This window comes from Fringilla coelebs, assembly GCF_963513975.1.
Source record: "Fringilla coelebs genome assembly, chromosome: 18".
In the NCBI taxonomy this organism is placed as follows: Eukaryota; Metazoa; Chordata; class Aves; order Passeriformes; family Fringillidae; genus Fringilla; species Fringilla coelebs.
The window spans coordinates 7,640,534-7,696,074 of NC_140044.1; the positions used below are offsets into that span (position 1 = coordinate 7,640,534).

Consider the following 55,541-nt stretch of genomic DNA (forward strand, 5'->3'; position numbering starts at 1 on the left):
CTTTGCACAAAGGCAATCAGTGTCGTGCTCAGTAATGGGGCCACAACATCTGTAGGGATGGTTCCTACTGGTCTGAAAAGATGCTGGAGACTGTTACTTAAAAAAAAAAATAAATTAAGTTCAAGATGTCATATCTACTTGCATTAGGGCTTGGCAAAAACAGGTGAGAATCTTGTGGCTCTGAAATTGCCACTGTATGGCAGCGGGACAAATGGCCACTGCCATGGTGTTTGCTGTGTTTTGTCCCTAATGCTCACTCACCTGGGTGAGGCAGCAGGTGCTTCACCTTTGCTTGGTGTGGAATGCTGCAGAGGGGGGCCTCGGATCCTGCTCTGCCACAGGGTGTTGCTTTGCCCTTGCTTGTCTTACCTATTCTCTGAAAAATAGAGGAAATTGATGGAAAATGTGTATTTGCTCCAGCTCCCAGAAAAACAGTTTGTGTTTCTGAGAGTGTTCCAGCTCACAGTGCAGGAACAGGGCTGGATTCCTGTGTGTCAGCTGTGTTTGGCAGCCAAACCTGTGCCCTCCACAGGGATGGAGGTGCAGTGCAGCCCTCGCTGTGGCTGACACTCGGTCAAGGCAGCACCATCACCCCTCAGTCCTGGGCTTTCCTCACCAGGGGCTTCCAGGGGTTTCTCTTCCCAGTGTCAGAGGCACGTGGGGAATTCTGTTTGAGTGACAGGATGCTCGTGGACAACAGGAGGGAAGGATTTGCAGGGTGCTGGTGTTACCAGAGTTCACACACAGCGTATTTCACGTGCAGCAGCGCTCCTGCTGCCCATGGCTGTGTGGGATCCAGCCCTCCTCTGATAGCCCAGCCTGCCCCTGCTTACAACAACTTCTGCTGGAAGAGAAAAACCAATTGCATCCTGAAATAGCAAAGCTGAAGGAGCAGAGCTCTCCTGCTGACTGCTGCCAATGACCTTGATTCTGTGTGTGAGGCCTGCAAAGTGTCATAATTCAATGAGAATATTTATACTGAGCTGCGCGGCACAAGCTCAAAGATTCCCAGCTCCTCATTTCCATCTGACTAATTTCACATGGCCAATAGGGGAGTCAGGTTTTTTTATTCAGACTCTGCTTCGAGTAAACCTCCAGAGTGCTCATCTCCTCTACATAAAAGTTGCTCAAAATAGTGGTGATGGAGCTGTTTAGTTCAGCTGTATTTCCATGCTATCGGTGACTTTGTTAGCAGCAGGCCCCTGCAGACGCTGTCCCTTTGATGCTGGGTGCTGGATGGCACATTAAAAATCCTTAACTCGGTTCTAAAGCCTCACTAAAAACCCTACTGGGACTTTGATGTTGAGAAGATTCCACTCAAAGCACCCAAACCCTGTGAAGCTCCCCAGCCTTATCTCGGAGGCAGGACAGCGAGCGGCTGCCTCGGGCGAGAAAATATCAGTGGCAGCAAAAACGTGTAGTGGTTATTTACAGTCTGAGCATCTGCAGGCAGGAGAGGCTGTTGGAAATTACCAGATCCTGGTGATGCTGTGAAAAATCCTCTTCTTCATTTTGAAGACAGTTTGGAGGGCTGCACGCTGTGGTTCAGTGTTTGGGTATCAGGGTGATCCAGCTGGAACGCCTCGGTGGAGCACGTGGTGATTTCACACACAAATTCCAGTTGTAAGCACCTCTGCCCCCAAATGTTTACAAAAGGGGTTTCTTGCTCAGTGATGGGACGCTAAAAGCAATTGTGGAAGCTTATTTAGGTTTTAATTAGTATTGCAGTGGGTTTTGCACCACGCTGCCTCCCTTGCTGCTGTGCAGGTGAGGGACACGTGGTTCTTTTGCACGGAATGTGGGGTGGCTGGGGCCTTTGGCATGGCTGTGCCAGCGAGCGTGTCCCTCTGTGCATGGGAGGAGCTCTGCTGTAGAGCTTCTCAGTGGATATTGTTAACAGATCACTCTGTGCTATCAAAGTATTGCTTTCACTGTGTGAGTGAAATCATCCTCGAGCCACATTGTTTTTGTAACTTAGAATCATAGAACGGCTTGGGTTGAAAGGGACCTTCCAAAATTATCTAGTCCAGACCGTCTGCCATGAGTAGGGACATCTTCCACTACACCAGGTTGCTCCAACCTGACCTTGAGCACCTCCAGGGATGGGGCAGCCACGGCTTCTCTGGCCAAGCTGCGCCAGTGTCTTACCAACCTCATTGTAAAAAATCTTCCTCCTTATCTCTAGTCTAAATGTTCCCTCTTTTAGGGACTCAGCCCTGCTAAAATGTCTGTTTCCATCACTCTGTCTGTGATACTGTAGTGTGAGTTACCTGGCCCTGGCATGTGCCCCAAGCCCCTGGGTTCTGTCCATGCTCAGGACTGGCATTGCACTCCTTGCCATGTGTCAGGTCGATATCAAATAGCTCTCCTTAGTGAAAGGGGAATTAAATGGTCTCTGTCTATTTTGTCTTTATTGCATTTGGTGCACAGGAATCAATCTGCCCGCACCGGGAGTAGCTTTAAACAGCTTTATCCCCGTCATGAACCTTTTCCTGTGGAACCTTCCCAACCTGGGCATTTTCCATTCCAGCTCCAAACCCCCAGCGTTCCATCAACGCCCTCCTGCCGCCCTGCGCTGCCCGTGCCCCCTTCCGTCCCTGGTCACCGGGGGCAGCCGGGGCTCTCCGCCCGTCCCGGGGGTCCTTGTCCGTCCCGGGGCTCTCCGCCCGTCCCGGGGCTCCCTGCCCGTCCCGGGTGTCCCTGCCCGTCCCGGGCTCCCTGCCCGGACCTCGCCGCTCCCGGGGCCGCCCGCCGCCAGCAGGGGGCGGCACAGCCCAAGGGAGCCGCCCTGAGCTCCGGGAGCCGCGGGTTCGAGTCCCGCGCTGGCTGCCCGAGCTGCTCTCCCGGCTCCGGAGCGTGCTCCGCAGCCTGTCCCTAGCGCTCCTCTGCGCTACGCGGGTGTATTTCACCAGAAACCCTCCAGGCTTGTTCCCAGATTAGCTCTGGGCCCGTGCACCCCCTGCACCACACGGCTGCAGCTCACTCCCGTCTCTGCTTCTTTCCCCCTGAGAGACCCGAGCTCCTCCCCATCCCTTGCATTGGAATGGCTCTTCTGTGTGGAAACGGGGAGGATGTGTGAGAAATGTGGCATCTCCTCGGTGCATAGGACACGGATGGGTGCTCACAAATACCACACCACTGTAGGTGTGGACTGGGACGCCGAGCCCCGCGGCGTCGGAGGCAGGACAGCCACCTACCTATGTGGTGTGACCCTGTTCTTTGCCTTCCAGCCTGCTCAGGATTTTTATGCCTCTTTGTCCTTTAAATGCCTTTTTGTCTCCGTCTTTCAGAATCACGTTGGTTGTTTTGATGTTTCTGCCCCAAGACAGAATCGACACACCATCACCAAACTGATGGAAGGGAAATGGCACCTGAGTGAGTTAGACCTCATCCGTGCTCGTCAGGCTAATTAACTCATCAGCAAGGTTTGTTTAACATGAACTCACTCTCTGGTTTCAGCTGCAATATCTTTAGAACAGTCGGTGTCTTCCTGGATATAAGCATTTATTTCCATAACGCTGACTCCAAACCCTGCCTGCCTGCAGGGCTGTAATTTATCCCCCGAGGAGCATCTGGACAAAGCAGGGTACTAATTCTGCCACCTGTGCTGATGATGTGTCCGAAGAGACCGTGTCAAGTCTCTATTAAAAGCTGTGAATAAGACAGAAAGCCTGAAATCTTTGCTTCCAGAAGATGTATGAATGTAATATAAAGCTGCTGCTAATTCTTCCCAGGGATTAATGGAGACTATCAAGGACAATTTCACTCAATACTGCTTTTCTTTTTGTAAAGTAAAGCTTCCCCAAACCTCAGGCAAGGCAGAAACATGACTTTGAGTCTGTGTCACTATCCTTCAGTCAGATAGAATTAGCTGTCTTTATTTAAAAAGCCTTCTCTGGCACCACAGTGCCAACACTTTCTGAGACAACAAAATGGACAGAAATCCATTTTCCAGCCTGAGAGGAAGGCAAAAAATAAATTGGAAGAATGAAGAGTGAGGAGGAATTGAGGCGTTCACAGCACTCGCAGTGCGAGTGATTGGAAGTGATGGGAAGAAAGCAGGAGAGGGATTCATTTGCTTAAAACAGAACTGGAATTGACTCTGAGGTGCACGTTGCATCACTGAGGAACCCAGGCTACCGTGGCTCTGCTGGGGGAGTGCTGGGCAGCAGCAGGAAGGGAGGGAGGGATAGAGAGATGGAGAGATGCTGGTGTAGGTCAGCTGCTGCAGAAGCCAGGGATGGCTCTGGCCATGCACCCCAAACACAGGGCAGACAGTGGTGTGTGCCCTGTGCTCCGTCACTGGAGGCTCCTGGCAGTCCTTCAGGAAAGTCACAACCTCTTCTGCTCACCAAGCGTGCCTTGTGCAGGGCCAGCTGAAAAAGGATGCCCCAGGGAAACCCGGAATGGGCCAAACCTGAAAGTCCAGATGCAAAACACCCACCCAGAAAGGTGCTCAGGGCAGCACTTTGGCTGCACTTGGGTCTTTGCACTGACAGATACTGATAAAATACTGCAAAACTTGGTGGAGCCAGTACCTGCCCAAAGCAGCTGGGAAGGGATTTGCAAGGCTGCCCGGGCTTCCCTGGGTGTCCCTGGGAGCCCTGCAGCCTGGGCTGCTGTCAGTGTTGTGTTGGGGAGCTCTGGGCAAGGTCTGAACACCCGTCTGCAGAAGTTCCCGTATTTTTGCTCTTAGAGGGCCCAGCGAGTGACGCTTTTCTGTGTGTTTATTTTCCGTCTCACTGCAGCTGCCTGATGAAGTTTGTCCCTTTTTGCAGGCTGATAACATTTGGCTCCTTCTGCTTCCCTTGGCGTCTCAGAAGAAGAAAATTTCCTGTCTATAAAATTCCTGGAGACATCGATTTGTGCTTATCTCATGGCAGTGATTTTACTCGGCTTTGCTGTTTATGCTCACCATTGCAGATGCTTCCAGAAATCAATGCTGCTGCTCTGCCTCCTCCTCACAGGGAGTTCCTGGCAGCCACTGCCCGTGCCTGTGTCCTTCTCCCTGGTTTCCTTGCCTACACCCTCTGAGATTCTGTTCCTGCTTCTCAAGTTGCTCGTGTAGGAAACTGCAGGACTGAGTGATCAGACAGGGGTACAGCTGCAAAGGAGGCTCTGACGTCTGCCCACGCACGCCCTGCCACGGGTCTGGGCTTTGTGTGCCCAGCAGCAGCCCCAGGTCAGCCTGAGCTTAGCAAGGCTGGCTGTGCTGCAGGAATGATGGTTATTAATTACTCTGTTCTGCCCTCCTGCTGACAATAGGAGCTGCTAAACCAGCAAATGTAAATCTGGCCCTGGGGATTGGGGGTTTCTGTCAATCCTGGGCTCAAGTCAAGTCCCAAGCCCCAAAACTTGAGGAGGGTTTGAGTCCTTCAGTTCTTACTAAAACCTTCCAGGTCCTTTCTAAACTCTGGTTTAAGTTTTGGCGAATCCTATTGCTCAAAATTAGTTTTGGAGCCTGGCTCTGGGAAGATTAATCCATCCCAAACCAACCAGAACACAGGTGACTCCACAGAGACAGTGCTGCACTAATGACATGTTTCTGGTGCTGAATTCAGTGTTTTACACTGCATTGGGGAGCTCAGAGACAGCTCCTTCCTTCCACTTCCCGAAGCAATTTCATTAACAAAAGTGGGAAAAAAATCTCTCTTGAACACGCCAGCTCGGCTCATAGCCAGGCAGAAGAACAGTGAGTCAGCTTTTACAATGTGCCTGTTTTCCAGGCTTAGGGCTGAGCTGCCCCTGACCAAGGTGCCTAACTGCCTCCCAGGGCTTGCATGCTGCCAGATTCCCCAGTAAATCCTGGATGGGAAAAACAATTCATCACCTGAACTTCAGCATTCCAGAGACCAGGCTGTGACTTCACAGCCCAGCTGCAGTCAGCACTTAAAAATTACTTTGTTCCCCCTGCCCTTTCCCAGTTTTCCCATTTCTGCCAAAGTTTGTTCCATTGAGCAGAGGGCAGCACATGCTGAAGAACCCAGTGCAAGCACTTTGCTGCTGCTGCAAAAACACACCTCGTGTAGTATTTGAAGTATTATATTTTTCTGCCTTCTGTATTCCCAGGGCAAAACTATCCTTAAACTCACTGTGATGGTAGCAGCTTTCTCCTAACTTCAACTTGAAGCTTTGTTTATTTCTCTGCCAGCCTTTCTATGAGCCCAGGCAGTTCTCCTCCCTCTCTCTCCTTCTCCTCTCCCATGTTTGTGGAGAATGATTGTATCTCTACTGCTCCCTGTTCCATGAGGCTGAGCATCCCAGCCCCTCGCCAGCTTCCCAGCTCTCAGCAGCCCTTTGCTGCTCCCCACATCCATCCCAGCTGAGCACGGGTGACCAGACCCAAACAAAGTGCCCAGATAAAATCTTCCTGGGGCCCTGCACAATGGAAACTTCTGCTAAGCCAAGCCAAGGCATCTGCTGTGGGGTGAGAGCCTTATTCCTGCAGGATGAGACTTTCCTTCGAAATCCGTGTTGCTGCTACCAGTGTTGCTGCTACCATAAGTGTTGCTTATTCAAAACTATGTAAATCGTTGGCTTTGTGCATTTCACTACAACTTCATTTTTTACATGGCACTTTACAGACCCATCTGAAATCAATCTAAATGTCAACCTTTATCAGATCTGTCCAACTCTCAGCATTGCTGTTTGTCAAGAAAATCTTCTCTCAGTACTGCACTTGGATCAGGAAAAATTCTTTTATATTTGACACCTTGCCAGCTTGCCAAAAAGAGATATTCTACGTCTAAATCTGCATACTTATGCTGTGTGTGCTGCCTTCCAGCATGGCAAGTTACATCAGCCTTCAGGAGTCTTCAAAAATTCTTACTATTTCCTACCAAGTTTGTTCCATAGGCATCCTCACTGGATGCACGTGTGCAGGGCAGCCTTTTTAGAACAGACCGGAGGGGGCAAGGTCAGAAAGCAGCTTCCGGACACCAAGCGAGCAGTGACTCATGAGCGGACCCAGCGGCTTCCCTTGGGCAGCTTGCAAGGACCAGGGGAAAAGGGACGGCTGATCGTGGGCAGGGATGGCTGATCGTAGCCAGGGATGGCTGGCAGATCATTGCCATGGATGACTAATCATGGCCCAAGGGCGTGTCCACTGGCTGCAGGTTCTATATAGGGGCTTTCATCTCAGCTGTGGGGAGCAGAGGGAGATCGCAGAGTCTCGGAGGAGTCCAGAGGAGCCTGAGTGGAGCCAGGAGCCCATCCCAGCTGGCTGCAGCTGAGTCAGGTAACATCTTCTGGGTGCTGCTTGTGTGGTGGCCGGGTGGCAGCTGCAGTGGCAGGGTCCTCACGCTGGAAGTGCTTGACTGCTTTGGTTGGAGATTGTGCTGGGCACCAAGCTCCTGATCACCTCCCCACGTCTGCTATGTCATAATTAAATTGATGTTAGTAGTTAGTAAGTTATAACGTCTAGCTGGCTTATTTTTATCACTTGTGCTTTAGTTTATTGCTTTTGAAAGGTAGAAGGAGCACAGATAATCTTCAGATGCTTCCCTTGGCAAAGCTCCTCACCAAAACCCTGTAACTGTGTATTGCAGGGATACAGAAATAGCTTAAACATCAAGTTTGGCTTCTTTTGTGTGAACATTTTGGGCCAGACACAAGGGATGAGGAAAGGGCTTTTATTGACCCACATGTGGAGCCTGTCCATGTGTGTGAATGTGAAGAAGGTTCTGTTGCTCTGGGCTTGAACAGTCTCCTTTGATCCAGATAAAGAGTAAAGGAGGGATTCCTTTCTTGACTTCTTTCCTCTTAAAGACACTGGGGTTGTTTCTGAGTGTTTTTCTCCTCACTGTCCCCTCTGATGTCTCCCTTGCCAGCAGGGGAATCTTCTGGAGATGATGGTTTTGAAGCTTTTTGGGATCATTTTTTTCTGTGGCCTCCTCTCACCCTCGCAGGGAGTCTTGTCTGGGCTGTCCTGTGCTGTCAGCCCTCGGGCCATGCAGAATGGTAACTACAACAAACACCTCAAAGTTGTGTTTGCTTTGAAAGCTCCGTGGGACTCTGACGGGGAAGGGGGTGGGGTGCGGGGTGGGGGGTTGGGAGAGGGTGGTAAAACTTCCTGAGTTTTATTCCCCATCGTCTTTATTTCATAATTCCTCAGGGCTGCAGACTTTGCTCAGAGCCCCTGAGAGCCATCACAGATTCATGGGTCAGGGAAATCTCTGCTCCAGAACTGGGGCACGTTTCAGCTCCAAGCAGCCACACAGAATTTCAGGGCTAGATCTGGGTTATTTCCCCTTTTTTTATCAGTTTCTCATTTCCATATTGGAGCAGCTGATATTTGACAAACAGCTGGTGTGAAGTAGCAGAGCTGATAATATTTGCAATGTTCAGGTTTGTTTCAAGTTGTTTCTACTAAAAAACTCCAAAAGCCGAAAGCAAAAATAAACAGGCGAAAAATCAACAAGTAAAAATCTCTTTGACTAAGGGGAGAGGAGTTGTGAGCAGAACACAGCCTCTGAGATTTTTGCTTCACCACGGGCAACTTTGGTTTATTGCACCCCCTCAAAGTTGTAAAATACCATCCCTGTGTTATTTTACTGTATGGAGACAGCTGATGTCTCTCCATGAGGAGTTCTGGGGAGTGGAGGGGCTTTGCTGTGCCAGGATGGATCTGCCTGAGGGGGGAGAGGTCACTGCTGTCCGTGCTGGTCCTCACACAGAGATGTTTTCCAGTTCTCTTAGATGCCATAATTCATAGTGGGCTCATCCACCAGCACCTGCAGGGTCTCGTGGTTCCCAACATCATGGGTGAAGGGAGTCAGCTGAACTCTCCCACCAGCATCACAGAGTAAGTGCTTCACTGTGAGTGCACCTTCAGCAACAGTTCTGAACAAGACAAGCTGAGCTGTCCCTGGTTGGCCTGGGCTGTTATCCTTGTTTTATTGTGGAACTGAAATTCTGACCCAATAATGTTGGCAGTGTGGTCCCAGCATGGGTGGCAAGGGACACTGCAGGTTATGGCTGCAGGATGACAGCTCTGCTGGTGCTGTTAATGCCTGGCAGCACAGCGAGAGGGAAAAGGCACCACAGAGGGAAAAAGCAGACAGCTCTCCAAAGTCAGCTTCCACCCCAGTCTGGTTCTAGGCTTCCTGTAGTCAGCTGTCTCTTATCCTTGTACCTCCTGCTGGAGGTGGCTGGGGGGCTGTGGGTGCTGTAGGTCCTCCCTGGGTGCAGCTGCTCAGCTGCTGGAAGGTGTTTTTAATCTGATCCAGCCTTTGCTGTTGTTCACAGCCTGCACCTCATCAAGGTCCGGGTGCCCAGGCTGTCGGTGGTGCTGCTGCCAGGGATTGGGGTCCAGCTGACCATCGGGGCAAAGCTGCAGCTCAGAGGCAACTGGTGAGTGGGGATTCAGTGAGGGACATATTCTGCATCTCTTAAGGATTTTGAAGTGTTTGTTACCTATGATAAAGTCACAGAGCAAAACAGACACCAAAAGATGGCCTGTGGCATTGGTAATAGCCTGCAGGAAATGGAGAAGGCTGTTTCTCCTGGCTTGGGTGAGTTTCTGTGTGTAGAGGCTGAGAGATGCAATAATCCCGTTTGCTGTTTTTGCAGCTTGGTTGGCCTGCTCTCAGAACTCATTGATATCTTAGTGGAGGTGAACATTACTGCCAACATTAAATGCACGAATTTTGAATCTGGCACGTTCCAGGTTGTCACTGAAGACTGCCTCTGCATTCTTGGGGCCGTAAAGATCAAGGTCCTTTCTGGGTAAGGGCCTCTGGATTTATCTTTTCTTTATGTGCAATCCTCTCCTCTTTATTAATATGGACAGTCTGCCAGGACACAGACGGCGCTCACTGATACAGAGCCAGGCCTCAGGGATGGAATTTCTTCCCTATTGCCAATGCCAGTTGCATCAGTGGAATGAGGGTTAATTTGCCCTGCTTACCTGTGGAAATTTTAAGATCTGAAGCATGAGGTTTGGTACCTTTCCCAACACACTTTCTCTAGACTTAGCTAGAGAATTGATATCCAAAGGGTAGGAGTGATAAGGCTGGGAGAATTCCAGGAAAGCAGGACCATTACATTCCCTGGTTCCTGGTTTTGTACTCTGACTGCTGTCCCATGCCTGACATGTGGATTTTCCCTCTGACTGCTGTGGTGGTGTGTAATTCCATGCAAATGTCCCATCTCTTACTCAGTCTTATCAAATTCTTGACAGTGAGGATTTGCTGACTTCATGTGTTGATGAACTCAGCAGTAAATTGATAATGGGAAATATTTTCTTCTATTGCTTTTGAATTACTCACTTTTCAGGTTCATTGAAATTCTCCTAATTAATTTTTGCATTATGCATTATATTTCAATCAGTGCAGCAGCTGCTTTGAAAAATGCTGTGTGAGTGAACAGAGGAACACGACTCACCTGCTCTGGGGTCATGGTTTAATTTTTAGCAGGATTAAAGTGATGGTTTGCAGAAAGTGAACTCCTAGGGGGACGAGGGAAGAGTAAATATACACAAATGACTTCACAGCAGCTCCTCAGGTCCATTTGTAGACAGAATTTGGGCATAAATAACAGGTGCTCTATGAATTCCTGCTGTCTGCGTCTTGCCAACTCGACAGTCCAGAAATATATTGATTATCAGACAAAACTGCCTCTGTGCTGCTGCAGGCATCACAGCTCCTGAGTGAGCTGTTCAGCAGCAGCGTGGAAATGTCACACAGCAGATTTCTCCTCTTGTTATTCCAGATGTAAATTGTTTGTTCCCAGTAACTAACATGAAGATATTTCCTAACAGCTCCCTCTTCCCTTAACTACAGCACTGATTTAAATACCTGAGGGAGATACCAAGCACAAAGTTAGACTGTGAGAGGCTCACTCTTTTCCTGCAGTGAAAGCTTCCTGAGAGCTGAAGGAAAAGTTTTCCTCACGGAAAGGGTTGTCACGCGCTGGAACAGGCTGCCCAGGGAATAGGCAGGGACACACCCTGGAAGCGCTAAAAATATGTGGCTGTGGCACTTGAGAGGACATGGTTTAGTAGGGAACATGGTAGTGGTGCAGAGCTGCTGGTTGGACTTGATAATTTTGGTTGTCTTTTCCAGCCTTAATGATTCTGTGATTCTCAGCAATGAGTGAAATTCTCTCCTCAGTGGGGTAAGGGGCTCTTTTATCTCCAACCCCTGCTCTAGTGAGCATCAGCCACAGCACTGGCCCTGAAGGGATGACTGAGGGTACAGGAGAATGTAAAATGAAGGCTGGAGATATTTTTGTCTCCTGTCCTGGAGCTTTGTTTGTGCTGATTTGGAGGTTTTTTCCCTTTCTTTTCCAGCTTGCTCACCCTGTCAGTGAATGAGCTGGTGCTTCGCCAGCTGACAGCGACTCTGCCCGCTTTGGTATGGCTGAGGATTGTCCTCCTTTCACAGCTGAAGCCCAGAAATACCGGGAAACACTGGTTATGAGGCCACAGCAAGATCCACTGTGTCTCTGTGCTGCTCTCCCATATCCCTGCCATGGGCTGTGGGGCTGGGGTGTCCCCAGGGCTGCTGCCTCTAGGGCGATGTCTCAGATTAAAGCATTTCAGTGTGGTCCCACAGCTCCAGGGATGCTCCACTGCCCCAAGTCTTTCACAGCACGCCAGCTGTGTCTATTGCCATGCAGCTTTTTCCCTGGTGGGGGAAGGAGGGCCTCTGGGCAGGCTGTGGGTGATGGTGGTGAGGGGGGCTGAGCAGTGCCATGTGTGCTTTGTGTTGCAGCTCTGCCCCGTGGTGGATATCGTGATGAACCTTGTGAACATCCATCTCCTGAGCACTCTCAATGGTGCGTTGCTTGTGGAGGGTGAGGCACTGCTGCCCTGTGTTTCACACAGTGGGAACAGGACCCATTTCCCACATCAAGTCCCTCAGTGCATCAGCAGAAGTCCAGCACTTCTGCAGGGCTGTGGCTGAGCCTGGAACTGACAGCCCAGTATTCCAGTGAACTGCTCCCACCTAAGCCCTCCTTATTCCATTTTTATGTATCACCTTTGGATTTTTCTTATATTCTTTGATGTTCTTTTTGTGCTATATCCTAAATGCAGATCCCACCAAGCTGAAATTGGGGATGTTCTGGCTTTTTGGAGTATCAGCAAGCGCCCCTCAGCCCTGAATGCTTGGGCCTGTTTGTGGGTGTGGGGGCTGGTGGCCCTTGGGCTCAGGGGAGGCTGTGTCGCTGATTTCACGGTGCTGTAACGATCCTTTTCCTGTGTGTAGCAGTGATCCCGGTCGGCACAGCAGGAACCATCCACTACCAGCTGGCCAGCATCCCCTACACCTCTGGCAAGTTCCTTGGGCTGGATTTAGATGTAAGTTAATGCTGGGGAGCAGGACCCTGGGATCCTACCTGTGCATTCCTCATCCCATGGGAGCTGTAGAATCCCACGAGGAGCTGGGCTAATGATTTGTCCTGGAAATGCAGCTCCTAAGTGCTTAGATCCTTACCCAAATCACCACTAAGTGATTGTGTGGGCTTTTCTTCTTGTGCTCTGGATGCCAACCTACCCTGAGTCTGCCCGAGGCTGTGTCTGTTGGATGTAGCTGCTGGGATGAGCAGTTCTTCTCCTGGCTGCTCGCCTGGTCTCCCTTGCCCCGCCCGCCCGATGGATGAATAGACTCAAAGGCTAAAGAATGCAGCTCCTTTTGCCCCACTGTGGATGAAAAAAAACAAACAGCAGAAAGCGAGCTGCTGGCAGAGAGCTTAAAAAACCTAGAAAAAAGCCAGTGTGACGTGCTGTAAGAGGAGCAAGGGTTCATAGCAAACACTGCAGCCTGTGAAACCCATGTGCTGACCTAACTTTGGTGAAATGAGTTCACTGGAGAAGCCTTTGTCCCAGCCCCCCCCGGATGGTCAGAATCAGTCTCCTTAGCAATAAGTGTGTGTCTGTGTGGGTGTCTGTGCAGCTGGAGGGTGGCTGGGGGAGGTCTGAGATCACCGTGTGCAGCCCCATCACCCCTCGGTGCTTGGAGTGTGACACCTCAGGGATGAAGTGAAGCAGTGATTTGTGATTTGGACAGTGTGTTATTAGCTAATGGCACCTCAGTAACGCAGGCTCATCTTTGTCAGATCCTGCCATCGATGAAACAGAGTGACCTGCTCGAGTCCGGGGCTTTCCCGAGGGATGTTCAGCTGGCTCTGCTGCACTCCTGTGAGACTTGACCACGCCTGAGGCTCCGAGGGCTGATGTCTGTGTCACCTCTCTTTGCAGGGCGTGGTGAAGCAGGTGGGGGGCAGCACCATCCCCCACGACTCGTCCCCCTCTGCTTTGCCTCCTCTGATGGACCGGCTCCTGCTCTTGGTGATGCGCCAGAGCTTCCTCAATGCAGTCCTGTCCCTCCTGCTCCAGTTGCCACCACAGACCTTCCCCTGCTCGCCAGACGTTGTGAGTACAGCAGGGCTGTGTTTCATGCTGGAGCAAGTGACAAGGGACAGGTGACAGCATCAGGGAGGGCTGTTTGTGCCCGTCCCTGGCTGTGTGCGTTGTGTGTGTGCTGACCCCAGCACTGCCTCCCTCCTGCCCTTCTCAGAGAGCTGCAAGAGCACCTGCACTGCCCAGCCGTGCTCTTGTCTGCAGGGACAGCCCTGGGGACACTGGGTGAGAGCACTTGTGTACTGCTTGTGCCATGGACTCCTGCAGGCTGGGAGCCTTTCAAGGAGTCTGCAAAGCGCCACAGAGAGAAGACATTGCATGTCTGCAGAGCCATTCCCTGGGTGTTTGCATTTCCCATGCCTCTGATCTCTATTTCCAATGGGGAACGATAGGGATCCACACAGGGCAGGTGTTGAAAGCCTCGGGGGACATCACCTTCCACAGCCGGGTGCCATCACCGTAACAACCACCAGGAGTGACCCAGACAGCTGGGGAGCAGTGGAGGGAGTGGGGGGCTCGTGGTGCTGTGTGATGGGGTGGGTGTTGGAATCAGCGGGAGGGCTCATCAAGGCTCCTGGTGCCTCTGTCCCCTCAGTTCTCCGGTGCCAGCCGCCTGCGCGAGGCCGTGCGGACCATCGCTCCTGCTGGGGTAAGCGACTTGTTCTGGCTCAAGGGCTTGTGCAAAGCTCTCCAGGATACACCTGGATGGGCCATCATGCCCCTGCCAGAGGTCCCCTGTCTTCTGCTGCCCTCCTCTTGCACATGAGCCTGTCCTGCTGCCTGACCAGCTGATGGGGTGGGAGAAGGGACTGGGGCTTTGCACAGCCCTGCCCTGCTCTCCTGTGTGCCACTGTCTGCTCCAGCCTTCTCCTGCTCCCTGAACAGGGAAAGCCTTCTCTCAGCCTGTGGCCATTGACATAGAAAGCTGATAAATATCTCCTGTTTCCTTGTCTGGTGTATCCCGTTTCTTGGGCACCCTCTGACACCTACAGCCCCCTCTGTGTCCACCTTGCCTTCCTCGTCCCTTCTGCCCTCAGCATGGAGAGCTGATCCACGCTGCTGGACCTGTAATTCGGCTTGTCCGGGGTGTGTGTGACCTTGGGGAGGCCCTGTGGAGCTATGGGGCTGGGAGAGTCTGCCTGAAGACTGCCAGCCCCTTGCCTGGCTGGTGTGTGAGGTCCATGCGTCCCCAATTCCCACAGTGCTCTGCCTGCAGCGGGACCAGTCCTCTGAGCATCAAACTGGTGTTGAGAGGAAACCCACTCATCCTCTTGGAAGAAAACAAAGCCAGTGTCAAGCTTTCGGTCATGATTCAGCTGTTCAGTGACCACTTAGATGGATCCATCCTCAACTTCCTGCTGCTGAAGGCTGTAAGTGTGGATGGAGCTGCCTCGGAGGGGTGCAGCGTGCAGCCAGCTGGGGGAGAGGGGGTTGGGATGGGGATGTTTCCATCTGCTGATCCTCTCCCTCTCTGCCCGCAGGACCTTGCTCTAAACGTCCGTGTGTCGATTGTTGGGGGCAGGCTGGTGCTGCAGCTGGCCTTGGGCAGGTGAGCTGTCCCCTCACGCAGGTGGGGACATTCTCTGTGCTGCAATGTTAGCTCTGGGGCTCCTGCCTTGAAATGTTTTCCATGTCTGTAAACCAGACATTTCATCTGAATGTGAGAATTTCATACCTGACTGATGGCATAAGGTGAATGAATGGGTAGTTCAGGAAGGATTGCAGCAGTTGGAAAGTTTTAAGAGGCTGGAGGGAAAGTGTGTCAGTTTTATAACAAGGAGGAATGAGGTAACCTGAATAATTGTAAGACTGTCAGCTTGACTTTGATCCTGGGCAGTGGTTCGAAATGCCTGATATTGGACATGAATGATAAAGCAGTAAAGGAAAGTGCTGTCATTAATGCCAGTCAAGGCATGATTAAAGATTGGAGAGCATTCCTTATAGCGGGAGGTTTGAGGATTTGGGGCCATTTAGCTTGTCAAAGAGCTGGATTTAGAAGCAAAATTGGCATAGCTTGTATGCAGCGATATAGGGAATAGAAATGCGTCAAAAGGCTTTTAATTCAATAGACAAGGGTATAACAAGATTCAATAGAAGTAGAAAAGAGAAATTGTGTGCTTTTACATAGAATCACAGAATGGTTTGGGTTGGAAGGGATCTTAAAGATAATCCAGTTCCAGCCCCCCTGCCACGGGGTTCCAGAAGCTCTGCTCTCACCTGGCCAGGAGCTGCCTCCTTCCTGAAAGTGAAGAGAGGGAGAGGGAAGGCGCAGCCAGGAGCTGTGTGTGCCCTGCTGCAGTGCTGCATCATTGACAAGCAAATTAAAATTAGGTTAAGCTTTTATTTTCCTGTTTTCCTTTCTCTCTTGCAAGTGTGTCAGCCCCTGTTTTTCATGTCACAATGCAGGTGTCCCTTTGTGGGTCTCTGCCCAGGGGCTGAGCGTGTTTGGAGCTGGCTGGGTTTAGCTGTAAGCTCTGGCTGGTGCCTTGTGTCTGACCTGCTGTTTGCTCTCCTTTCCCTGCAGCACTTCCCTCTCCTTGGAGTCTTCTGATGTTGGCATCAGTAATGTGAGTCTCTAACACCAGTTTGGGCTTTACTGGGCAGGGAGAGCAGCCAAGCATGATGCCCTGTGGCTCTTGGGCAGGGAGGGAGCCGGGCAGTGGCTGTGGGATGCTGTGATGGATTACCCCTGCTGATGGTCAGAGTTGTTAGCTGCTCTGTGGTGTAGGTTGTAACAATTCCTCTGTTGCTGGGGTTTCTTTTTCCCTTCTGCCTTTTCTAATAAAGAAAATGTAAAGCTGAAATCTGTTTATTCACCTCTGCTTGGGCAAAGCTCACACTGAGCTGCAGCAGAAGTGTCACGAGGCAGAAGTTTTTCTAAAGGAAGGACTGAATACAAATTGAAGAAGAAAAGTAGATTCGCTTCAAAGAGAAGAGGGACTGTTCTTTTGCTGCATCAGTGGGCAGTGGTTTGCAGTCCCAAGGGTCCTGCTTGCTGCTGGCATGGGCCAGGCACTGCTGCTCACATGGCTGTTCCTTCTCTGATTCAGATCTCCACCCTGAAGCCCCACTGCAGCAGTTTGCTTGTGGAAACATTCATGCCTGCCATCAATGGTAAGGTGACCGGGACGGCTGTAATGCTGGGAACACTTGGAGTGCTGGCCAAGGAGGGAAGAGGGAGCTCTGAGTGTGTGTGTGGGTGGTGTGTGGGTTTGGAAATGTACAAGAAGTGCTGGAGCCATTAAAACCCTGAAATCCCAGTTTTGAGGATGGAGTTAAAAGTCCAACCTTATATTTGCACCATCCCACCCCAGCCGCAGTTCTGGCAGCAGTCGGTGGTGGAGAGCTGAGGAAAGCCAAGCACACAGCGATGGCCCTGAGAAGCTCTGCTCCCTGTGCCCTCCCTGGAGCAGCTCTGTGGTGGGCTGAGCTCATGTGAGGACCTGTCTGTCCCCTGCAGGTGCCCTGAGCATGGGGATCCCACTGCCCAAGGTGCTGCGCATTCCCTTGGTGAATGTGGATGTTCAGATAAAAGCGGTGAGTGCTCGGATGGCTGTTCCCTCCTGTAAGGCTCCAGGGCTGTTCCCAGGACCCTGCCAGTGCTGCCTGTGTGTGCAGGGGCTGTAGAATTCAATCCCTGAAAGACTGAAAGGGCAGCTCTGTCTGACCTCCCTGGTCAGGGAACGCTGCCTGAGGATGTGATGCCCACACAAGGTGTGGACCCAGCTGCATCATGAGCAGTGCTCAGGTGCTGGGGCAGGTCCCAGTTCCCTGCCCAGGCCCTCTTTTCTTTCTGAAGAACTCAGTGGGAGCAGCTGTGATGTGGATCCAGCCATTCAGGCAAGCCCTCTCCAGTGCCACCATTCAAAGAATCTTGGATTGCCCCAAGTTCCAGCCCTGTTCACCCTGGAGGTGTCCTGGAGTAGGCAGGATATCCCCCAACACCTCCCAAAGAGTTCTGTGCCCTCCTTATTACAAACTGGACTTCTCCAGGAGGGTTCTGTCTTTGCTGTGTGTTGTGAGGCAACGTCCCCTGACGGGAGATAATGTGTTTGTGTTTCTCCCTGCTCTCCTCCAGGGCCTGATCGTGTTTCTGGTGTGAGCCCTGCAGCCTGAGGCATGGAGAAGACTGTGGGGGCAGAGAGAGGAAGGGAGCAGTGAGAATGGAATGCCAGGATCAGCATTATCTGCCTTTTCTTTTACTAAACTTGATTCAATATACTTGATAATATTTAAGATACTTTAAAATGAATTGGCTTGTGTGAGTACAGTTTGACACTTGCAAACCTGACTGGCAGCTCTGTGTACAAACATTTCTTTAGAGAAGCTGCTGTGATTTTGGGGTCACAGTCACAGCAGTTGAATGTGGTGCTGCAGTGGAATTGGGAAATTTGTTCTGAGGTAAAATTTTTCCTGATAGAATGAAAAAGTGAATTAGTTGCATGTGGCTTCTGAAGTGAATCTCCCCATCCTTGTCCAGGTGGATGTGAGGTGCTGAGTTACATTTGTCATGTAACTCTTTTAATAAATGTTCCTACTTTTTTAGTGCTTGGAATGAGGTTCTGGTTTCTGATGTTTCTCAGGGTGAGCTTCTGTCCTGCCTCTATTCTGGGGTCTTGTTCCTTTGTGACAATTAATATTTTGAGTTTGGGTTTGAAAAGTCTTCCCACTTTAACTTCCTGAGAAAAAAATTTGAACTTTCAGTGGCTCCTCCTGGCCTGATAACCTGCTGACCAAATGCTAATCCACAAGCAGAAATCAAAATTAAATCGAATTTCCAAAGGTCATGAAGCATTTCCTAATAGAATCTGGAGGGAAAACTTCCTTACAAGAGGACTGAGAGGTCTGATAGCCCTGAAGAACACTCATCTGCCTGCCAGAGCCTATCTGCTTAGGCTGCTGTCACAGCCTGCTGTCTCTGCATGTCACAGTGACAAGAATCCCAGCATTTTGGATTTTGAAAAGCCCAAATTATTCTGTGTTAAAAAAATTACAAATCTCAGGTTTTAAGTGGCCTCTCCAACAGCAGTTTTTCCCGACACTGGATGCTATTACAAGGGTGTTACTTACCCCTTGTGTCCCCAGAGGCTGTGGCAGTCTGGCACTCAGCAGGGGAGGGATGGGGCAATATTCCACCCTGCCTTTCTGCCTGAAGGTAGGAACAGCTCAGCGCCTGTGGGGCCCAACCTGTCCTGCTGCAGGAGCTGCCAGCATCGCTGTGAGATGCTGCAGAGCAATCACTGAGCATGGCAGAGGAGGTGCTGGGCCCTTTGGGGGTCTCTCTGTGTGTGAACTGGCCAGCCCTCCTGAGCAGTGCCAGACACAAACCTGGTGTCACACACTGTCACCACGTGGGCTGGCCTGCCTTGTGTCCAGCAGAAAGGCTTTGGGTGGGTTGCAGACCATGCTGACACTGAAGGTGGGTGTCCTGGGGAGTATAAACAGCTCTTTTGGTTCCCAGCATGGTGCAGGCTGATGCTGCCTGTGGGACTGTGCTCCCCAGAGGCTGTTCAGCTGCTGGTGACACAAGCCTTGTCCTGCCCCTGGGCAGAAATGCTGCTCCTGTGTGGTGACACTGAAGCACTGGGCTGGTACAGCCCCAGCACCAGCTGAACCCCTGTGGAGTGAGGTGCCAACAAGAGTGAAGGCTGTGGAGCTTTGGAACCTGCTCAGGAGCCAGGAGCAGGGAGCTCAGATCCTGTTGCTCATGTTCCTTGACACCAGCATGGCCTTGGGGCTGGCAGAGCAGGGTCTGTGGGACCTGGAGGATGGGATGAGTGACAACTCCCCAGCAACCTGTGCCGGCATCTGCTTTGTGCCACTTCGGGGCTCCTGCACTGCTGGGACTCGGTGTCTCCATCCATCCTTTTTGCCCACAGGTGGCAGAACACTCTGTGTTGATACAAGGTTTTGTTCTGGCTCCTGAGCAAACACCTTCTGGACAGTGAGTGAAGTTTAGGGCCTCTTTTCATTCCCATTTGGCCATCACTTCTGTGTGTGCTCTGCTCTACTGGGAGGCATTCATTTCTCTGGCACATTACAGAGGGCTCTGTGATTTGGCATTGCCCCAGGCCTCTGCTTGCCTTGAGAAAGAAAACAGTGTGGCAAGAAAGTGTGATGAGAGTTTGCTGCTGTATGGAGAGCGGGCACAGCAAGCCCAGGGTCACAGAGGAGAGGAAACGTCATCTTGTGACCCTGGAAAAGGCTTTTCCTCTTGGGGTCTGGCCTCCATCGTGCTGCTCATCACATGGAATTGAGGGGGAAACAGCAGAGGAGCCTTTTCCAAAGGGAAAGGCAGCATCTTCTCAATGGTACTTGTCACTTCTGCAACCTGTGCATCTCATGCTCTGAATTTCTAGTGGCTGCAGGAGTATATCCAGAGCAGGAAACTGCAATCCAGAACCCTTAAGAGCTGGGATAATCCTGTTCAGGAAAGTTTCTTTAACACTGGAACCTATACAGGCTGGGAAATCTTTTGCTGGGTGAGCAGCAGGAGGGCTGACAAGGACTGGCTGTGCTGCTGGTGGCTTGAGGGTTTGCTGGAGCTCTCTGGCTCTTGTTCCAGCAATGCCCCTGGTAAAAGCTTCATCTCTCGGCTGTTTTGTGGGGGCTGGAGAAGGGGCTTGTTTCCCCTGCTCTGGGGTTTGAACCATCTGTGCTTCTCCATGTGCCAGTAGTGAGGGAAGGCAGCTCCTCCTGCAGGACAGCCCAGGAAAGTGATGGATTTTGTGTTTGCCAAGGAGGTTAATGCAAACAATTCTTTCAGCATTCCTTTTCCCTGACTGTCCTGGCAGTCTCAGTAAATGGGTGTCTGGAGGGAGAAGCAGAAGGCCCTCATTCTCCAGCATGAGGCAGCTCTAAGCTGTGGCTATTCCCAGGTGGGGCTGAGAATTGTGGGTGCAGCTCCTGAGAGTCCAGCCCCGTGCTGGAGAGGCAGAGTCATGCAGTGAAGCTTGGAGCCAGAATATTCCCTGGCAAAGAAATGCATCTTTTCACTACTGTAGCTTATTCCTTTTGGGAAACTGGTTTAACATATATTAATCAAAGAATAATGGTTGCAGCTCTACCAGGAAGCTTTTATTAGGAGCTGTTTCTGCTATGGCCAACCTCAGGCATTAACATCATTAGTCAGGTCCCCACTCCAGGCATATAAACCTTCAGGGTTCTTTACTCCTTGCAGTAAATCAACCTAGCTTGTTTTGTTTGCTTTTCCTATTTCTGAGCCTTTGAAATAGAAGGTTTTGAAGTGTTTTTCAGCAGCTTCAGAGTCTAGAAATGATGGGTATAGTTGTAGCAAGGGAAAGCAGATGTAGGTACAATTAATAAGGTTTTGTGGTTACGTGAAGCATCACCATGGGAGAGCTGAGGTGGGAGCTGCATGATCAGGGATAAGGATTCTCCTCCTGGGCTGCACAGTCAGGGATGAGGATGCTCCCCCTGGGCTGCATGGTCAGGGACAAGGATTCTCCTCCTGGGCATCAGCACAGCCTCATGTTCTCCCTGCCTGGGGTAGATGCCAACAGCACCCAGTGACTGAGTGACTGGGGCAGCTTTTGAAGCTCTGTTACCACTCCCCTTTTGGATGCCTGTGTCTGCTGTGGGTGTTTTTTTGTCCCTTTATGTTCCTGAACAACTGGGACATGAATTTGGTCAGTAGGAAAGAGCATCCCAATGCCAGCAAGCACGGCGCCGCCGCAGCCCAACGCCTGCAGTCACCTCTCATTCAGCATCTTCTCTGTGATGAGCTTTCTCAGAAGCAAAGTGTTGAAAATATAACTGCCTTCAGGTCTAAAATTAGAAACCATTCTGCAGACTGATTTCCTCCCCCTCCTCTTCTTTCTGACCCAGGAAACTCACCAGCTGTAATGTTCCCATAGTAACACGAGACATGGAGGAAAAGCAGATGAAAGATCTCTCCTTGTAGGGACTGTGTTGTTCTGCAGCTGAGAGGCACAAGTCTATTTTGCATCCTTGTAAATGAGGGGGATTAATTAAATGTAGGGTCTGGACATGATGGGCAAAATTTATCTGTTTATAGGTACAAATTGTTGAGAGGGGAAAAATGTCAATAGTCAGACCAACAAATGCAGAATTAAAGAGAAATGTTTAATTAAAGCACAGAGTGTTGTTACAATCCATTCTCTGTGCAACAAAACTACCAGGAACAGGGCTGAAAGAGAGAGGTGCTAGTGCAGCACCATTATTATCCAGAATATAAACCCATGATGTTTCAGTAAGTCAAGAAAGAAGATTTTCAACATTTCAAGCAGTGGCAAACCACGGAGCATGATGTGAGAGTCAACTGAATGATTCTGCCACTGTTCTACTCCAGACACCAGACTTCACTCCCAGGTTCTTGCCTCTCCAGTCCTTGCCTCCAGCTGGAGGTTGCAGGGGATCAAGACATAATCCTGAGCAAGGAAGGAAGGAGGAGTGAGCATGGTGCCTGTGTGGCTCCATCAGCCCACACAGGGCTTCCCCATCACCCCCACGGCCCCAGCCACCGCTAAAGAGGGGCTGGGCCAATTTAAGGCAGTGGAACTTGGTCCTGCACGTTACCAGGGCTGGACAATCAGGCTCTGATTTATTCTGGAGCTGGGAGGTTAGCATTGCTCCCAGGCTTCCTTTAAATCAAGCACAGCAGGGAGCAGTTTAAATGTCTTATTTCTTACCTTGTGAATGGTGATGTTGACATTGGTGTAAGTGAAACTGGCGATGTGGGGCAGGAAAACCCCTTGTCTCAGGATCTCTGAGAGAAAGAAAGAGGGAAAGTTTCCAGCTGGGTGCTGCCTGGGTCCATGCTGAACTTCCCACATGTCAGCACCCACAGAGCTCCCATCTCCTCACTGTTTATCTGGGCTGGCACCTCCTCACGGATTGTGGGCAGGAACAGCTCCTCCAGCAAGGCAGCCTGTGGGGGAAGGTCAGGGTCAGCTCATGGTGTGGGGCTAAAGCAGGAGAGGGGCAGAGACCAGTGAGAGGGTCCTGATGCTCACTGCACCTCTTCCTCTCCCACAAGCACTCAACTGTCCCTCCCTCCAGGTGCAGCAAGCACCCAAAGTCAGTATTTCCATATATCCCTGCTGGCACCCACTGCCCAGGGTGGCTGGGGCAGCTGAGGGGGACCAGGCTCTTAGAGGATGGTGCCAGGAGTGGCCACAGCTGGAGGTACCCACCAGTATAGGACCCACGTCAGAGGTGGCCAGGCTGAGCTCGATATCTCTGGAAAACAAAGAGCAGCAGAGGAGCTGCTGGTGCTGAGCTGTACTAAGCAGTTTCTCCTCTTTCCCCAAACTCCCCATCTGGGCCATCGTGGGAGTGTGGAAGCTGCAGTTCCCACTTTTCTCCCTAGCCATGTTTCTGGAATTTCACTGTCTCGCTGGGGAAGAAGCTACATCTGCAACGCTCAAACTCTAAACTCTAAAACCCTCCCCAGCCCAGTTTGCCTCTCCTTTCCCTGCTGGGAGTGGGACGTGTCCCCCTGGGGCTCCTGCAGGGCAGAGGGGTCATTACTCTACGGCTGCCACAGCGATGATCATCCTGGTGTCGGCGACGCTGAGGTGGAGCCGGGCAGTCACGTCCTGTGAGGGGAACAGAGGGCAGGATCAGAGAGGGAACAGAGTGAGGAAACAGCCCCACTTTGCCTTTGTGGGGTGTGAGGAACCCATCCACGAGCTGCCTCCTGCCCTGTGCTCCCTGCATCCCGTGTGATGCCGCATGGGCAAACACTGCAGGACGCCAGGAGCACCGTGATGGAGGAGGCTGAGTCAGACCCTGTGTGGCTGCACTGGGCTCAGGGGAAGGGGCAGTGCCCTGGGCAGCAGGGACACACTCCCAGCACATGCTCCCCAAGCTTCCACACCCACCACGTTGACGCTCAGGAAGCTCTGGAAGAGGGAGGGTCCCGCTCCGATCTGGGCAGTGAGGAAGAGCTGCACGATTGCTCTGTCCTCCTCCAGCACCACGTGGGGAGAGCTCCGGGTCACAGCCTGGAGCACCACTGGTAGGTCCTCTTGGAAGAGGGAGCCCATCTGCCGAGGGAGGGGGGTTGTTTCTGGGCACGGCAGCCACTCCTGCACGCCCAGGGTGGGCAGCTGGGGGACACTGCCAGAGTTGGGCTGGTGCCTCTTGGGGTTACAGGGACAGCACACACCTGAGTGATCCTCTCAGCCAAGGTGGCCGTGGTCAGCGAGCTCTGGAACACAGAGCACAGCTCGTGATCAGACCCATGGGGCTGCTCCAGGGCTATCCCACCCCTGGAGCCCTCCTCACACCAGCCCATGCCAGGAACAGTGTGCAGGTTATCCTCATGGCAAACTCTCCATGCTCCATTAGACCAGGAATATTTTTAGGAGTTTTAGGGTGAAGGGCTGGGACTCCTGCAGGTGCTTGGACACACTCTCATTTCTATGTGGGGCTTGTGGTTCCTTCAAGACATTCCCAGGGCAGGGCTGTCCCTCCAAGTGTGTATCTCCCACTCCTTCCTTCCTCCCTTGTTCCACTCACCAGGAGACTCACGTTGAGGGCTCCAGACTCTTCCAAGGCAGAGAATAAGCTGGTGTAGAAGTGCTCAGAGAAGGCCAGGATGAGGTGGGAAGGGCTGGAGCGCGCTGGCTCGGGCATGCTGAAAGGCACAGGGCTGACTGGCAGGGGGATCACTGCCCCTGCCACTTGGAAAGTTGTCTGCAGGGACACAGGCAAAGAGAAAATGAATTTCAAGTGTCTCAGGGCTGTAGGACTTGGTGGAAGCAGCTCTTCCAAGAACTGGAGCTGGGCTGTAAGAGGGAGGACTTACTTGCAAAGAGATGATAATTCCCTGCTCGGAGTACATGGGGGCAGCCAGGGGCAAGTACTGGACTTGGCAGTTTGGTGTGATGGGGAATGGAGCTGCAAATGGAGCAGAGGGATGCTCAGGATGAGGAGGGAAGGAGTGACAGGCTCTGGGAAGTGTCTGGGTTTCCAGAATAAAAAAGACAGGGAAAGAGCCAGGCGGAGGGAGCAGGTCCCAGGGAGATGATGGCAGCAGAGCCTCTGCTACTGCAGGGTAGGAATTTGTCCCACCTCATAATCTGCTCCAAAATGCTCCTTGAAACCCTCAGTCCATAATGGGACTGAAAGCCAACTGCCCACCTGCCAGAGACATCAGCCGTTCATTTGGAAAAAGCAGCAATTTGGAGACTTCCAGGCAAATCTACGGAATAAAGAACAAAAAGAAAAGAGAGGTGATAGATGAACATGGGGGTCTCTGGCACTGGGTGTCCCCAGAAAGCCTCTGAGGTGGATGTTGCCATTGGCTGGTAGCAGGAGCCAGGGGACAATGGCAGTATCCAGTGAGCACGGAGCTGTGGGGAAAACCTGGAAAAGCACCAGGTAGACATGAAGTGTTCTAATTCTTACAGACCTGTACAATCCTGGCTTATGCCTTTACAAACTTTATCTTACTTTTTCAACATTGATCTGCTTGTCCACATCCGAGCCCGAGGACTTGCTGGGTAAAAACAACAGAACAGAAGTTAGGAGAAAACCAGATCAGCCAAAGGTGGGTGAGTGTCTTTTATGTGACCCAAAGGGCACCCAGAGACAGAATTACCACTGTTTCCTATTAAGCTATGATTAAAATTCAGAATCACAAACTCCTGGAGAATTTCCAGTGGACCTACGTTAAAAGCTGCACTGCTCTAAAAGTACCACTGCCTTGTGACAGACTGAAACTCTCTTAAAATGGGGAAACCACCCCAAAAGTAGACCAAACCTCCTCCCATGAAGATAAAGTTTTAGTGTTGGCTTTTGTTAGCTTTGAGGGCAGTGAGCAAGTCTCAACCCAATGCCTAGAAACATTTGTGCCTCAGTTTCTTCTTTCACCCATTACCCAAATCCCACAAGGAGGAAAGCTGTGGGGCTGACCTGTCGGACTCCTCGGTGCTCTGCACCTCCTCCAGGGTGGGTTTGCAGTCAGAGGTCACCAGCTCCAGGTTCCCTTCGGGGTTCATGTCCACATGGAGGTCTGCCAGGATGGACAGCCTCATCTCCTTGCTGGTTGAGCTGTGGAGGAGAGGAGAAGGCTGGAGCTGGGGGGTGCTGCTGGCCACACTCCCCCCAGGCCACCCTTGCTCTTGCAGGTGACTTCAGCCAGGAGCTTGGGCTGGCTCCAGCCCGGCAGCCCCAGCACTCACGGGGCAGACGCGATGCCCAGGTCCACCTCGATGCTCAGCCGCATCCCCGTGTCGGGGATCAGGGTCAGGGAAAACTTGTCAACTTTGACTGAGATAATTCGGTTCCTGCTGCAGCAGAAAGGAAGGTGTTGGGGGACCAGCACAGACCCTGAGAAACCCCAGATGTTCATGAGATCTGCCAGATAAATCCATGCCCTGAGAGCAGCATGGGTTCTGCTGCTGCTGGACACCAAGAAAGGAGCCAGGACCTCATTTCTAAACCTCCTGGTCTGCAGGAGGATTTCTGTTCTCGCTGGCAAAGTGCCTTTTGTCGCAGTATTCAAACACCAGTGAGAGCCAGGGGTATGGCAGGGGCAAGAGAGGGCAACTCACCTGCTTGGAGAGGTGGGAGATGGGTCTGGGGCTGGCGAGTCCATGAGGTCCCTCCTGAGGACTGACTCTGCATGTGGCTTGGAAACTTCAGCAACTGTGAAACAGGGCAGATGCTTTATGAGAGCCTCTGGAGCTTGTGACCTGATGGACAGACTGAAACCCATTTCCATCCCTTCCTGACCCCCTGCTGCTAGCAATGGGCAGGGGGTGAGGCAGGTGAGCTGAGCAGTGGCAAGAGATTCTGTGCCAGCGTTTGGCGTTTCAGCAGCAGAGTGGAAGGTGCCGCTGGCTGCTGCTGGCATGGCAGGTGTGGGTCTGCACTTACGGTATCTCAGTCCAGAGGGGGTGAGGATGCCCCCACAGTCGGGTGACCTGGTGGTGTGAGCTGGCACCAGGAGGCTCAGGAGGATGCTCAGGGTGCAGAGCATTGCCGTGCAGGCACCTGGAGGACGAGGAGAGAAAGAAGAGGAAGAGGAGGAGGGGGAGGAAGGGGGCACCCACAGAAGCCTAGTCAGAGCCACAGGTCCTTGCCTGGCCACTGAGGCACAGAGCCACAGGTCTGCTCTTTGACTGGGGTTGTGGTGTGGAGCTTGTCAGCTTTGGTGCAATAACAGCCCACAGCTCTGGTGTGGTGTCTCAAAAGCACTGACAGAAGGTTCAGCCTTGAAGAGCCTCTGCAATCTTGTGAGCTAACACAGTGCCTGCAGCAATATCTCACTTACTGAGGAGCACAGAATGGCCACAACTGGTATAAAAATAGCAAATAAACAGAAGCTAAAATTAATAGAGGAAGAAATGGAAGTTATGGAGGAGTTATAGAGTCAAATGAAAAGGTGAAAGTGTTATCTGTCTCTGAAAAAACATTTGGGAATCATTTATAATGTCTGTAATGCTCTTACAGTGTTATGAAACCAAGTAATTCAGAAAGTTTAACCTGCAGAAAACGTACATATTTATCTCAGTCTTTGCAGAAAGCGTCACTTCTGGTGAATGCTGGCCCTTATGGAGACACACAGAAGTAGGAGCAATGCCTGTATCAAGTTATTCAGTTTGCAAAAGCATCTTTACCTCTCCTGTCTGGTCTTCCCATTCTTCTCACTCAGTCTGTGTCTTGCTGTGGCCACACTGAGAAATCCTGCTGGTTTTATATATCCTCCTACCCAAAGGTGATGGAGCAGGAACTGGCACAGAGGGCTGGGAACCAGGACACCGGGGGGACTCTGTTTTTTTGTACCATTTTTATTGTTTCCCCATAGAATTGATTACTTTGGCCGTTGACCTGGCGAGGTGAAGGATTGAACAGCAGGTGCTGGGGCAGCTTGTCTTCACTGTGGTGTTCCTGAGGAGCACAAAGAAAGGCCTCTGGGTGGAAGGTGCCAAGAAATCAAACATTGTTAGAAAGCAAACGTGGATTTCTTTGCTCTGCAGCCACCCTTTCTTCTGAACACCACAGGGACAGCAGCTCCGTGTCCCCCTCTGCTATGGACACACTGAGAGAGCTTGGGTTGTTCAGCTGGAGAAGAAGAGGCTCCAGGGAGACCTCTGAGCCCCTTCCAGCGCCTAAAGGGGCTCCAAGTGAGCTGCAGAGGGAGTTGTGACTAGCCATGGAATGACAAGACAAGTGGCAATGGCTTTAAACTGACAGAGGGCAGGGTTTTGTTAGAGATAAGGAAGAAATTCTTCCCTGTGAGGGTGGTGAGGCTCTGGCACAGACTGCCCAGAGAAGCTGTGGCTGCCCCATCCCTGGAAGTGTTCAAGGCCAGGCTGGATGGGACTTGGAAAAGTCTAGAGGAAGGTGACAGGGGTTTGGAACTGGATGAGCTTTAAGGTCCCTCCCAACCCAGACTGTTCCAGGATTCTATGAGAGGCTGCTGTGGTTGTGTCACTCTCCTGGCTCAGGAGCTCAGACCAGAAGAGATGAGACTTGAACATGACCTGAGGGAGATCCTGGCAATTTATTAAGGACATTCTCTGGTTTCATCAGGGCTGGGTAAGTCTTTTGAAGGTAACAGAAGTGCTTCTATTGGGTTTAGCGAGTTTTAGACCAGACAGAAGATCTGAAATGTCCCATGTGAGCTTTCTCTCTTAAACCCATTCCCTATCAAAAGCCATTGGCAATATTTATTACAATTGGCTGAGAATATAGTCAGTGGAATCCACTCTCTTTGATACTATCTCCACAAACAGTGAAACCCTTCATGGCAGGGAATAAAACCCTCTCCTTCCTGTGCTTGAAATCCATAATTTTCTTCTGGCTTCCTTTTGGCCTGGAGGACAGAGCATGGTCCACCTGCAAACACCACACACACACACACCCTGCATGGCCTTACCAGTTCCCCTTTGTGTCCTGACTTCCCCCCATCCCTCCCCATGAGCTCAGCATGACCAGTCTCCAGAGAGGGTTGAGCTGCCCATTTTGGTCTGACTGCCTTGGCAGTGGGGTGAGGTGTTCAGGGCTTGTTGAAACACCTGCAGCCTGGGCAGCAGCCATTGTCCTTTGTGCCTCAGTGATCTGAGGTGCCAGGCTCTGGCTCCAGGTGCATCTTGACACGTTCAAAGCCCTTGGCTCTCCCCAGCACGGTGTTTCTTTCCTGCTCAGCATGGCAGGGAAATGCCAGGAAAAGCAGCATTCCAGCCATGCTGTGCATTTCCATCGAAGGCATCCTGGAGCAGTGTCAGGAGAAAATATGAAGATGGAGCAGCCTGCCAAGGGAGAGCAGGATTTACACTTCCACGCTGGTGTAGGCAGCCCATTGAGAGGCAAGAGATGTGCTCAGAAAAGTAAATCCATCGAGAAGGTTGCAACCCTCAGACGAGTCCCCTGCGGCCACGGGAGCTGTTTTGTGGGATCTGACTTTGGCAGGGACATGGACACAGCCTGGGAAAGGCTCTGAGAAATGAGTGTTTGCTGTGTTTTAGGGCTGCAGCCGGGAATTTGCCCCTGTGGTTCCTTTTTCCAGTGCAGGTGATATCACCGGCTCTCCCTGAGATTGGGGATTTTCTGGGGAGCATTATTATCTGTTCCAGCAGTGCAAGGGTTGGGGATAAGCTGCCACCACGGTGCTTAGAGGTGGATTTTCTCCTCCTGAAGAGCTGTTCTGGACCTGATGATGCCTGTGGAGGCTTAATTAGATGTCAACTCACAGCATAATGACTGATCAAGTTACTAGCACAAAAGTGTCTTTCTGGCATGATGTGCTCCTTGTCGGGAGTTATCCATAAATCTTACACTCCTGTTAGATAAGATGTAAATCTCCTTGTCTGGGCTTAGCAGCAGGCCACTGAGCACAGCTCTGGGAGGGAGGTAATGACGGATTAAACCTCATGACAAGTTTTATACAGAAATGAAGAGAGGAAATAAATTACTTTGTGCTGCATTACCTCACCAGGCTGAGCTCCCAGAGCTGGGTCCTGCTGGGTGGAGTACCCAGGAAGGGATGGGGAAGGACACAGTGGTGGCCAAAGGGACGGCAGCAGGCTGGAGGAGGGTTCTGTGCAGCCTGTTTGCAGCCTGGTGGGATGTGTGGGTGTCCCGTGGTGCAATTAGGACAGGGTTGGGGCTGAGGAGCCCGTTCTGTGGGCGGGTGCAGGTTCCCATCCTCACTCCAACCCTGCCTGATATCAGTAAGAATATTATTGAGGTTACCCCAATTTTCACTGGGCTATCCCCCAGCTGAGCCCACGTCCTCCCCCAGTGTTTGTACAACCCCAGGAACCTTTGGGGAGCCGCTCCTCCAAGAGTCACGATTCCATGTGTGTCTCCAGGAGCAGAGTCTGCCACTGCCCATCTTAGGTTTCTTCTTGCTCCCATTTCTGTCTGTACCACGTAATTAAGCAGGTGAGGTTTTTCCTTCAGACTTGGTGCACAAGTCTCTGTTGGCTGGGAGCTTTCATTTGGGATCCAAGAGTGAGAGTTTACCCAGACTTTCAGATTTATCAGTGAAATTATTTATACTGGCAGATGTGGGAAACCCTCAGGGACCAGCTCACACAACAGCATCCCCTTTAATTCTTTTGGTTCTCCTCTTTCTCAGTCAGGTTTTATTCACTGACTGTTCCTTACCTCTCTGCAGAAGATCAGCAGGGGTCCTGGGATGGGATATGTTAATGGAGATGATTTTTATGATACACTGCAACCCCTCGCCCTCCAGCACAGGCTCTCCCCTGGGGGGTTTGTGCTGAACTCCTCGTATTCTGCAAATCCTCCAGCAGTCTCAGCTGCTCTAAATGGGAGTGATGCTCTGCAGAAAATGGCAGAGGAAGCTGTGAAATAAAGCCCAAGACCAAGGCCAGGAAAGGCAGCTGGGGGTGAGTGATGAGCCGCAGCCTCCAGCCCGGAACCAGGACAGGCAAAGAAAAGTGGGAGGCTGGGAAGTGTCAGCCCGGAGGCAGCCACGAATCACTCCCTGCTAACAAGTGGGATATTAAAGCTGGTGATTTTCTGCATGGCTGTGTCTACAAACACACAAAGAAACTGTAACTTAAAGGCAACAAAGCACCTCAGCTCCTGCCTTAGCACCGTCTGGGCAGGGTAGCTCTGCAGTGCCCCAGCTTTTGTCCCTGATGTCCCAACACAACCCCCAAATTTCTGGGGGATCAGAGATCAGAGGCAGTCCTCCATCCCCCAGATCCATGCTGGATGGGGGCATGGAGATGTTTTGAATGCCAAAACAAATGTTTCCTGATTTTTTTCAAAATTAGACCATGTGATTTTTTCATCGGGAAGAAACATGTTTCTAAATTTAAAAGTAGATTTAAATGGTAAGTTTGAACAAGAAGGGGAAGAAAAAGTTAATGAGAATATCAGCAAGAGGTGACTTTGCTGTAAGCAAAATTCCTGGGCATCAGGCTCTGACTGTTCCCCCTTACCCAGCTCTTTTCCTCTGTCTTTCCTTCAGGCTGAAGGTGAAAAGTTTCTGTGTCCTGGTGGTCTTCCTGGTGTTCTCCCCTGGCTCAGGGCTCTTCATGGCTTAGTCCAAATGAGAATCACTGGGAAAAGGTTAATGGGAGCCAGTGCCCATGGGGAGCATGGCTGGGGGGTCTGGGGGCTCCCTCCTCCCTGGGGTTTACCCAGTGCTGACCAAACTTTGCTCTGAGCAGCTTTACAGAAGGATCATGGAAATCACTCTGGTTGCAAACCTGATGGTTGGGGGGTGGCTGGGGCAGGACACCAGGGACACCCCGAGGTTCAGCCCCAGGAGCTCCCACATGCCCAGAACAAACCCCCCAGAGGTAAGTCCCAAAGGACACATGGCTGGTTTGCCGGGATTGGCAATTCCTCAGGGGCAGGTCACAGCACTGTTAGAGGTTTCAGTCTTCAGGTTTGGACTTCTACAGCACACAAATACTTTTTGCAGTTCTTTTTTTCTCACTAAACACAGATTTTATGGACAAATTCAGTCCAGCTCTAGTTGTGCTATTCCATGCCATGTATATTTGTCTGCTTTGTACTCCCAGACTGTCAGAGCTTCTTTTAGGGATGTAAGCCTTCAGCTTCCTTTAAAACCAGAAGATGGCATTCTTGAGAAAAGGTTTGCAAAGAGAGAGAAAACACATCTTATTAGACACGAGGCAAATTTTTCCCTAATCCCTACCAGATCAATTTCTTTAGCGAGTGACTTTCCCACCTTTTGATCTTCCATAAATAATTATTGCTGGGTACATGAGGGCTCTGAGGGTGAAGAGTTCTCCCTGCCCAGTGTGCAGCCCAAGTCGTGAGCAAGGTCCTTCACAGCACCCTTCAGAAAGTGCTGCCAGCTCTGCTAAGTCCCATCCTCCTCCCATCCCTGTTTCCCAGAGATCATCTCCTCCTCCCTCTCCTCCTTCTCCTCCTCCGCCTCCGCCTCCTCCTTCTTCTCCGTGCACTGTAACAGATCTCACAGTTTTGCCACACAAAGGAGCTTTCAGACTGGTGAAAAGCAGCATTTCCAGCCATCCCTGGGTTTATGCAGCAATTGCTCTGGTGCTGCTGGAAGTCCCCTTGTCCCAGCCTGGCAGGCAGGGATGTGATGCTCAGACAGAGCTGCCCTTGGGGTTGAGCACCTGATTCCCAAAGGCTTGTCAAAAGGCAGACTTGCAGCCCCCCAGCACATCATAAAGTCATTCCATTTCAGTCAGGTACCTTTGGCTTCCCAAGAGTTTGACTCCACACACTGAAATAAAAAGACCTCATGACCCCCTAGTGAGACTGTCCTGCTATGCACTGTCAGACCCAGCTGGGCATGGCTGGGCAGAGGCTGTGCCCTGAAAGAGCTGATCCCTAAATAAATCATATTTGCACTGTCAGGATGCATCACCCACACTGCCACAAAATGGGTGCAAGAAAGTGATGCCCTGCTCCCAGGGTGCACATGCTGTGAGGGGTGGGCAGTGTGCCCAGGGATTGGGACCCCAGAAGGAGTTAGGTTTGGGCTGGTGTTGGTATTTATCAGCTGCTTCACTGATATTGATCCTGAGTGTGTAACTCACTGACTCCTGGATAATTTCTTGTCATTAGTAAGTCAATAAACAGCTTTGATCCCGATTTCATCGAGCTGACATGATTTGAACATCTTTTCCTGGTGACAGGAAGCTGGCACTGAATCGAGGATATCTTTGGAAAGATTGTTGTGGGGTTTTTTTTAGGAAATTACTCCCAGGAAAACCTGCTGGGGAGGCAGGCTCCAAAACCCTGTCTGTTCTCCACAGGGATTTGTTCTGCATCATGTGTAAGGAATTATTCTCTTTGGGAGTCCTCAAGAGTGAGGAAGGAGCTGTAAAACCAGCTCCACACAAAAACTGGGTTTGTGATGCCTCTCTTCATGTCACTGCAAGCGTGGGCCAGATCTCCCTTATTGTTCTTGTGTTAGCTAACAAACAAATTGAACAGTTTGAGTCTCAAGCTTTTGAGCAGAGCAAAAAAATGAATCCAAATATCTGTCCACAGCTTTCCTAGAGAATTCAAGGCTGGGAATCTCAGGGAACACCGAGTGAATTTTTCATGAAGCAGCTCTGCTGCTGAGCCACACTGTCATGTCCCTGGTACTGGTGTTCTGGGGTGGACATGCAGCCTTGTCCAGTGATGTTCCCTGGAGCCCTGATCCCTCAGCAGCAGGGATGTACCAGTCTCTCTGGTCCCAGAGGGGCAGGGGAACCCTTGGTTTCCTCAGGCAGACAGGCCATGTCTGAATGATGCCATCAATGGGAGGGCAGAGCAGATCCACTCCATTTTCCAGCCATAGCTAGGATATTTTCCCCAGCCTGCTCTGACTGGACCCTGCTGTTGTCAAGGTCTCAGGCTCTTCTTGGGGGTACGTGCCCCTCACTGTTTGCCTGACAGCTTCATTTCAGGTGATCCAAGCACAGGGAACTGAGGCAAACATGTCTGTTCACACCAGTCCTATTCTTCTCCCTCTGACCAAATCCGTTCTGGTTCCTGTCCTCACTCAGTAATTTGGCTCTGTGCTCTTGGGGCTTTGAAAGTCACTTTAGCGAGACCTGGACATCACCATGTCATTCTCTTTATGGGAATCTGCTTCGGTTTTTCCAAAATATCCAATGGTCAGAGACCTCTGCATTCAGCAGCCACTGGGGAGAGGCCAAGTTACTGTCATGCCTGAAAGGTCACTGGGCAGGAGCTGTTCCCAGAGCTGCCACCTGCCCCTTCCCTGTGCACTGACCAGTGTCGGGGCTGTCTTCATGGTAATTCAGGTTTTGGACAGTGGCTCCTGGACCATGAAGTGATTCAGGATAAATGATAACTTAATACCATCTTGTTAACACCCTCGTCCATCTTATCAAAGGTCATGATCTCACCATGACAGCCAGGCTTTGTGCTCCAGAGGTCCTGGCTGATCAGGTTGCAAGGAGAGTGACAACTCCTTCAGTGCTTTGATATCTTTGCCACCCCTTCCTTGGCCTTTAACTAAGGTATTTTTTTCAAAGCTGGAAATAATGTGTGTCCAAAGCTGGCTAATCTGCTGGAAATATTTATTTCCAAGTTTACAGAAAGTATTAGCACTGAGCAAGCAATTTTTCTGGATTATTTTTCAGCAGAGCTGGGGAGCAGCCATTGCCATCCACTCCTGTTGTCAATGAGCACATCAGGGAGTGAAGAGTTCAGCCCAGTCCCCTCAGCTGGTGCATTCTCCCTTCAGCACAGACAGCTTTTGCTGTGCTTGTCAGGATGTGCCCCATGCATGGGGACCATGTTTGGCCTGGGGCCCATGGAGGGAGGTTTCTTTTCCCTGCCCCAAAGAGCTGCTGCAGTGTCTCTGTGTCTCCTGGGCAGCAATCAGGACAGGGGCCTGGAGAGAGCAGCAAGGAGGAAGCAGAAGACCCTGGGCAGCTGCAGCACGTCTGTTGCATGGGGTGGTGTGCCCACAGTGGGATCAACAATCCTTCCAGAACTTCAAAAAGACCCCAGACCAACAAGTTCTGGCCTGGGACCTTCCAGGTCAATGGCATCAGCCTCTCAACAGAGCCTTCCTGTTAAAGCACATCCCACTCCAGCCCCCTGGAGCACTCCAGGCAGAGGTGCTGGACTTGGAAGCAATTCCATGCCAGTTAGATAAGGGCAGCATTTCCCAGTTAGCTGGTGTCTCTCCAAAGAATCTGTCAGCCCAGGGTATCTGTTAGGCTGTGACATCTGATCAGTTGGATGGGAATGCTGGGCACGTCCTGGTGGCCTGGACAGGGAACACCTGGCTCCATTACTATCTCCACAGTCTGTCTTTACACTGGAAAAGATGCTGCCTGGTCCTTCATTTATCATAATGTGTGGCACATCCCCACACAGGGCCTTACTGCTCAGCACTGCAGCCCTGAGAACTGCAGAAGTAAGAGCAGCCAGGGGTGGCCAGTGTTTTGACATACTTTTCAGTCAGAACATCAATTTTATTTAGAAGGAAAAAAGAAAGAAAGGTATTTTATCAGGGCATGACATCTCAGCCACGTCCTCATCCAGGCAGGATGAAAGGATGATGTACCACAGCAGGCACCCAGGGCTGGCGGAGTCTGCACCCACAGGTTGCTCAATGATTTACCTAACTCCTAATATCTCCAAGGAAATATTTGCAGTGGAAGTCACCAGAAACAAGACCTTGTTTGTTTTGCTCCCCACCAATTATTTTGGATGTCCCAAATGACATCACCTGCCTTTTTCCTGCTGTGAAGCTCTATATATGAAGATCCTGGATCCCCTTGATCTTCAGAAGACAGGGACATTGGCTGGAGACACAGCTTGGTCAGGTAAGAGCAAACTTATTCCTCAAAAAGTGTGCTCCTTGCTTCTGCCTCTGCAAACCCTCAGTGTTCCTTTGGGAGTGTTGGCCTTTAACAAAAATTGTTATTCTTGCCTGCTGCCTGCCTGAATTATGCTCTGAGAAGTAAATGATGCCTTTCAGTGCAAGTTTCTCCAGAAGAGATGTGCGTGTTCATTGCATTTGCAGTCCTTGCAGAAAAAGGGTATTTCAGGGTTTTCATAAACAATTATCACTTCAATTATCTTTGGTATAACTCGATTATCTGCCATAGATTTCTAGCTAAGGTGAATTAGACCTCTCACACTTGTTTTGATCCCTTTTTGATGAGTTATTTACATTTAAATAGATTTGGAGCAATGAAGTCCATTTTGGTTCTTTAAAAAAGAAAAGTAAGCTACTTCAAGTTGTAGGTCCCACAGAAATATTTCAATGACACTGAAATGTTAAAGTTTACTTTCTCTTTCTTACAATTCTATCAGTTGTTTCCATGCAGAGGGAAGCCTCAGAATCTGGTGTTTGTTCAGAAATCATGACATTCTCCCTGGAGGTTCTCTCCTTGCTTGATATGTTCGTATATTTGTACTCTGTAGATGTTGTTGCTTTTCTTCTAGAGACAATCATGTTGTCAGAAATGTCGTTTTCCCCTTCTGTGGCGTGCAGGATGCGTTTGTTGGAGACATCCCCATCCAGGATGGACGAGTCCCAAATCACACAGCTCAGTCATGCCATTGCTCACCAGCACTGAGGGGTCACAGCAGGAACATCCCAAAACCCCTTTGCTCTCCCCCTGACTGCTCTGGCCATCGGTCTTTGGAGTGACTGGTGTTGACATTCTGGTTCCTCCTGCAGGAAAGAGCCACCAGGAGTGTCACTGTTCATCATCACCAGTGTGATGAGGAGGCAGGAGAGATGCCAGCAGCCTCCTCTCCGATTTTGTCTTCCCTGACATTCCTTCTTTCTCCTTCCTCCTTCCTTTCTCCTCCCTCCCTTCTCTTTCCACCCTCCACGGGCTGGTGCTCGCTCTCCCAGCACTGCACTCATGGCAATCCCTTCCCACAGTTTTCAGGACCGAAGATGTCGGTGTTGTGGACTGTTGTCCTGCTCAACAGCCTGCTGATCCCTTCACAAGGATTTATAATCCCCTTCTCGGTTGCCAGACCAGATATGAATGGTAAGTGTATGTAAGAGACAGGATTTATCCTTCTTTTGAGGCCAGTTCTGCTCTTTTTGTCTCTTAACCATACTCAGAAAATCAGAAGCTGGTGCAGATCTGCCCAGCAATAGTGGCAATGCAAGTAATTTGCATTTATAAAGCATTTTGGAGATGGCACTTCAGTTACTTTACAGAGGCTGGTGCCACCACCGCTTTTGTATGAAGAGGGAGAGGGGAGGGAAGAGCCAGGCTGGCACACCTTGAGTAGCTCACAGTGACCTCTGATTCTGTTCTTCAGGTTTTAAAGATTCACCAGCCAAAGATGTTCCCCAGAGAGCTTCAGGTGGTCTCCTTGGTGGCAATCTGCTTGGTGGTCTCCTTGGGCAAAAAGGACTTGTTGGAGGTCTCCTTGGTGAAAAGGGTCCTGTAGGCAGTCTCCTTGGAGAAAAAGGACTTGTTGGAGGTCTCCTTGGTGAAAATGGTCCTGTAGGCAGTCTCCTTGGGCAAAAAGGACTTGTTGGAGGTCTCCTTGGTGAAGATGGTCCTGTAGGCAGTCTCCTTGGGCAAAAAGGACTTGTTGGAGGTCTCCTTGGTGAAGATGGTCCTGTAGGCAGTCTCCTTGGAGAAAAAGGACTTGTTGGAGGTCTCCTTGGAGAAAATGGTCCTGTAGGCAGTCTCCTTGGAGAAAATGGTGCTGTTGGAGGTCTCCTTGGTGGAAATGGTCTCCTTGGTAGTCTCCTTGGAGAAAATGGTGCTGTTGGAGGTCTCCTTGGTGGAAACGGTCTCCTTGGTGGAGATGGTCCCTTAGGTGGCCTCCTTGGTGAAAATGGTGTAGTTGGTGGCCTCCTTGACCAAGATGGCATCCTCGGTGGTCTCATTGGCAAAGGTGGTATCATTGATGGTCTCCTTGGCAAAGATGGCCTTGTTGATACTCTCCTTGACACCGTCCTTGACCTTCTCATTGGCAAAAACGGTCTCCTCGGCAGAAACGGTCTCGTTGGCAAACTTCTTGGCAAAAATGGTGAAGAACTCATGGGGTGAGTGCGAGGGGGAGATGGTGACCCTGAGTGGCCTGGTTTGTCTGAGCCATGCTGGGGAAAGGAGGTCCTGTTCTGGAGCCTGCACACACAGGGCTCCCTTCCTCCTCTCCTGGGGTGGGTTCATTAGTGGGGGTTCATCTCCTGGGAGTTTCTGCCTCTGCCTGGCATCCCTGGGTGCCTTGTATGTGCCACAAGCTGCTCCTGGCTGGTGGGGATGCCTCATGACCCAGGGGGAAGAGGACCCCAAGAGCACAGCTGCAGTGCTGGGGGCCGAGGGGACAGGGCTGTGCAAATGTGCTGTTCACTGCTTTTTCCTTGTTGCAACCATCCAGACTGAGAATTGTGAACAACACCCTCCCCAAAATCAGTCTGCGCTCCCTGCCGGGCTTTGGGCACCAGGTGGACTTCAACACACAGCTGCTGGTAGAGAGCAGGTAGGGCATGTCCATCAGGGGATGGCTTGGGGCAGGGGGGCACCATCTCTTTGGAAGGAAGATGGTCAGCAATGTCCTGAGCTGCCTGCTGTACTTCCCCTGGGCAGCGTGCCGGGCCAGCCGCTCTGCGCGCAGGTGGAGGTGGATGCGACCATGCTGGTGCAGGACACGTGGACAGCTCACCAGAACGCTCTGAACTGCAAGACTGTCGACATAAACATCCATGTGAGGTATGAATCAGGTGGGAGGGAACATCTCTGTGAGCAGGTGGCCCTTAGCCAGCCCATGGCTCTTGTGGCAGTGGGACACCTTGGTGCTGTTGGTCATTGATGGCAGCAGCTTTCTGCCTGATGCCTTGAAGGTGATCCAGCTCTTGGGCTCAGAGGGGAAATGTTGACCTTTTTCTAAGATTTTGGCTATGAAAAGGACATTTCTGGATGTGGGGAACCTAGCACTGGGCAGGATTCAGAGGGCTTGGGAATGGTAATATTTCAGCACTGAGTAAGGACAATGCAAGTGAGGCCTCACGTTTCTCTTGTGTGAAGTCCCCTTACTTTCCAGCATTAATCTTTGTCACTTGCTATTTCCTATTTTCCTGTTACCAGACCCAGAGTGCCAGTTCTGGAAGAGCCTTTGAAGCGCCTGCTCAGCAATACCCTGAAGGATCTGGTGAGTCTGCAGAGCCACCTTCATGCACAGTGCTGGGTGGGCAGGCAGCACTTTGGCCAGGGCAGGCAGGAGGCCAGGCTGCCCCATGGATGTGGATATTTGCACAGCTGTGAGCTCAGTGGGGCGGTCAGCCTCTCCTCCTGCTGAAAGGCAGCCCCAGCACCTGTGCCAGGCTCTGCTGGCAAGCAGATTTCTGAGCCAGGTGCTGGTTTAGCAGCCACTAAGCGAGGTGAGACCCACGCTGGCTCGTAGGGGCTGGTCACCCCTGTGCTGCTGAGTCCTGTGTGATGGGATGTGTCCCCCAGCACTGCCTGCAGCAGCCCTGCCCACATGTGCAGCCCAGCAGAGCCCGCTGTCACTGGCTGTGTTGGTGCCATGTCACCCACTGGTGTAGCAGGTCCCAGGACCCTCTCACTCCCCTCTGCTTCCCCAGGGCTGCAACATCATCAATGCCAGGCTCAAGGTGTGGAGCTCCCTGCTCGGCTCCAGGAACCGTAAGTTGGCACCTCCTGTTCCCCTCCTCCCTGTGACATCCTGCCCTTAGCGTTGCTTGGCTTTTTACATTAGGTAAATGCAAATATTTTAGTAATTTCCTAAAACTACAGCTCCCAGCTCAAACCCAACATTCAGTTTCCCTGCCCCAGCAGCAGCAGCCAGCTCTTCCAACAGAAACCCACTGCAGGAATGGTTGCTTTTAGAAACAACATGTTTGTTGCAAACTATTGTTGTTTTCTAGTAGCTTTTCTAGCTGGGAATGCTGTGAGTGGGAGCTGCTGATGGTTCCAGTAACTCTTGGAACCATGGGATTTGGGAGCATCCCCTGCCATTGCAGCTGAAGAGCTCTTCCCTGTGTTCACAGAGGTGCTCCCACTCGGGGCCCTGGGGGACCTGCCCTCCTTCTCCATCCTCAGTGGTGATGCCATCCAGATGGATCTGAACGTAAGTGCCACTGTGTTCCCTGGTCCCAAAACCTTTGACTTTGATTCATTGGAACATGGTAGATGTTTATCAAAGGCTCCTCACATTTCAGCTGCCTTCAGGCACTGTTCACAGGAAGGTTCTGATGAGTCTGCTCCAGCCACATCCCTGCTACTGCCACTGCTGGGTCTTGTCTTTATTTTTTGCCTGTTAATCCTTGATGGTGGCATGATCAAGAGTGGCTTGATGCTACTTAATTAAGCATAATTGTAGCACTCTCATATTTCTAATCATAAAAGTTTAACTTCATACAGGAGCAGCAGTCACTGCTTCCAGGCACGTTCTGTTTATAAGTGGTTTGTCAAAGTTTGGTAATTGACAGGGACCAGAATCGTGCATAAAATATCAGCAATGTGTCTTTCCAATCAGGATATGTGGCAGCGTTTCAGTGGGGAAGGTGCAGCAGATGCAGCCCTTGCCTGTGCCAGAGCAGCCTGGAGCAGCCCTGTCATCATTTAATGCAGACAAACCTCGTGAGAGCCTCTCCCCGAGGTCCACAGGCAGGCAGGGTGCCCAGTGCAACCCTCCGAGCCCCACCAACGCCCCTCCCTGCTCTGTCCCCTGTAGCTCCTCTCAGAGAATGCCAGGGATGGTGTGATGACCCCCAGGCAGGGACTGCCACTCACTGCCAGCCTGCAGCTGGCCACCGGCCGCCCGCCCCGGCTCAGCCTCTCCCAGGACACCCTCGGCGCCCTGCTGGAGCAGGTCCAGGGACAGGGAGCCCTCAACCTCAGCATCACCAGCTTGACGGGTAGCAATTCCCCTCTGCAAGGCCAGGTCAGTGTGCTGCTTGCCCTTGGGTGACCCAAGCGTGCCCACCTTGTGTTTGTGGGGTCCAGCTGAGCCCGGTGTGGGCTTTGCCCAGCCCCTCCCGGGCAGCGATGTCACTGGTGCTGTTCCCACAGGTTTCCCAGAGCAGCTCGCTGACCGTGTCTGCCCTTTTCCCGTTCATCCCTCAGGTCAGTCACCTTCTCCATGCGCACTGATTCCAGCCCCTCACTCACCCCACCCTTGCCCTGACCTCCTCTGTCCCTGCAGCTCAGCCGGGCCCTCCCTGGCTCCCTGCCCCTGGAGCTGCGTGTCCGAGTAAGGGACGAGCCAGTGGTGACTGTGAGGGATGGGAGAGCCACTGTCACCCTCAAAGCCACTATCGACGTGGCCAGCCCTGCCCTGCAGACCCCCCAGGGGCTCCTGTTCTCCGTCGATGTGGTGAGTGAGCTCCTGGGGGATGAGATCCCTGTAACAGGGCACTGGCTGAGGCTGGATCACTGCTGGCATCCCCTTGGCTTGCCCTACCCTTGGCCCTGCAGCGTTTGTCCTTTTGTATTTACTGCATCATCAAAGCGGTGATGCCCAGTCCTTTAAACAAGCTCATAACCAAGCATAAAGTGTAAGTGAAATGTTTCAGGAATAACACAAAATAAAGACAGGAAGGCAAACCCTGGGGAGAGAGATACATGATGCCATCTGTCACAAAAATGTGGCTTCTCGGCACAGACAAGTGTTTTTCCTCAGAATGGGTAATTTACAAATACACTTTTCAGTCTTGGGAGCTGTGCAGGGGAATAACCTCATTTCTTTCATTGTTCCATTTCCAGGACATCGTTCTGAGCATCACCCCATCAGTCTCTGATGGCAAACTGCAAACCTCCCTGGCTCTTGACAGGTAGAGCCCAGCTCTGCGGGTGGGGGGGCCCTGCCTGGGGACAAATGGGGCTGGTGGGGGACAGTGATCTAGACATGGTAAAGACGTCAAGGGCTGCTGGAGCCTTCCTGCCTCCTCCCAGCCCCAACCTCAGACCAACTGCGTGGTTGACGTGATGAGAGAATTGTAAAAAATTGTTCTAATTTTAAAATCCTGTATCTTTATGAGGGTGAGAAAACTTCCAGACCAAGAAAGAGCCTGGAGGAGGCTGCACCAACACACCCCAACTGTTCCTTGTTTTTATCTTTTGTAGCATCAACCTGACACGGTTCCCCCCGAGCCTTGATGCTGCCAGTGTAAGTGCAGGCACTGGGTCGAGGTGCTGCAGTGAGTGATGCAATGGCCAGAGGCTCTGTGTGGGGGAGGAAATCCACAAGCTCATTCTTCAGCTTTCATTCTTCTACTTCTCTTGGCAGAGGGCAATTTCCCTCTGCCCTGCAGATCCCCTGTGCTCTACAGCAGTGACACTTGGGTGTATCTCCTCACTTGGGGGTGCTGGGAATGGGAGAGGAATAATTAAAAAGAAATTACCCAAAGAGCATATCCACCCTATTTCCTGGGGGTGTTTCACTGAAGGAAGCTTTCTGGTTCTTGTATTTGATAGCAAACTGAGTAGAACTCAACTGATAACCCTGACATGGCCCAATAACCATTGCTCTGACACATCCTCTTCCCTGCAGGCCTCCTCGCTGGGAGAATGGCTCAAGAAGGTCCTCACAGCTGTATATGTACCTTCTGTTCAAGGTATGGGGGTCAGGGTCCCCTCTCATCTCAGATTCAGCTGGATTTGGGGCTCTCCCCCTCCCCTTGCTGCCTCCATTCCAGGTTTCATCCCTGTGATGAGATTCTTACCCCTGTTTTTGCAGATGCCTTCCGTGTGTCGGTCCCACTGCCCAACGTCCTCAACACCAACCTCAGAAATGCTGAAGTTGACATCACTGATGTAAGGATTGAGTTTTCCCACTGTGCTGTGTCCTGGGAGTGGGAATGTGCCCACCCAGGGCTGGGACATGCAGATCCCACAGCCCCACACAACCCTGGCCAACCTCATTTCCCATGGGCTGCTCTCAGTTTCCCTCTGCTGGTTTTCCACAGGAAAACCTCACCTGGGATACCGCAAAAAGCTGATGAAAGTATGAATGAGAAAACTGTTTTTGTTCTACTTCTCCCAGGAGGACGAGTTTTCCGGCCAGAGCAGTCTAGGAAGATCCTGCTCAGGAGGAACCTCAATGCTGCTCCCTTTCTGAGGCAGCACATGCCGCCCAAGCCCTGCTCTGCTCCACTCTCTCCCTCTTCCTTTCTCTCCAGTGCTGCTCTGTGCTGTGGCTGTGGCCTGAGCAGGGCAGGCAGCAGCCTCTGGCCAGCATGATGTGGGAAAGCTGCTCAGCTGGTGGATGTTTGGGGGTTCCTGTGACCATTTTTAACGTCCATAGCCAGGAGGCAGAGCTCTTAGGCACAAAGGCTGCTCTCGTATTGCTCTTTCAATAAAATCTCTCACTGTCACAGTATTTTCCTCTCTGGATATTTATTTATATGAGTTTCTGGCTCCCCACAGCTGTTTACCTGCTCCATGCCCCTGTGCCACATGGCACACAGATGGGTGGGGAGGCTGTGCCTTCAGAGGACAAACTGGGACCTAAAGAGAGCATTTCTGGAGCTCAGCCTGTGGCACCAGCTGTGAAAGAGCCTCTCAGAGGGGCACTGGGTTGGGAGCAGCCCTGCTGCAGCCCATCTCTCATGCCTGACTGGTGGGGGGCAGAGGAGAGCTTGTGATGCAGGGCTGGCACAGCTCTTGCTGATCTCTCCCTCTCCTCTGGAGCCCTTTGGAGCAGCTCCCGCTGGCAGCAGGTCTCACACAGAGCCTACTGGTGCTGGTTGTGCAAGGCTCTGCACAGACAACGTGAGCACACACTCCATGGGGATTTATTTAGGTGTGTACCATCCCCTCGTTGTGTAAGACACACCAGGTTGTCAAAAAAAGCACATTTGATCTCACAAAGGTATTAAGTGTTGAGGACACCGGAACAAAGGTGCCCTTATGGCCAGGAGTGGCCGTGGAGGTGTCCCAGCTCAGGGGTTTTTTGGAGGAAACACCATCTGCTGGGAAGGAGCTGGCAGCTGCAGGATGGGTGGGACAAGCCTCAGGAGCCACTTCTTGAGGTTCCTTGAGCAGTAAAGGAGACAAAAATCTCCTGGTACTATTCCAAAACCTCCCCACGCACTTGTTGGAAACTCTAAAAATTCCCCCTGCCGTGGTAAGCTGTGTGTGCCAGCCCATGGGCAGGTGCCAGCAGGGATTTCTGTGCATGAGGCAGATTTCCCAGCGTTTTCTTTCAGGTGAGTGCAGCCTCACGTGCTGCAGCCACGGAGTCTCACACACCTTTTCCTTCCCTTTGCCCTGGGCTCTTGGGAACAGTGCTGCCTGATACTGGCTGTCCAGTAACCTGCTGCTCAATGCTTTACCCTGGTTTACAAATCATTATTTATAGTGGAATATATGAAACTCACAAATGGTGCTTTACAGCCTCAATCCACTAGCCAGTTTTGGAAATTCAAGCACCTTTCCACTTTTCCTGCAGCATCCTCACTATAGAAAGATCTGCTGTGTGGGTTAAAGCAGAGGGGACCAGCATAAGGTCTCACTGTAGGAGGAGCTGAGCAAAACCAGGCTTGAAATTCAGGATAAGATCAGGTGAATAAAAAGAGTTCAAAAAGTGGTACAAAGTACTGTGAGCTTTGTTTTACCCCCAAACCCTATGATATACTCCAGTGAGCCAAGAAAAAACATGGCAATAAATACAACAATAGTAGGAATGAAGTGAGTAATTCCAGTTTATATTTAGTGACTAGTCTGAAAGATCAGAAAATAGGTCATTATAGCAAAATGAAAACCCTTTTCTGAAAATCCATTCATTTAACATGAAAGTTTAAGGAGGTTTTGTGCAGTGCTATCCTTTTGAGGTTCTGGTTATTTTTATCATTATAAGGTTAAAACCGGGCCATTTTAATAAGAAAGGCCAGTGTGAGTCACTGATACAATTTCAGCCTTAATTTGCACAACTCACCTGAGTGTGAGGTGGGCTCAGGCTGGGCTGTAAAGGGGTAAAGGAGTAAAGCAAAGGAGTTTTGAGTGATGGTGGGTCACCAGTGCCACTCTGGAAGACAGGGACCACTGGGGGTCCTTTGGGATGGACACCCTCATTCCTGCACCATGATCAGCCAGGAAAGGCAGGGAATTGCGTAGGGAAGGGGAAGAGAACGATGCTTGTGAGCAAACCTCCCCCTCCAAACTGCGTCGGGAGTAGTTCTGTTTTAAATGTAATTAAAATTTCAGCTGGCCGGGCTCTTGAAAGGAGAAAGCTCTGGAAGTCCCGCAGGTTGCAGGGCAGAGGAGGCTCCCGAGGCTGCCGGGGAAGGGCAGAGCAGGCGGCAGTGCCGGAGCCTTTGCCCATAGAGGGTGCACGAACTGCGCTCTGCCGAGCCGCCGCCGCCTCAGCCCAGCGCTCGGCTGCGCTTGGATGCCCAGCAGAAGCAGAAGGAAAAACAAGGCAAAAGAACCGAGCCTCTGATAAAACTGGAAAGTAACTTAAAATAAATGAGAAAATTCGGTGTCTTTTGGCATTTCTGGTCTGACTGGCCTCTGACTCCCCCAACCCTGGGGGAGCCCAGCTGTGCTTGGAGCTGTCACCCGCAGTGTCCCTCCTGCTGTGGCTGGAGCTGACGCTCCCCAGGGTAAATCTGCAGCTCCTGCCTGGCACGGGTGCTTACCTCAGCCCCTACACTCCAGGGCCCTCAATGGCAAGAGGTGGGGCGGGCTGGGGCTGCTGCTGTGGCTGCTTGGTGGCATTAAAATCAGACTCCTGAGAGGGTGGGTGATGGAGGTGTCCCCTGCTGGTGTGAGCCACCTTGCCATCGAGTTCTGCCAGCCCCAACCCACGCCCTGCAAATGTACCAGGGCATTTCCCTGTTACAGCCCTCCTCCCACCGTGCCTGCAGGTGACAGCCACTCACCAGCCCTGTCACAGGGCCAGTGCTGCTGGTCCCTGTGCACCCCTCACACAGCCACAGCCGGCGGTGAGCTGCCCCAGAGATCTCAGGGCACAATTCTGTCCCGTGTGCCACGTTCAGAGGTTATTTTAATGGGCGTGGTGCGGGGGTCTTCTGAGACGTGAGCATGTAGCAGAGAAACCACTCAGCCTGAGATTTTCTCTGCTCATTTGAGGAGACTATACACCAGCAGATAAAAGGCAGCAATAAATTTCCCATTGGCTATTTTGGGATGCAAATTACAGTTATCTCATGCAAAATCCAAGCAGAAACGATTCACTCTGCTGCTGCAATTGCCTTGCTCCGGGAGGTCTGTGCTCCACGCTATTCACAGGGAATTGTTTAACAAGACCCATTTACTTTGCAGCAGGTTGTTTTCGTGGTGCTCCTTTATTTTTCCACAGCCTGCTCCCAATTGTGGATAATTTATTGGCAAGTGTCCTGAACAGACTCCTTCCTAATCTGGTAAGTCGGAAAAATAAAACATTCCGGGAAGGAGGAATGAGTCTGAAAAGATGTGGTGCAGCTCCCTGTGGCATCACTGGTGCCTGGAGCAGGAGCAGAGCCACTGTCCCAGGGCTGCTGCATCCACCCAGTACCTTGGGATCAGTGGGAGACACATTCCACATCTCCACCAGCTTGGGAGAAGCTTCTACTTCCTTCCCAATGCGAGGTCTGCCCAAATGCTGAGTTTCTAATGACGTCCTGGGCTGTGCAATGGACTCATGGATTCTCTCTCCTCCTGAAAGCCCCAGGGTGTTTCTAGCCATGCCCCTTGGGCTCCTGGTTTTCCTCCCTTCTCTGGGGAAGGTGCCCAAGGCCAGGCCCAGAGCAGGGCTACCATTCCAGGTGCCCAGCACTCCCATGCCCATGGAAAGCCTGGCAGAGCCAAGCAGGGCTGTGTGTCCTTCTCTGGCTCTGAACATGGGCTCTCACTGACCTTCCCCAGCTCTTGCAGCTCTGCCCAGGAATCAGCATTGCCCTGGGACTCCTCAGTGACCAGCTGGGACTCCTGACCTGTGAGCACACAGCGGGTCCCGCGCCTTGTCCTGCCTTGTGCCGTGTGTCACCCACTCCAGCTGAGGGAGGACTGGGACACCTTTCCCTCCTCCGCTCCACCCTGGCCCCAGATCTGCCAGGAGCAGGGGTCCAAAGGTGCTCCCTGCCCAGAGCCCACTTGAAAGCCAGGCTCTTCTGGATGAAAAGGGGTAGGGGGATAGAATATAAGAAAATAAAGATAGTGTAGAAAGTAATCTTACCCCTAAGGAGTTGCAGCTGGGCCAATTATCAAAGATTAGGAACAGGCCTGACTTTAACAGGCACAGCTGTGACCAGTGAGAAGAAGAGTGCTGTAAAAGAGTGGGGTGGCTGGGGGAGAAGGGAACTGGAGTCAGTGCTGTAAAAGAGTGGGGTGGCTGGGGGAGAAGGGAACTGGAGTCAGTGCTGTAAAAGAGTGGGGTGGCTGGCTGAGAAGGGAACTGGAGTCAGTTGTCTGCTTTGTGAAAAAGAAAGAGTCAGTGCTCTGAGGAGCTGCCCATGAGAAACACCAAGAGGTGTGAAACCTTTGTGATAAGGCAACAACAGTATGGAACCCCCGCAATAAGATGATAACAAAAAGGAAATTCAGGTGGGGAGGGGGATTTGCAGTTAAGTCCAACAAGGAATTGCTGATCCCTTCCTCTCCCCCTAGCACTGCTGCCCCTGGATTTGCTGGGCAGCACCCAGTACACCCTGTCCAGCCTTCCCCTGGTAACGGGCCAGTTCTCTAGGTGAACTTGAATGTGAGTCCTGCATCTTCTCCTTCCGTCTGTGCACAGGGCTTGGGATATTTCCCTTAGCTTCAGCAAGGTCTCCTTCAGCCATGTGCAGCTGGGCAGGGGGCTGTGGAAGCTGGCAGAGGTCCTGGCTTCATGCCTTGCTCTCACCTCTGTCATGGGAGAGCACAGCAGGGTTTAGGTTTCACAAACTTTTGGAGAAGGAAGTGTCACGGCCCTGACTTGGCGAGGCCAAGTGTGTGTGCATCCATTCCACAGCGAGGGAGTGTGAAGCTGACCGTAAAGGCAAATATTGCAAACATTTGGATGTGTGTTTCCTTCCCCTGTGACTCCAGATTGTCATTGGGCCTGTGGCTGGAGGCCTGGTGGACTATCCACTGGGAAAGCCAGAGACTGTCCCCAAACCCCCCCAGGCCCCCATGCCACCCCTGCCACCCACAGTGGACACCAGTTCCTCCCACTGGGCCTCCTGATGGACTTCTTCAGCTGAGATACAGCTGTGCTGGGTTGCAGGAATTCAGGATGAGACCTGTCCTGAAGAGCAGCATGGTGCAATTGCTGCATCAGTGGGCAAACTACTTTGCAGCTCCTGGTCACTGTTTGTGCTCCCACCAGCAGAAACTTTTCATTTTTGGGTGTTGCCAGATTCTCAAGGCATACCCTGATCCAGCTCACAGCTGCAGCAGAGGTGATGGTGATCCACCCAGGTGACGTCCTTCTGCCTTCTGAATAACGTGTATGAAGAAACAAGCCATGCAGAAATTCCTTCCATAGTTTCCCCTCACCACAGGGCAGTTTCCCCACAGATGGAAAGCCCAGTTTCCCTGAGCTGCAGCCTGGTCAGGGGCTGGAGGAGCCACCCCAGCCCTGACCTCTTTTTGACCACAGGACACCCTGAGGAGACAGGGGCTGCACATAGAGGGCATGGAGTTTGGGGCTGAGACCTGGGGAGAAGCTCAGCAGTGATCCCCCCCTCCTGTGGCACTGTGCTGGGCTGGTGTGTGTCCTACAGGTGTGCTGGGAGAGCCCCTCCCCAGGCTGCTGAAAATTGACTTCACTTGCCTGAGGATCCTGAGTGTCTCTACACCCCACGTGGCGCAGCAGCAGCTTGGTGTTATCCCTGTAAGTGTTGCATCCTGCCTGCATTCTTGAGCAGAAGGAAGACACGTGTGTTTTCCATGGAACATTGTGTTTCGGACCCTTTTGTGGGTGCTTGGAAGGGTGTGGGTGTACTTTGCATTCCTGTGCTCATGTTCAATAAAGTCCAGCCCTCTCTGCAGCCACAGCAGGTGCTCAAGCCTCTGGGGGTGGCCAGCTGTGGTGAAAGCCCTGGGCTCAGGGCAGACCTCAGGTGGGAGGGCTGCAGTGCCCTTTGTCCACCCCCAGCTCAGGGGGCACAGAGCTCTGCCAGCAAATGCTGCATCAGACTCTTCAGGGGCCGGGCCCAAAGCTGGGGGGTATCTTGGTCATGTTGGGCACCCATCATGCCCTCACCTGCCCTGGGCTTTGTCCTGGGAGCACTTAGGGACCGGGGGGGAAATCACCCAGCAATGCCCATGAACTCTGCATGAGCCACATGAAACTCCTGCAAATTTAAGGCTCTAAAGCCACCCATTGCTCCTGGGGTGAGAGGGAGTTGCTGGGACAGCTGCAGCATCACTGCTTGTGAGACTGTCCAGCCCAGATCCACCCTGAAACACACCTGGAACATCAGAATCAGATTTTTCTGACATCTTTGATGTTCCTTTTCCTTTCCCCTCTGTTTATTTCCCTGTTTTATTTTATCTGCTGTCTCTCAAGCCTCCTTTAAACTGTAGAGCTCTTCCATGGACGCAGAGCCAGCTCCTGCTTGCCTCTGGGGCACAGGCAGTTTTCTCAGAGCAGACGGTGCACCACAAAGCCACACTCTCTTTCATTTGTTTTGCAATTTGTGAGGTTTCTGTATGTAATTAGCTCGTTGGGAGGTATCTGCTCACCTCTGACTGTCCTTGGACTCATTCTGCTCCATTTGATGGTGCAGAGCTGTCCTGAACCAGCCCTGGGCCACTCCCCAGGGCGGGTGGGCACCATACCCAGGGTGAGGGGTGAGCTGCTGGGCTGGCTGGATGCTGCTGGCCACAGCAAGGTGTGGTGTTCAGGGGCAGGCTGGTGCAGGGGTCACACTTCACAGCCAGCAAAAGGGAACCGTCCCTGCTCCATCCTTTCCTTGGCTTTCCTCATTCCTGCAGCTCGGGTATATAAAAGCAGCTGCCAGCAGCTGTGACCATGGGCAGCTCCACCTCGACATCAAAGGGTCCAGGTAAGTGGCACTGAAGGACCGTGGCCACTGTGCCAGCTCCATCAGGCGACCTACAGCACAGAATAACTCAGCTTGAAAAGCAGGAATTTTAATGATGCTTTCCTTTGATTTCTGTAGCAGCATTTAATCATTTATGAAAATTAATTTTTAAAGCTAGCAGAGCTCTTGCTTGTTAAATTCCACGTTTATTCCTGTTGTTGTTAAGTTTGTGATAATGACTAAGCTGGCAGAAAGGACTGGGAGTTTTTTCATGATCTTGGTGACCAGAATTCAGAGCAATTTTCAGCTCTCCAGACCTCATCTCAGCTGGTGTAAAATAAGTGTTTATCTGCAAAGCCAGGCGTGCCTTTTGCATGTGCAAGATGCTTGGCTCACTGAAATGTGCATGACCGAGGAGCAGCACCCTGGCAGATATTGTTAATAACTGCAGAGATAGGTGCCTGCATGGTCACGTATTCTCTAAGAGCTCTTCTAAGAGCCCTGACATCCATTCTGGTACCCTTTTGCAATGCTGCACACGTCTTTCAGAGCCCCTCCAACAAATCCCACTGATTTTATTTGACACGATTTTCAATAGAAGCTGCTCGAGCCTCTCTCCTTCTCCCCTGTTCAATAATCACAGCTACAGGAGCTGTGCATCATTACGTGCTGATCAAAGGGAAAATGTAAAAGACAGTCGAGTGAATTAAAGTCTAATTTAATTGTGCCGAGAACTGTCATAGAGGGACTTTTTTTTAAGTATCTGGAAGAGATAAAGAAGTTGTTCAGTCTGACCTAAATAATGTTATTTCTCAGTGCTGAACCTCTGCAATCTGCACCCTGTACATTGTTTTTCTCAGAAGGGACAAGCTGAGGTGTCTGTTCAGGACACGGGCTGTCCAGGAAAATGCTCCTAGAGCTGGGACCCCTGGCAGTGCTGCAGAGAGACCATTTTCTCATTTCTTTGCAAACACCTTTCCATGCATAAACAAACACTCCCCAGCCTGTGCTGTTGCCCTGAGAAGCCCGGCTTGGGCAGGAACGGAAGGTCCTTGAAGGTACTTTCTTTTGGCTGGGGGTAGATCAAACACGGGGAAAACAGACTCTTTTCACAGCTTGAGTGGAACAAGATGAGAAAAACAAACAACCTGCCCACAGGAAAGTGAGTCTGATTCTGGCCATGCTTTAAGCTTTAATAACACAGGGTGCTCTTCACAGCGGGCAGAAGGACACGACTGTGACACTCGTCATTTTTTATTTGGCTGTGCCCCTGTGAGTGTTCCTCTTTCAGGGCCATTTCAGAGTGGTTGGAAGCCATTCGTCTCTCTCAGTACAAGGTCCTCCTGCCTCATCTCCATCCCTCTTCCTCTCTTAAAATGGCATTTTCACTTCCCTGGAGTGTCAGGCACCCAGCTCTGCATGGGGGGAGCACAGTCAGGTGTGGAGACATGGATGGCTCCGGAGCAGTGTGGCACTGGGTTTCCACTGCTCCCTGATAACCAGAAGTGGGAAAAGGGGGCTGCAGGTCAGGGCTGACTCCTGGGATGAGGGGCAAGGTGTCTGGAGGCTGTATGTCCAGGAGGAAGCTCCCCACCAGCCCAGGGCAGTGCACATGAAGGATGGAGAGCTGCACCAGAGACCAGGCTGTCAATACCCTTGTGAAACTGGTGCTTGGGCTGATGTGAGTCTTCCCACAGGTGCTGTGCCAGGACATGCCACCCTTCTGGTGTCTCGTCTTTCTTGGGGCCCTCCTGTCCCCCTCCCAGGGCCTCCTCAACCTGCTGAACCCAGCACAACCCAGCAGTGGTGAGTTCAGATGTTTTCTGTGTTTGAAGGAGAGAGTCATGGCACGTCCCTCTGCTCATCAGGGAGCTGCCTCCTGGCAGGCCCATCTCCATGAGGAGCCCAGCTTTGTTAAAGGATGCTCAGGGCTCCCTCTGAGAGCTCACGAGCAGAGCACCCAGAGGTGGCCAAACCAACCTTCCCTGTCAATGAAATCCTCCCAAGAGGAGAAGTAACTGAGCCTCTCTTGGTGCAGGCCTGCATGGCACTGGTCTCATCAGTGGAAAAAGGGCATTGCCTGGCACAGGTGCCCTTGGTGAAGGAGGGCGCCTTGGCAAAGGCCTTCTGGGCAAAGAAAGTCCAAGTGGAGCAGAAAGTGGAGAACCCCTTGGTGCAGGAAATGAACCCAGCGGAGCTGGAGTCCATGGCACAGGCCTCCTAGCTAAAAAAGTTTGGCAAAGAGAGGTTTAGGGACCCTAAACCTAGGCAGAGCAGTAGGAGAAGCCAAGAACTAAGGCTGGCTCAAGAAGAAAGGTCTGCAGGCAGGCATCTTGTGGCAGTTTTGCGCTCCCCTTGGGATGCCTTTCACAGCTGCGCTATGCCTGGAGCTGTGTGCTTTGTGGTTTTCAGTTTGCTATCCTTTGGTTTTACCCCAACCCTGGGCAGTGCAGTAAAAGCTGCTTTGAAGGGCATTTTTGGCTGGTAAAGACAGGATAATAAGGAATTTCTTTCTTTTGCAGGAGGACAGCCTGGCAGCAGTGGGCTTCTTGGCACAAGCATCCTGGGTGGGAAAGGCCTCGGGGCAGGACTCCTTGGTGATGGCCTCAGCACAGGAATCCTCGGTGGAGAAGCGCTTGGCACAGGAATCCTTGGTGGAGAAGCACTTGGCACAGGAATCCTTGGTGGGAAAGGCCTTGCAACAGGCCTCCTTGGTGGGGAGGGACTTGGAAATGGTCTGCTCAACAATGGTCTCCTTGGCAATAACAGCCTCCTTGGAGAGACAGGTCTGCTTGGCACAGGGCTTCTTGGGAAAGGAGGTCTCCTAGGCAATGGAAGTCTGCTTGGACTCAATGGTCTTCTGGGTGAAGCAGGAGGACTGCTGGGTGCAGCAGGAGGACTGCTGGGCGGTGGAGCCTCCCAGAAGATGACACGCTACGCCTGGTGAGTCAGAAGCCCCGTGGTGGGGCTCACTGCAGGGTGGCCCATAATATCCAGAGGATCAGACCCTCCCTCTCATGCAAACTACCAGTCCTAGGCTCACAGCTCACATGAGAATCTGCGACAGGGGAAATTCCAACCAGAAATGGGAGAAGTCTTACCTGGGGGAGAGGTGTGACACTGCCATGGGCAACACAGCAGTTTGGGCAATCTCCATCCCTGGAGATGGCTGAGACTAAGGAGGATATAGCCTTGAGAAACCTGACCATGCTTTGACATTGGCTGTTTGCAGAGTGGGAATTGGTCCTTCCTCACCTTCACTTTTACCTGGCAATATCCACAGGTCAAACAATGAGCAGGAAGACATGGGACTGTAGGATCTGCTCCTGCTGATCCTGCCATCTCAAGGTGGGTTTGCCTTGGTGTCAACCCCCAGGCTGAAGGTGCTGAACCTCGAGAATGCCCGAGTGTCATGGAAGGTTCTTCGTGGGACTGAGCTTGTGCTGAACCTGTACTCGAAGCTGGTGCTCCGCTTTCCAGGGTGAGTGAGGCCATGGGGACCTGAGGGGTCTGGAGAGGATGGGACACTTCTGAGTGCTGGACAAACATCCCCAAACACCAAACAGCAGGCTGGTGAGGAAAGCTGTGCTGCTGACTCTCTGGAACCATTTCCAGCTGTCCTCACTCCACAGAGGCTCACCATCTGTGGAAGTGTTCAAAAAACATGTGGAGATGGCTCTTGAGGACATGGTTTAATGAATATGGCAGTGGTGCTGGGTTGATAATTGGCTTCTTAATCTTAGAGGGAAATTCCAATCTGAACAATTCTATGGTTTTGTGATCTGCTACAGGAGAAGGAGCCTGAGAGAAATTTCAAAACTGAAGCACTGTCCCAGCCGAGGCTCTGCTTGCAGCTCTGCCACAGGCACCAGTCTCTGGTGATGGTGCTTTGGCTTCCTCCATAACTTTCCACCCAACTTCCTCTTTTCCAGGATTTTTCAGTTTCTGAGTGGATCCTCAGTAGAAGCAAACATCACATCACACATTACCCTGACCCAGGACTCCCCTGGTGACCTTAAGCTGGTACTTAAGGATTGCAGCAACCTCCTTGGTGGCTTCAGTGTCAGCCTGCGGAAGGGGTGAGCACGGGGGTCAGTGGGGGCAGCGGGGCAGAACTTCAGTCTCAAATCTGGGCACAGACTGACAGCGTAACAAGCAGATTTTGGGATTCAGATAACGAAGTCCTGAGCATCTGTAATTCCTGCTGAAGCCTGGGGGAGCTCTGGGCTTGCAGCATCTCTTATCAGAGAAGAGGATGGGGCTTCTCTACAGAGGAGCTCAGCTTTTTCTTGATGTCAAGTCCTGGGTTTTGACAACTTGCCTGGTAAGTTTTGTCTGTCTTTTCCCTCCCCAGCCTCCTCACCAATCTGGTGAGCAGCTTGCTGAACAAGTCTCTTAAGTCCCTTGTCCCTGCACTGGTGAGTGTCTGAATATTCTTTGCTGTGAAGCTGCATTTCAGCTGCAGTCAGTGCTCCTGCCAGACCTGCCTGGTAGATTTATGCACACACACAGAATCACAGAACAGTTTGGATTGGAAAGGACCTCAAAGGTTAGTTAGTTCCAATCCCCCTGCCCTTAGCAGGGACAATATCTATTATATAAATAAATAAATAAATATACACACATACATACACAATATATATTTGTGCATGCACAGATACATGACTGCAGCTCATAAGTGAGTTACACAAAATGGCTTGATCTTCCTTACAGTCAGAATTTATTTGTTAAGAGTAATTTTAATTTCCTCATGTGATATTATGGGGTAATTTATACTCAGCTGCTCCCTGTGGGGGTTAACAGAAGCAACAGCCCAGTTTAGAGCAAAGTGGCATTTCAGAGGATCTTTTACCTTGTTCAGTAGAACCTGTGCCATTTTGAGAAGGGGGCTGAACAAATCATACAGCTCTTTTTCCATGCGAGAACTATGCTCTAGGATGAAATCAGGATGTTTGTCCCATGCTGATTTAAATCTGTGAAACTCAAGTGGTGCTGGGGAACACGCTGCTGCACCCGCAGTGTTCTCACCAAGACTGTGTCACTTGTTGCCATTGCAGCTCTGCCCATTAGTGAACGCGTGGGTCAGCATCATCAACATTAATCTGCAGTTCCTCAACCGTAAGTCGTTACATTTTCTTTCCTATATTAAGTTTTAGAATGACCCTCGGGGTTTGTGTGTCTGGCCACCTCCACTGGGATCTGCACCTGCGAGCTCCAGGGTATCAGCTCTAATGGGAACCTCTGAACCCCAGGGAATTTGAGATCCATAGGAAGGAAAAGGAGTTTTTCCTCCTTGCTGGGCAGGACAGTGCTCTCCCAGCCTCTGCCAGATGCTCTGGGTGGGCACAGGGCTCCAGCAGGCTCAGTGACCCACAGACAGCTCTGCCCAGCCCTGCCAGCCTCTCCCTCTCCCCAGGTGTCATCTCCTTTGGGCTTCTGGGGAAAATCTACTCTGCCCTCTCCAAACTGCCAGTGACATCTGAGCACTCTGTGGAGCTGGATCTGCAGGTAGAGCCATGTCCCATCCCATTTTCCATCCCATGTCCTCACACTGCTGCCCTCCCTCCACATTCCCATGCTCTAACACCCCCTTGTTCTTTGCAGAATTCCCCATTCCCAAGCACCTTCATCGACTGGCTCCTTCAGAGTAAGTCCAGCTCCAGGGCTGCCATGGGGATCCCCATGGGTGTCTCTGAGCCAGAATGGGGCGGCTGAAATGGGGAACACAGTCCTGGGTAGTGGCCAAGAGTGGGAAGGGCTCTCATGGCTCTGGGGTGCAGCCAGAGCTGCCAGGGGCTGTGCATCTCTAAACAGTCCCACAGAGCACTTGTACCTCATGGGGCATGGCAGTGCTGGGGGTGGTTGGGGTCCCTGGTCCTCAGAGATGGCCCCCAGCTCAGATGTGAGCAGCTTTGCCCCCTGTGCAGTGGCAGGTCTGGAATACAGTAGCAAGAGAATGTCTGTGCACTCTACTCGTGCCCTGCACAGCCCTGGAAAAGTCACTTCACCTCTTATAAAAGGATTTAATAATATTTGCTTAATAAGAGTGAATAATGGTCCTCAGGATGCTGTGAGGATTAATTAATATTTGCAGAGGTGATTGGAAGAGCTTTCAGCTTCATATGCATGGAAAGTTAATATATAGGGAAGGGAAGGAAGAGTTGGAAGCCTTCCCAGCTTCCCCAGAGTCGTATTCCTGAGGGCACTAAATCATCTCTGCCCATAAAGCTGGGGCCTCTCAGGCCACTACTACATGAGGCACTGCTGAGCCTGTTCCCGTGGTGGGGGACACCAGGGGACTGCCAGGCTTTG

The 55,541-nt window shown here is 51.5% G+C and overlaps 2 protein-coding genes across 2 annotated transcripts; one reads left to right on the plus strand and one right to left on the minus strand.

Annotated features, from left to right (window-relative positions):
* Window positions 1-7,832: 7,832 nt before the first annotated feature.
* LOC311160920 (BPI fold-containing family B member 4-like) lies at window positions 7,833-17,465 on the plus strand (the record flags this gene model as incomplete). Its single annotated transcript, XM_084218083.1, has 15 exons — window positions 7,833-7,959; window positions 8,689-8,803; window positions 9,247-9,351; window positions 9,571-9,726; window positions 11,291-11,354; window positions 11,715-11,778; window positions 12,210-12,301; window positions 13,202-13,375; window positions 13,959-14,012; window positions 14,566-14,733; window positions 14,845-14,912; window positions 15,888-15,930; window positions 16,414-16,477; window positions 16,824-16,900; window positions 17,442-17,465. Exons 1-15 carry the CDS (start codon window positions 7,848-7,850, stop codon window positions 17,463-17,465), a joined length of 1,380 nt encoding a protein of 459 aa, XP_084074209.1. The 5' UTR covers window positions 7,833-7,847.
* Window positions 17,466-21,705: 4,240 nt separating this feature from the next.
* On the minus strand, window positions 21,706-30,875 carry BPIFB2 (BPI fold containing family B member 2; the record flags this gene model as incomplete). The annotated part of the gene is made up of 19 exons (XM_084218084.1): window positions 21,706-21,774; window positions 22,036-22,112; window positions 22,211-22,274; window positions 22,540-22,585; window positions 22,877-22,944; window positions 23,230-23,394; window positions 23,517-23,558; window positions 23,870-24,046; window positions 24,159-24,250; window positions 24,494-24,554; window positions 24,806-24,851; window positions 25,268-25,405; window positions 25,537-25,644; window positions 25,909-26,002; window positions 26,234-26,350; window positions 27,175-27,247; window positions 28,094-28,198; window positions 29,138-29,201; window positions 30,778-30,875. The coding sequence occupies 19 exons, from the start codon at window positions 30,873-30,875 to the stop codon at window positions 21,706-21,708; spliced, it is 1,704 nt and encodes a 567-aa protein (XP_084074210.1).
* Window positions 30,876-55,541: the final 24,666 nt, after the last annotated feature.